At 39.5% G+C, this 72,089-nt stretch overlaps 1 protein-coding gene across 2 annotated transcripts; it reads right to left on the bottom strand.

The window, feature by feature from the left end:
- Positions 1-33,884: 33,884 nt before the first annotated feature.
- Positions 33,885-68,823, bottom strand: SLC25A36 (solute carrier family 25 member 36). 2 transcript variants are annotated; one of them, XM_007518843.3, is made up of 7 exons: positions 68,575-68,823; positions 56,191-56,355; positions 51,854-51,931; positions 49,525-49,625; positions 41,840-41,906; positions 38,512-38,801; positions 33,885-35,310 (listed from the first exon to the last, which is right to left on the bottom strand). In XM_007518843.3, the coding sequence occupies exons 1-7, from the start codon at positions 68,613-68,615 to the stop codon at positions 35,117-35,119; spliced, it is 936 nt and encodes a 311-aa protein (XP_007518905.1). In that variant the 5' UTR covers positions 68,616-68,823; the 3' UTR covers positions 33,885-35,116. The 2 variants fall into 2 exon arrangements, with proteins under 2 accessions (XP_007518905.1, XP_060052590.1); XM_060196607.1 differs by lacking the exon at positions 56,191-56,355.
- Positions 68,824-72,089: the final 3,266 nt, after the last annotated feature.

The raw sequence follows: 72,089 nt of genomic DNA, 5'->3' as shown, positions 1-72,089 counted from the left end.
GAATGCCAGGGACATGGCACCAGAAAAGATGACTGACCGGCCATAGTGGGCTCTGAAGATGGAAGAGGACCTGAAAAGGTATTCTCCTCACGCCACCCCATGCCACACGCACACCTCTCTCTCAGGTTCAGACTGAACTGCAAAGCAATTTTAGGAACATGTGGGTAAAATCCTTAGTACACTGAAAAAAGAACTTGCTTCTGAATAATCTCAGGTTAATGAAGAAATCAAAAGGAAATAAGAAATTATCTAGAGAATAAAAAAAAGGGGGGGAGTCGGGCGCAGCAGGTTAAGTGCAGTAGCACAAAGCTCAGGACTGGCGTTAGGATCTCGGTTCGAGCCCCCGGCTCCCCACCTGCAGTGAGGGGGAGCGTTGCTTCACAAGCAGTGAAGCAGGTCTGCAGGTGTCTCTCTCTGCCCCTCTCTGTCTTCCCCTCCTCTCTCCATTTCTCTCTGTTCTATCCAACAATGATGACATCAATAACAACAGCAATAATAACTACAACAATAAAACAACAAGGGGAACAAAAGGAAATAAATATTTAAAAAAAAAAAAAAGAAGGGAGAAAAGAAAGAAAGAAATGAAGATGATCCACTAGATCCTACGGGATACAGCGAAAACAGTAGTAAGAGATGTTGCTAGTGACACAGGCACACACTAAAGTTCTCATATAAACAAGCTAGCATTACACTTGAAAGAATGAGAAAAGCAGCAGAAAACAAGACCAAAAGCCAGATGGAGTGAAGTCCTAAAAATCATAGCAAGATTATCTAGAAGAAAATGAATCTTTGAAAGCTCCTGTTCAAGAGATAGCACAACTTAATTTGAAAAAGATACAGTCATATTACCAGCATGTTCCATAAAGAATGATAAACCTGGGTCTGAGCGCTGGTGTACCCGGTAGAGCTCACATATTACCATGCAGAAGGGCATGGGTTCCAATTCTACATCCCCACCTGCAGTGGGGGAAGCTTTATGAGTAGTGAAGTAGTGCTGCAGATGTCTCTCTGTCTCTATCCTCTATCCCCAATCCCTCTCCAATTTCTCTGTATCTATAAAAATTAATCAGTTTAAAAAGAATAGTAAATATTTATTTTACTGTATAGAAAGTAATTAGTGGGGGGCAGAGTCCAAATGGTGGCTTGAAGACAACACCTGACATACTCTCTGCAAAAAATCTGCTTTAAACCTGGGACTCCAAGTAAGAACAGGATTTCCAGGCCAGTAAGAGAGAAACTATACAGGAAGGGACAATGAGGAATCACGGTGGAACAGTATAACTCATCTATAAGTAGGCAAAGAGCTGCTAAAAAGGACAAAGGAGAACTGGAGCTGTCTGTGAGGAGTCGCTTCACAAGCGGTAAAGCAGGTCTGCAGGTGTCTATCTTTCTCTCCCCCTCTCTGTTTTCCCCTCCTCTCTCCATTTCTCTCTGTCCTATCCAACAACAATAATTATAACTACAACAGTAAAACAAAAGGGAATAAATAAATATTTAAAAAAAGAAAATATAATTTATAAATACAAAAAAAAAGTAGTTAGTGAGCCAGACAGTGGCTCACCCAGTTAAGTGCACATCATACAAAGTGCATGTAAGAATCTCAGTTCGAGCCCCAGTTCCCCACCTGCAGGGGGTCGCTTCACAAGTGGTGAAGCAGGTCTTCAGGTGTCTGTCTTTCTCACTCTCTATCTTCCCCTTCCCTCTCAATTTATCTGTCCAATCTAAGAAAAAAAAAAAAAAGGTTGCCAAGAGCAGTCGATTCATAGTGTTGGCACTGAGCCTCAGCAATAAACCTGAAGGCAAAAAAAAAAAAAAAAGTAATTAGTATGTTCTGAATTTCTTGGCCATAACTGTTGTACTTATACCATAGGGTTTTGTTGTTGTTGTTGTTGTTTTTAATAAGTTAATTAAAAAATCAGAGTAGTAATAACTGAAACAGAAAGTAAAAAATGATATAAAAGAACAATGAAACAAAAATCTGGTTCTTTAAATGGATAATGAAGTGAATCAGTACACTAGCTAAGGGGAAAAAAGGAGTCATGAAAAAAAAATGAAAAATTGAAAGAGGTGTCATTCCATCAGATAGCACAGAAATGCAAAGAATCATGAAAAGTTCATGACCATCTATCTGCAAATATATGCATCAGCCTAAAAGGAATGGACATATTAGTAGACTCACATAACCTCCCAAGACTGAATCAGGATGTCCTTAGTAGGCTACTCATGAAAAGAAACAAATCCAGCATCCAGGCAGTGAGGACAAAGAGATTTTCACAATAAATTTACAGACCCGTCGTTAACATGATTCTACCAATACAATGCCTTGCTGGGTCCATCATCCCCTTCCACTATCACTCTCCTACATCTACTGCTGACTAAGCTGTGTTCTTTCTCCCCTGCTGCCCACCTAAACTCAAAGATGCCTCTGCCGACTCCCTGGACCAAGCAGAAAGGGGGCACAAAACATCATGTGTCAAGGGCAGTCAATTGAAATGGGTGAAAGGAAACCATCTGTAAAGATCAACTAAGACAGTAGCTGGAAGGAAGCCCCACATTCAACAGAGCTGTATAAGCAGCCTGATGAAGACTTCACAGCAATGAGCCTGAATATGCTCACAGAACTGAGAAGACTTATGGAGGTGGACTACAACAGTATAAGAATTGTTAGGGACTGGCAGGGCAAGCGACCCCAGGTTGCTATGAGTGGTTACTACAAACAAAAGAAGATAAATGACCAGATGCCTGACCAATCAACTGGAATAGAGATGTGTGCAGGTGACGGCTGCCTCCAAGAAACACTGTGATGCAGAACATTGCAACCAAGAACAAACAGCAAAGGGTCAGAAAATTAATTATGAAATGTGGCCCAAACTGCCATAGACCACCTTAAGGACCCAAAGTCTCTTTGGCCTATAAAAAGGGCTCTTTTTAGAGAGCTTGTTGTTTCTCACTACTGAGAGCACTTTCTTTCTTGCCTTGATAAGCCTTTGACTTGCCTGAGACTGATGGTGTCTGAGTGATTCTACCTCTGACCTCCCATCAGAATTCTGGAACATGCAAGAATACCATCCATCTCTGGTTACAGAGTGATAAGAAGAAATACAGTGATCAGTCAGAACAATAAGAGTGCAGTGACTAAGCTAAAATACACAGCAGCAGGAATACCTATAGGAAGACAAACTGATGCCAAAGGAAGAAGAAAGTAGAAAGGTACAGAAAGATACTCATTGAAACCCCCTATCCCCAGAAAAGAAAAGAGCAGGGAGTTCGGTGGTAGCATAGTGGTAGCATAGTGGTAGCATAGTGCAAGGACCTGTGTAAGGATCCTGGATCCCCACCTGCAGGTGAGTCGCTTCACAGGCAGTGAAGCGGGTCTGCAGGCATCTATCCTTCTTTCCCCCTCTCTGTCTTCCCTTCCTCTCTCCATTTCTCTCTGTTCTATCCGACAACAGTGACATCACTAACAACAACAATAATAACTACAACAATAAAACAACAAGGGCAACAAAAAGGAATGAATAAATAAAAATTTTTTAGAAAAATTTTAAAAAGGAAAGAGCAATAAGACAAAAAATTACTAAAAAAAATGACAGTAAGAGTTATGACAGTGTCAAGAGCAACAGTATTTGAATAATGGTGCAAAAAAGAGGAGAGAAAGAGACAGGATTAATATTTGAAGTAATAGTGGCAGAGAATTTTCCCCAATTTAAAAAATAAAACAGAACCCCCCCCCACTCAAATCTAGGAAGTTCAAAAAGCTCCAAAAAAAAATCAGAACCTAAATTCATCAAGGCTCATACTAATTAAATGACAAAGATCAGATACAGGAGATTCTGAGGTGAACCAGAGAACAGCAATGAGTTACCTACATGGGAAATGCCATATAATTATAGACTAATTTTTCAACAGAAACTTGAAGATTCAAAAGAACAAGTAGGATATCTTTCAAGTCTTGAATAGAAAATAGACCCCACCACCACCACCACCACACACACACTGCCTATCCTGCTAGGTTATCAACCAGGTTTGATGGAGGATGGAGAACTTTTCAGAAAGGTAACAGCTATAGGGAGTCATTACAGCCAAACCAGAACTTCAAGAAATATTAAAGTGAATTACATGAAGGAGAATGTAGAAGGATCTTACTTATAGAGGGTAAATCAGTGAAATAAGCAAAGCCCAGTGAAGACTATGGACTCAAACATCATATCTGAGGTTATCAAAGCAAGTGGGAGAGGGGTTGTGGGGCACTTAGGAGAAGGGATAATAGAGCTTTGGCAGGGATGAAGATGGGTTGGTGCATTTTGAGAAGGTGAGAAATTGTCCTACTAAAAATAAGTATAGGTATATAAACCAAGATCACCTAAAAAACAAAGATAATTATATTAAACAAGAGTTTCTCTTTCATCTGAAAGAAGTGAATCTTTAGCAAAGGAAATTTTAGGGACAGATTTAGGAGCCAGATTGTGGCTCACTCATAGACCTCACATTACTCTGTATAAGGATCCAGGTTCAAGTCCCCAGTCCCCATTTATAGAGGAGAAGCTTCAGCAACAGTGGAGCAGTGCTGCAGGTATCTCCTCTCTCTGCATCTCACCTTCTATTAAAAAAAATGCCACTGGGTATGGAGGCATTATTCATAGCCATGATGGCAAAAAGAAAAAGAAGAAAAGAAGGGACCAGGTGGTGGCACACACCTGGTTGAGTGCACATATTACAATGCTCAAGGACCCAGGTTCGAACTCCCGGTCCCCACTTGCAGGGGGAAAGCTTTGAAAGTGGTGACACAGGGCTGCAGGTGTCTCTCTGTCTCTTTCCCTCTCTGTCTCCCCCTTCATCTTGACTTCTGGCTGTCTCTATCCAATAAAGATAATTTAAAAAAGAAAAGAAAATGTGGAAATACTTCAACACATGAGCTGCACATTGAGCTCATATATGTCCATTAATAGAAACAATTCTGTGTTTAGAATTGTTTTTATATCAGTAAAAAGACTATATCTTTGGAGAACTTCATGAAATACTTTAGTCCGTGCTTTATAGTATACACAAGTTCCAGTCAAGGAAACAGCACTGTGTTGAAAGCCATTTATATGTCGCTACTAAGAATCTTCTTTTAGGGAAATGTGTGAAACCCAGTAGCATATGCTTTACATTGTGGTAACCAGCTCCATCTGCTGCAATAACCACATGGTGAGAGCCATTTGCATGCAAATTAATAGAGAACCATGTGAGACACTGTGGTCCATGCGACAGGAGGAGGACAAGTTCCAGTCATGAAAAGAAAATTGCATTGGACACATTTTGAATGGGGAAATTAAGAATTGTCTTTAAAAGAACTATCTGTGGTGAAGGGGCTGGATGATGGCATACTTGGTTAAGCACACACTTTACCATATGCAAAGACCCATTTTCAAGCCCCTGCCCCCCACTTATGGGAAGGAAGCTTCACAAGTGGTGAAGCAGTACTGCAGGGGTTTGTCTTCCCCTTCACTCTTGATTGTTTTCAATAAATGAATTGTCGTATGCTTTACATTGGTTTGTTCTAGCCCTCCCCCGCCAAGAGAATTGGATCAGTCCTGTTAATTTCCCGGGCCTGCTTGGCCCCGCCCCAAGGAACCCGGAGAGAGGGTTCCTGAGTCCAAGAGTTCCTGAGTTCCTGAGTTCGAGAGTTTCAGGGTTACAGAGTAAGAGAGAGTTCCAGTGTGCCAGAGTTTCAGAGGGCTCTCAAGTATGAGAGTTCCAGAGTGCCAGAGTAAGAGAGAGTTCCTGAGTTCGACAGTGCCAGAGTCGGAGAGTTCCTGAGTTCCTGAGTCCGAGAGTTCCGGAGTTCCTGAGTTCGAGAGTTCAAGAGTAAGAGGGAGTGCTTGTGCCGCTGCAAAGAGACAGCAGAGTTCTGTTTGGTGATTAGTTTGTCTTAGTTTATGAATCATTGTTCCTGAATAAAGAAATACAGCTTCCCTGCCCAGCCATTTGTCTCTGGTCGTCTCAGTTACCCGCCAGTGAAGCTAGACCGGCCGGCAAGAGCCGTCCGGAAATTTTAACAACAAATGGCGCCCACGTGGACCTGACCTGCGCATCTCTCAGATAAGTAAAGACAATTTGGCTACCTATGCACTATGGCCTTCTCTTCTGCTTGTGAAGAGATCTCCAAAGGCCTCTGCTCTTTCTTCACGAGACTGTTTTGCTGTTTCTGGAACATTTATCTCTGGACCACTCTGTGGTTTCCACTCACTCGGGCGAACTCAGAACAGCCAGCGGGAAGAGCCAGCGGGCGGGAGGCAAGGCGCGGAGCTGCTGTTTCCACCTGGTTAAACAGCCAGCCAGCCGGCTGCGCCCAGACAACCCCGCGCACCGGGCCCGCAGCCCCGCAGCCCCACAGCCCCGCAGCCCCACAGCCCGCAGGAGGCCTACGCCACCATGCAAGAGCCCGATGCCAGCTCGCTAGAGCCCGATGCCAACATGCTGGAGCCCGATGCCAACATGCTGGAGCCCGAGGCCAACATGCTGGAGCCCGAGGCCAACATGCTGGAGCCCGAGGCCAACATGCTGGAGCCCGAGGCCAACATGCAGGAGCCCGAGGCCAGCCCACAGGAGCCGGCTCTCCACCGCGTGGCGCAGGGCACTGGACGTGTGATCCCTCCATGCTGCTTGGCCACTGCGAGCAGGGCAGCAGACATGGCAGGGCCATGGGGCAGGGCCGCGGCGGCCTATCATGGCCGCCACCCCTGGGCACCTAGGCCCACGCCTTCTACAAAGATGGCCTGCCTGCCCTCTTTCTATGAATTCTGGAACCATCCCGGGCCTCCCAGAACCCCGGGCTCCCTGCCGAAACTGGGCACACGAGATCTCCAGCCGCCGGTCCGGTCTGAAGGCAGACAAGCTGGAGTACGCAGAGATTTGTGCAGAGATCGCAACCTGCAATTCCTAAAAGTGAAGCTGCGTGGGAAGCCACCTCCGGATGGTGAACCCCCCCCAACAACTAAGACAGTATAGATTTAAATTCGTGTTTAAAATGACATGTCTTCGTAACAAAGGTTTCTCTCCTTGTGTATTAATGACCATGTTTATGTGTATGTTTAAAGTTTGGTAAACAGTAGCTTTAAGGCTAAATTCTTACTAGTCAAAGTTAAATGAAAAAGGTTTTCAACGTAATTCTCATAAAGATAAAAATTAACTTACATTTAAAGTCTGAGGTAAAAATTAGTTAACAATCAATATATTTTAACTAAGTTGGTCTAAACAAAACGTTAAATAGACTTGTTGATATGTAAAACACTACCTTCTCTATTAGAAATGGTAGATCGCACAATGGCTATGCTAATTATTCTCATGCCTGAGGTTTCCTCTCCGGCCCACACCTAGGGTGTGTCTCCATCTTGAATGGGTGTAACAAAAGGTTAAAAGACATTGTTGATATGTAAAAGTCTCAAATTCCTTCTCTATTAGAAATGTTAGATCGTGCAGTAGATATGCTAATAACAAGTTTTGTTTCATAGTAAGTAGGTTGCAGCCAGCTGCCTTTGGGACCCTAGGCCGTTCCCCGCCCCCATGCTAATGCCCGTCGAGGCAAGTAGCCCCCCAGAGGCAAGAAATGTTTTTTTTTTCAGATATGGCCCCCTCAGGCCTTCCCTTGGCAACATGCTGGGTTTTGTTATATATGTTTCTGTTCACCCCACACCCTTGATACTATAGTCATTTAGTTAAAAAGAAAAGGGGGAATTGTCGTATGCTTTACATTGGTTTGTTCTAGCCCTCCCCCGCCAAGAGAATTGGATCAGTCCTGTTAATTTCCCGGGCCTGCTTGGCCCCGCCCCAAGGAACCCGGAGAGAGGGTTCCTGAGTCCAGAGTTCCTGAGTTCCTGAGTTTGAGAGTTTCAGAGTTACAGAGTAAGAGAGAGAGTGCTTGTGCCGCCGCAAAGAGACAGCAGAGTTCTGTTTGGTGATTAGTTTGTCTTAGTTTATGAATCGTTGTTCCTGAATAAAGAAATACAGCTTCCCTGCCCAGCCGTTGTCTCCGCGTCTCTGTTACCCGCCCATGAAGCAAGCCGGCCCGGCAAGAGCCTTCCGAATTTTAACAACAATGAATAAATAAGATAAAGTAAAATATGTATGATCTTATTAAAGAAAGCAAACAAATAAGCAAACAAAAACCATGCAGGACCAGGTGGTGGTGCACCTGGTTGAGCACCTAAGTTATAACACAGCTGGATTCAAGCTCCCGGTCCCCACCTGTAGGGGCAAGTTTTACAAGCAGTGAGGCAGTGCTGCATGTTTCATTGTGTTTCTTTTTGTCTCTCCTTTTTCTATCTCCCCTTCTCTCTCAACTTCTTCTACCTCTATCCAGTAAATAAATATATTTTAAAAGAGCTATGTGGGGGGAGCCAGAGAGATAGCTCCACCCATTAAAATGCAGAATTTGCATGTCTGAGACCCCAGAAGCTGCAGAATATCTATCTCTTTTAAAAACTATTTTGGATACTTTTCACTATGAACACAAGTTACAATCAAATAATACTACAACGAAAGCTGCTTATATGTATGTGTTAAAAAAATTTCCTTTTAAACTACATGAAATGCTATTATTTATGCCTTGCACTATATATATACTATATCTGGTACTGACATAGCACTGTTTTGAAAACCATCTTCACAGTAATTGATAGTCTTCTTTAAAGTCCAATAAATAGTATAGTGATGGTTATGGAAACCACATTGGGGAGGGGCAGGCTGTGGTGTAACTGGTTAAGCGACCACATTACAGTGGGCAACGACCCAGGTTCAAGTCCTTGATCCCCACCTGCAGGGGGAAAGCTTCACAAGTGGTAAAGCAGTGCTGCATGTGTCTCTCTCCCTCTCTATCTCCCCTTCTCAATTTCTCTCTGTCTCTATCTAATAATCAATAAATAAAAATTTAAAAAAAAGAAACCACATTCATGCCTGAGAGGTCCTGGTTTCAACCCCCCTCTAAGTAAGAGGTGAGAAGTGCTCTACTAAAACAACAAAAAAAATTATCTTCTTTTTTGTTTGTATTTGTATAATTTAAGTATAAATTATTGTTTTTAAATTTTTTTCTTATCTTTATTTATTTTTTTATTGGATAGAGACAGCCAGAAGTTGAGAGGAGGAGGGAAGCTAGAGAGGAAGAGAGACAGAAAGACACCTGCAGACCTGCTTCACCACTCACGAAGCTTTCCCCCTGCAGGTGGCGACCAGGGGCACAAACCTGGATCCTTGTGCACTATAGCATGTGCACTCAACCAGGTGCACCACCAACCGGCCCCAGAAATTATTATTTTTGAGGGGGTTAATGGTTTACAGTGTAGTCCTTAACACATGAATACAGTCTCATCAGACACCAGAAACCCAAAGTTCCTCCTTCTCCTTCCAGAGTCCTTTGCTTTGATGCAGTACACCATGCCCCATCCATGTTTCACTTTGTCGTCTCCCTACTTGTCCCTAGTTACTAAGTGTCACTAAGTGGTCTAGTTGAGACCATTTTGTATTTGGTCTTCTCTTTTGGCTTTGTAGCTTTTGCTCAATTCTCTTTTTTAAAAAAATTGGTGGGACCTTGATGGGGATTGTATTAAATTTGTATATGGTATTTTGAGAAGAAAGAACAGAACTGGAGGCATCATACTCCCAGATCTCAAACTGTATTATAGGACCATTGTAATAAAAACTGCTTGGTACTGGAACATAAATAGACATGCTAAGTGCTCCAGTGGCGCCATCAGCACCCAGTACTTATATGACATGCTGACAAGTAGAATAGACTTGAAAGTCCAGAAACAAGTTCCCATAACTATAGACATCTAATTTTTGACAAAGGTGCCCAGACTATTAAATGGGGAAAGGAAAGTCTCTTCAATAAATGATGTTGGGAAAATTAGGTTGAAACATGCAGAAGGATGAAACTGAACCACTATCTTTCACCACATACAAAAGTAAATTCCAAATGGACCAAGGACTTGGATGTTAGACCAGAAAATATCAAATACTTAGGGGAAAATATTGGCAGAAACCTTTTCCATCTAAATTTTAAAGGCATCTTCAGTGATATGAATCCAATTACAAAGAAGACTGAAAGAAAAACAAACCAATGGGACTACACCAAGTTAGAGAGCTTCAGCATAGCAAAACAAACTAACTAACTAACTAACTAACAAAACCCTACTACCCAAACAAAGAGACTCCTTACAGAATGGGGGAAGATCTCCATATGCCACACATCAGACAAGAGGCTAATAACCAAACTATATAAAGTGCTCACCACACTCAGAAACAAACAAACAAAAAAATGACCCCATCCAAAAATGGGGAGAAGATATGAACAGAATATTCACCACAGTAGAGATCCAAAAGGCCAACAAACATGAAAAAAAAGGTCTAAGTTATCAATTGTCAGAGAAATGCAAATAAATACAATAATGAGCACTTGACTCTTGTGAGAATGTCATACATCAGAAAATGTAGCAGCAACAAATACTGGAGAGGTTGTAAGGACAAAGGAACCCTCCTGCACTGCTGGTGGGAATGTCATTTGATCCAACTCCTGTGGAGAGGAGTCTGGAGAAGTCTCAGAAGGCTAGAAGTGGACTTGCCCAAAAAGCTTTATGTATACCTATGTTTATAATAGCACAATTTGCAATAGCCAAAACCTAGAAGCAACCCTTCAATAGCAGATGAGTGGCTGAGTAAGTTGTGGTCTACATGCACAATGCAATACTACTCAGCTATTGAAAATGGTGATTTTACCATTTTAGCCCATCTTGGATGGAGATTGAAGGAATCCTGTGAAGTGAGATAAGTCAGAAAAAGAAGGGTGAGGGGGCCAGGCAGTAACACAGCAGGTTATGGGTACATGGCGCCAAGCATATGGATCCCGGTTGGAGCCCCTGGTTCCCCACGTGCAGGGGGGTCACTCCACAGGTTGTGAAGCAAGTCTGCAGGTGTCTAACTTTCTCTCCTCTTCTCTGTCTTCCCTTGCTCTCTTGATTTCTCTCTGTCCACTCCAACAACAGTGACGGCAATAACAACAACAATAACAACATCGACAACAACAATAAAATAACAAGGGCAAGAAAAGGGAAAAATGGCCTCCAGGAGCTGTGGATTCGCAGTGCAGGCACCAAACCCCAGCAATAACCCTGGAGGTAAAAAAAAAAAAAAAAAGAAAGGAAGAGAGAGAGAGAAAGAAAGAAAGGAAGGAAGGAAGAAAGAAGGAAAGAAAGAAAGAAAGAAAGAAAGAAAGAAAGAAAGAAAGAAAGAAAGAAAGAAAGAGAGAGTTGGGTGGTAGCGCAGTGGGTTAAGCACAGGCGGTGCTAAGCGCAAGAACCGGCTTAAGGATCCTGGTTCGAGCCCCCACCTGCAGGGGAGTCGCTTCACAGGCGGTGAAGCAGGTCTGCAGGTGTCTGTCTTTCTCTCCCCCTCGCTGTCTTACCCTCCTCTCTCCATTTCTCTCTGTCCTATCCAACAAAGACATCAATAACAACAACAATAATAACTACAATGATAAAACAAGGGCAACAAAAGGGAATAAATAAATATTTTTTAAAAAAAAGAAAGGAAGGAAGAAAGAAAAAAGAAAAAGAGTAAGTATGGAAAGATCTCACTTGTAGACAGAAGTTGGAAAACAAGAACAAAAGGGAAAACACAAAGCAGAATTTGGACTGGAGATGTTGTATTGCACCGAAGTAAAAGACTCTGGGGTGAGGGGGAGGGTTCAGGTCCTGGAACATGATGGCAGAGGAGGACCTAGTGGGGGTTGAATTGTTATATGGAAAACTGAGAAATGTTACACATGTACAAAATATTGTATTTTACTGTCCATTGTAAACCATTAATCCCCCAATACATAAAGAAATAAAAAAATCACACTAAAAATTGTATATGACTCTAGATAGAATATTCATTTTGATGATATTAATTCTAATCCATGAGGAGTATATTTCTACTTCTTTATATCTTTTTCTGTTTTCTTGAATAGTGACTCAGTGGCAGGACGTAAAAAGACCTTCCCTTGCAGATCCCCTTTAATGACCAAATAATCAACCAAATCAAGTGTGTGTGTGTGTGTGTGTGTGTGTGTGTGTGTGTGTGCGCGCGCGCGTGTGTGTGTAATGGGAGAGGTGTGTGTGAAGGTAGGTCCCCCCAGTCATCTGGCACAACACAGGAGAGTTTCATGAATCAGTGTATCCGAAGGGAGGTGAATGTGGGCTCACACAGAAGAGGGTCCTAGTACCCTACCATGTGCATGACCTAGGTTCCATCCTGGCACTGACTGCCAGCAAGTTTTAGTGGTCTCTCTCACTCTCTCCTTCCCCTGTGCCTCTGTGAGATTTTTCCACCATCTTATCAACAGCATCAGAGCTGCTGTTGCCCGTGAAGAGCAGATAGATGAGACCATCCTGGGAGCCCAGGAAGTGGAAAGAGCAGGGCAGTGAAGATCATACCAGTCAGACCCCTGTGCTAAACTTAACAAGCTAACAACCTTGCAAACTTCAAGTGGGATAGAGCCTTGACAAAACAAGCAGAGATCAAAACTAAGACCACAACGCCACCTTCTGGATTATATGAAGAAGGCAGGTTATTTCAAAACTGCTGTATTAAAATTAAGGCAGGTGAGACTGCCCCCACACAAAAGGTCTCAGTGAAAGCTATAAATAAGTAACAGAGATTCAGGGTATGAAGAGCCCAAGAAGTTAGATCAAGAGTGCTAAAGAATAGAGTGGATCTAGTGAAGAAACAAATCAACAAGAGAAAAGCCAAAAGCAAGATATGATTCCGGTGGGAGGAGGAAATACAACATGAATAAACAAATAAATTACATCAGGGCTGTCTGAGCTCAAAAGGAGAGGCAAGACAGATTATGGATATTTCAAAAGGTGAAGACAAGGGAAGGAAGTAGAGAGATTACTCCAAGAAATAATATTATAGCTGGGAGACGGAACACCTGGTACAGTGCACAACCTACCAGGTAAAGGGACCCAAGTCCAAGTTCCTGGTTCCCACCTCCAGGAGGGAAGCTTCACAAGCTGTGAAACAAAGTTACAGGTGTCTCTATTTTTCTTGATCACTCTATCTCCCCCATCTCACTCAATTTTTCTCTGTCAAAGAGGAGAAAGAGAAGGAGCAGGAGGAGCAGAAGGAGGAGCAGGAAGAGAAGCAGAAGGAGGAGAAGAAGGCAGGAAGGCAGGAAGGTGGATGGGCCTAGAAGATAATGCAATGGATAAAGCTTTGGACTCTCAAGCATGAGGTCCTTCCCTAACCCAAACCCCAGACATCACGTGTCAGAGTGATCCTCTGGTTCTCTCTCTCTCTTCCTCTCTCATTTACAAGTAAAATCTTATTTATTTGTTTTATTATTTCTTTCTTTCTTTGCCAAAAGGTTTATTTCTGGGCACTAGGAATATACACTCCTGGTGATCATGTTTTCTTTCTCTCTCTCTCTTTAATTGGATAGGACAGAGAGAAATTGAGAGGGAAGGGGGAGATAGAGAATGAGAGAGACACCTGCAGACCTACTTCACTGTTTGTGAAGCATCCCCCCTTGCAGATAGGGAACAGGAACTTGAACCTGGGTTCTTAACATGGTAACATGGGATTAACCACTCGCCCCACCACCTGGCCCACAAATAAATATTTTTAAATAAAAATAGTAGTTGATAACTTTATATAAATATATATATATTTCCTTTTGTTGCCCTTGTTATTTTATTGTTGCATTTATTATTGTTGTTATTGATGTCGTTGTTGGATATGACAGAGAAATCAAGAGAGGAGGGGAAGACAGAGAGGGGGAGAGAAAGATAGACACCTGTAGATCTGCTTCATCGTGGGGAGCCAGGGGCTCCAACCAGGATCTTTCCACCGGTCCTTGTGCTTTGTGCCACTTGCACTTTACCTGCTGCGCTACCGCCCAATTCCCAGTTGATAGCTTTCTAAAAGGAAGGTAAAGTGGCCTTCCCAGCTGTGCCAGTTTCATCTATCCTTGGGGGGTTGGGGGAGAGGAGAAATATAAAGCAATCAGAACACAAAAGAAAAAAAAAAAGCAAGTAATAAGGCCTCATATAATAACACCTATAAATGTAAATAGAATGAACTTATAATCAAAAGACATATTGGTTAGTTGGATTAGAATAAGAGAATCAGGAGACTTCCAGAGGCGGGGCTATGGAGCAGCAGCAGCTGTGTTTCTCTCCTCTCCTTTCCCAGGTTAACTAGGAATACCAAAGGAGATCATCTGGGACCGAAACAAGGTAGGACTAGAACGACTTCAGGAACCCACCAAATCAACGGTGAGTGCAAACATATGTGGCTTGTGGACAGAGAGTAGTCTAGGGAGAGATTAAGTGGCTGGTAATAGTCTGGCAGTTTGCCAGTTGAGACACCACCTTCAGTCTGTTTCACCAACAAAAAGATGGCTGAAGGGAGGAGGGGACTCCCCTAAGACTCACCAAATGCAATTTGACCAATTCAGACCACTGACATTTACTGATATTATGGATTTAAGGTATTTCAGTTTCATTGTTCTAAACGTGTCATATATATATGACATGTCATATATATATATATATATATATATATATATATATGTATATACCAGAACACAAAAGAAAAAAAGCAAGTAATAAGGCCTCATATAATAACACCTATAAATGTAATAACACCTATAAATATATATGGTGTGTATGAAACCTCCAATAATTAAATGAGTTCACAAATAGTTAATACATAGAATGTAACTATAATACAGCAATTTCTAAGTAAATGAACATTACTAGAAAAAATAAAGGAATTTTTTTTCAGAAAAAAAAAATAAGAGAATCATCTATCTAAGAGACTTTTTTTTTTTGCCACCAGAGTTATTTCTGGGGCTCTGTGCCTACAGAGTACACCACTCCCTGCAGTCATTTTTTTTTATTAGATAGTAAGAGACAAGGACAGGGGAAGGGGGAGGGAGGGAGAAAGAGAAACTGCTCCACTGCTTGTGAAACTTTCCCATCTGCAGGTGCTGCCACACAGTGTGACCTGGAGTTTGAACCCAGATCATCCAGCAGGATAGTGAGCCACCTGCTGCCCCCAGACTTATTTTTAGATCTGAAGACAAACATAGACTTACTAGTAAATTTATTCTAGGGATGCAGAAATGGTTCAAAGAACAAATCAATGTAAACCCATCAACAGTATTATGGAAAATGATTTAATTAATACAAGTGGAAAAAACACCAGCAAGATCCAATACCCATATGTGATTAAGATTATAAATAAAATAGGAATAAAAGGAAATATCTCAAGATAATAAAGTCCATATGTGACAAATGACTATCATTATTCTCAATGGTGAAGCACTGAAGGCTTTTTCTCTAATATCAGAAAACAAGGATTCCCAGTATCACCACCATTCATCAAGATAATAGGAGTCCTAGGCAGAGCAACTGGATGATAAACAGAAACAGAGGGGGCCTAGCCAGAAAGAGAAGAAGTAAAGGTAGCACTGTTTACAGATGGTGCAAGTTCATCCACAGAAAACCCAAAGACTTGTTTAAAGATTTATTAGAAATAACAAATAGTGCAGGAAAGTTGCATGCTACAAAATCAAGATGCCAAGAGTGGTTACCTGTCTGCCTACAATCAATAGTCCATCAGCTAGAGAAATTAAGGAAATAATCCCACTTAAAATGGCACCAAAGTGAATGCAGTGCCTAGGGATAAAGCCAGCCAAAGGGTGGCTTTTATCAACATGAAGATATGTTCTAGTTCATAGCAGAAGGCCCGAAACAAAGCTCACCTGGATAGTGCATTGCTTTGTGACGTGTGTGACCCAAGTTCAAACCCAACTCCAACATCACTAGAAGTAGTTTCAGTGCTTTGGTTCTCTTTCTCCCTCTCCCCCTCTTTCTTTCTCTCTTTCTGAAGGTCAGCCTGGACTAAAGAAGTCCCAATGCCCAGCAGTGACCAAAACAAACCTTACTACACACAAGAATTTATTCAAGTGGTTGAGGAGGTGGCACAGTGGATAAAGCACTACACTCCCAAGTGTGAGGTCCTGAGTTCAGTCCCTGGCAGCACATGTACCAGAGTGACATCTGGTTCTTTCTCCCTCCTCCTCCTCTTTCTCATGAATAAATAAAACCTTATAAAAAAACAGAATTTACTCAAAATGAAACAAAGCTTTAGAAATTAGACCCCAAATCATAAAATATATGGAAGAAAGTGGGTGACACATTCTGGAACTGGGGCTATAACATAACAATTATGCAGAAAGACTCTCATGTCTGAAGGAGATGCCAAAAGTCCCAGGTTCAGTCCCCAGCACCACCATAAATCAGAGCTGAGCAGTGCTCTGGTAAAATCATCATCATCATCATCATCATCATCTGGGGGTGGGGGTAGGATAGTTTAAAAAAAAAAAAAAAGCAGACTTCCATGCCTGAGGACCCAAGGTCCCAGGTGCTCAAAGTGTGGAATTCAAGCTGTGAATTCAAGCTGTGGAATTCAAGGTGAGCAGTCATTGTCCTGACACTTCTCATGGGTCAACATGTCATACTGCTGAAAACACCATGTCTGTCATGCCTGGCAAAGACACAATCAATCTCACCATCAGAGATGTATTTGGAGACTCTACTGCAGTGACAAGAAAAACAAATTCAGGGATGAACAAATGAGACAATACCACTGCTCCTGGCGGCCATATTTTTTTTTCATTTTGTTGTTGTTGCTGCTGCTGTTGTTGGATAGGACAGAGAGAAATTGAGAGAAGAGGGGAAGCGCGACAGGGGGAGAGAATGATAGACACTGGTGGACTTGCTTCACCCCTTATGAAGCGACTCCCCTGCAGTTGGGGAGCCGGGGGTTCCAACGAGATCCTTGTGCAGGTCCTTGTGCTTTGTGTCATGTGCGCTTAACCCAGTGTGCCACAGCCAGGCCCCTGCCTCTTTTTCTTTCTAATAAAACAATTCTTTTAAAAAATTTTATTTATTTATTTCCTTTTGTTGCCCTTGTTGTTATTGATGTCATCATTGTTGGATAGGACAGAGAGAAAATGGAGAGAGATGGGGAAGACAGAGAAGGGGAGAGAAAGATAGACACCGGCAGACCTGCTTCACCGCCTGTGAAGCGACCGTCCCTGCAGGGCTCTAACTGGGATCCTTACGCCGGTCCTTGTGCTTTGCGCCACCTGCTCTTAACCCGCTGTGCTACCACCCTACTCCCTCTAATAAAACAATTCTAAAGAAGAAATTACACATTATAAATAGTAACTACAAAAATAAAAGCAATCTAGCAAATGGGAAAACATAGTTGCCTACCACATGTCTGACAGCTAACATATGAGAAGAAACCACACAAATCCCTGATACAAGTGCTTGTGCATGGCGATGGCACCACTCAAAAGAGCTCGTGAAAATCACCATCTACTAGTGTTTGCAACTCAGTATCCTGCTAACACAGATCAAATGCTTCCCTCTGTGGGGTGAGGGGATCCCGCTCAAACTCCATTAGGAACCTGCTGTTTTGCTGCAAGCCAAAGCTGCACCAACCCTGGAATAGAAGAGGTACAACAAGTAAAGAAGGGAAGGAAGGGAATAATGGTCTGGCATGTCCTGCCCTCATCCACCTCCTCCTGCTGACCATGCTGCCTCCCTAGGCCAATGGAAATGACACCCACAACTGGGCCAAGTGCCCATACAGCTTCCGTCTCTCTCTCTTTTTTTTAGATAAGTTTATTTTTTTACTATCTTTATTTATATATTGGATACAGACAGCCAGAAATCAAGAGGGGAAGATAGAGAGGGAGAGATACAGAGAGACACCTGTGGCACTGCTTCACCATTTGTGAAGCTTTCCCCCTGCAGGTGGGGACTGGGAGCTTGAACTGGGTCCTTGGCATTGTAACATATGCGCCACCACCTGGCCCCCGGCCTTCCTCTTCTTTTGGCCACCTGGGCATGTCTTTTTTTCACTGCTGTGGTCAGTTGGCTGCCGTCTGGGTCTCCTCAATGTGTTTAGTGAGTAGTGTTAAAATAACAGAAAGAGTGGTGGGAGACAGCACAGTGGTTCTGCAAAAAGACTTTCATGCCTGAAGCACCAGAGATACCAGGTTCAATCTGCAGTACCACCATAAGCCAGAGCTGAGCAGTGCTCTGGTAATATAAATAAATAAGAAAAAGAAAAAAATACTGTGAAAAGGGGCACACTTGGCTGATTGCACATTACCAGGTACAAGTGGTCATAAAGTCATCGTTATTTTTTAATTAAAGTCAATTACATTAGTCAAGATGACAGGAATGCCTTTTTAAAAATAGGGTTTGGAGGAGTCGGGCGGCAGCGCAGCAGCATGTTAAACACACGTGGCACAAAGCGCAAGGACCAAAGTAAGGATCCTGATTTGAGTCCCCGGCTCCACACCTGCAGGGGAGTCGCTTCACAAGTGATGAAGCAGGTCTGCAGGTGTCTATCTTTCTCTCCCCATCTCTGTCTTCCCCTCCTCTCTCCATTTCTCTCTGTCCTATCCAGCAACTATGACATCAACAGCAACAACAATAATAATTACAACAATAAAAAAGGGCAACAAAAGGGAATAACTAAGTACATTTTTTTTAAAAAAGGGCTTGGAAAAAAATTTTTTTAAATAGGGCTTGGGAGATTCATAGTGGTTATGCTAAAACACTTTCATGCCTAAAGCAACAAAGGTCCCAGGTTCAATTCCCCAAGCACCAACAGAAGTCAGAGCTGAGTAGTGCACTAGTAAGTAGAGAAAGAGGAGGAGATGAAAGAGGAGAAGGAGGAAGAAAGGAAATAATAAATTGTAAATAATGTGGTGTTGGCACTGAGCCCCAGCAATAACCTTTGTGGAAAAATAGAAAGAAAAAAATAAAGATAAAAAATAAAACGTTATAGTCATATTTCTCTTCAGTTAGCTCCACTCAATTTCACTGCAAAAACAATAAGTTTTCTTGAGTTTTTTCATTTGTCAAATATGTGATGTATTAAAATATCTGATTTATGGTCACTTTTGCGGTTCACCTTTGAAATGATAACCAAACCACACTTAGCAGACTCTGATGATAAAACGATACAGGCTACATCAATAAATAAATAAGGGGGTTGGGCGGTAGCACAGCGGGTTAAATGCTCATGGTGCGAAGCCCAAGGACTGGCATAAGGATCCCAGTTCGAACCCCCAGCTCTCTACCTGCAGGGGGTTGCTTCACAAGCGGTGAAGCAGATCTGCAGGTGTCTATCTTTCTCTCCCCCTCTGTCTTCCCCTCCTCTCTCCATTTCTCTCTGTCCTATCCAACAACAATAATAACAACAACAATAATAAACAACAAGGGCAACAAAAGGGGAAAATAAAAAAAAGTAAACAAGCAGTATCAATCCAGCTACTATCTATGTAGAAGTTAACAGAATCTGTCTGGTGGGCACCCCTCCATCCCTCCCACAACCCTTATTCCTACCCATTTAAAATATATATGGGAGCCTGGCAGTAGCCCAGCGGGTTAAGCGCATGTGGCGCAAAACACAAGGACTGGCAGAAGGATCCCAGTTCAAGCCCCCGGCTCCCCACCTGCAGGAGAGTCGCTTCACAAGTGGTGAAGCAGGTCTGCAGGTGTCTATCTTTCTCTCCCCTTTCAGTCTTCCCCTCTTCTCTCCATTTCTCTGTCCTATCCAACAACAATGACATCAATAACAACAACAATAATTACAACAATAAAACAACAAGGGTAACAAAAGGGAATAAAAAATCTAAATATATATATATTATTTATTATGTATTGGATAGAGGCAGAGAGAAATTGGGGGAGGGGAAGGGAGAGAGAGAGAGAATTGCACACTGTTTCACCATTTGTGAAGCTTCCCTAATATATGTGGGAACTGGGGGCCTGAACCTGGGTCCTTGGGAATGATAACATATATTCTCAACTGCGTGTACCGTCGCCTGGCCTCCCCATGCTCCTGCCTATTTTAAGGAACAAGACACATGTCTGTGAGAGCATATGGGAGCCTCCTGCTGAGATAATAAGTGAGTGTCTCCCACTCCTGAATGCCTCAAACATCATCTCTTGGGAGCAGAACACCCATTCTAGGTGAGAGTAAGTGCAAACTAAGAAGTGGGCCCTGTGGCTACAGCTCTGGACTTCAAAGCATGAGATTCTTGGTTTGATCCTCAACATCACACATGCCAGAATGATGCTCTGCGTCTTTCTTTCTTGTGTAAATAAGTAAAGAAATGTAGAGATGCAGATCTATTTGGGTGCATGGGCCTTTCTAAGATTCCCAGTCCTTTTATTGTTGTAGGAGACCTGATATAGATGGGAGGAGGGAGTGGGTTGTGTGCAAGCCGTCCCTGGTCAGGGCAAAGGAAGCTGGTCTACACTACAAGGGCCAAAAGATGAGCCTGAAATTCACTCTCTCATTTCCCCTCTCCCTTTCCCATGAGCTCTAGTGATATATCCATAATAGTTGCAAATCTTGTATGTTTAATTAGTGTTATTTATTATTTTTATTTTATTTTATGTTTATTTATTGCCTCCAGTGTTATTTCTGGGGCTCAGTGCCTGCACTATGAATCCACTGCTCCTGGAGGCTATTTTTCCCCCTTTGTTGCCCTTGTTTATCATTGTTGTTATTATTATTATAGTTATTGCTGTCATTGTTGGATAGGACAGAGAGAAATAGAGAGAGGAGGGGAATACAGAGAGGGGGAGAGAAAGACAGATACCTGCAGACCTGCTTCACCATTTGTGAAGCGACCCCCCCTGCAGGTGGGGAGCTGGGGGCTCGAACCCAGATCCTTACGCAGGTCTTTGTGCTTGGCACCATGAACGCTTAACCTGCTGTGCTACTGCCTGACCCCCTATTATTATTATTATTTTAAATAGAGACAAAGAGGCAAAGAGAGAGAGAGAGAGTGAGAGAGAGTATAGCACCAAAGCTTCTCCCAGTGTGGTGGGGGCTGGGCTTGAACCTGGGTCACACATGTGGCAAAGCTGCGCACTATCCAAGTGAGATTATTCTGCTTTGCCCAAGTGCCGGGATAGCCTGAGGGTACTTCTTCCCGAGCTAGTGCTCTCTGGGTTGGAGAGAACTCAACTGGAGCCGATCTAGGCTGCTGCGTGGGAGAGGGATCAGGAACTTGTGCCGCACTAACTTCACAGGAGATACACTCTGGAACTCTCGGAGCCGGAAAGCAATTTCCAAGTGTCTTTAATCAGAAGAGCAGCTGTTTTTATACTCTCCAAGTAGGGTGGAAACAGGATGTGATATAGAGAGGGTTGAGCGAAAAGTGACTGGTGGAAGATCAGGGTGTGACAAGGAGAGGATCAGGGTGTGACAAGGAGAGGGGGTGGAGCAGGTGAGAATTCTACCACTAAACCACCAATGCCCTGGAGGGAGTGTGGTGCTTTATGTAAATGTAAAAGTGATTTATGTAAATAGACCAAAGCTTTGAATGGGATTAAATCTATCCCTATATAGGCATATGGTTAAGCAGAAGCCAGGGGGAGCTGGCATACTATCCAACACCCAAGGTCCCATTGCTCATCTCTTCTGGATGGCCCTCCAATCATTGGGTCACAGCCCCAGTGTAATCTGAAGCATAGTTGTATGTACTGAGGGAGAGGAGAAAGGGGTGCATCAGACAGACCTCTGAATGTTGGCAGGTGGCAGTTCAAGTGACCAAGGGAGCCCATGTTGTAGTTTTGACTTAGATGGCTACAAGACTAGATATTTTGCAAACCCCACTACCAAAATCTTGAAACTTTATATGGGTGCAAGCCAAGTTTGAGCCCAGCACCCAGCCCGTTAAAGGAAGCTTCAGTGCTGTGGTCCCTTTGTCTCTTCTGCTCTCTGGCTCTCTCTAAAACACAAAACAATATTATATATGGCTTCTTTTTTTTTTCTTGCCAAGTTGAGGTCTCATCCATGTGCAATTTCACTGCTCCCTGGCCAACTTTTTCATTAGCTGTAGATAGATAGGAAGAGAGAGAGCGAGGAGGAGGAGGGAGGAGAGAGAGAGAGAGAGAGAGAGAGAGAGAGAAAGAGAGAGAGAGGAGACACAGCACCCAAGCTTCCTCTGGTGCCATAGAACCTCCCATATGGCACTGGGGCCTGACCCTGAGTCACATGCATGACACATGTCCTATTCATTGAATTATCTCTCCAGTCCTATATAGATGTTTAAACTGGGTTTGGTTATATGAACCATTGATATGTCACAAAGCCATCTTTTTTTTTTTCTAGATTAAAGTGAATGAACTCATTCAAGACAAAACTAAAGTGCTAGGAGCTGAAAACCATTTCGTTTCTGTTGTACAGATGAATAGATGAGGCTAAAAGAGACTTAGCCACCTAGTCAAGGTGGCCTTATAATAAATAGACAGGTCACAAGACAACTGGGTCTCTTAGACATCACAGTGATGAAGGTCCTGAGAAGCGAGACGCTTCCACAACACTAGCAGCAGCAGCAACTGAAATGGCCAAATGCCATTCCAAAAGCCATCCTCCCTTTCTTATTATCAAATTTATTTGCGGAGAACAATGGGCAAAATTGAAAGACTACATCTCCCAGTGCCCCTTGCAGTTAAAAGGCAACCAGTGAAATATGAGTGGAAGTGGGAGGGGGTGTCTGGATAAGCTCCTAACCAAAGGGGCTGCCAAAGTGCAAGAACTCCCAGAATCCTGCTTACAACGTGGGACTGCAATGGAGCCTGGAGCTGGGGGGCAGGGGGACATCATAGGGGTTATGCAAAAAGAGTTTTATGTCCAAGATTGTAAGGTCCCAGGTTCAGTTCCCAGCACCACCATAAGCCAGGGCTGAGCAGTGCTCAGGAGGGAGGGAAGTGGAGGGAGGAAGGGAGGAAGAGAGAGAAAGAGAGTGAGAGAGATTGACTGACTGTATTTGTATATGCACAATGGAGTTTTCAGAATGAGCTGAGTGTGAGTTTTGTTTTACTCTTTCTGGTAGGACTTTCTGGTAGGACACTGAGTGTTCTTATGGGATGCAGGACAACTCTGTTGTCGGGGACTGTGCCCTACCAGGCGGGGGGCCCCTGGCCATTGGGGCAGCACATTCCTCTGCAGCCCAGCTGAGCTCAACGCATCTGATTGCACCCCCTCCCCTTCCTTGCTTAAAAAATGACCAGCAGGGGGCAGCATCTGAAACAAGCCTGAGCCCAGCTGGCAGCTCCAGAAGACAGCTCACGATTCAAGGAAAGGGCACTGACTGAGAGGAAGCAGGACATGCGGGAGAACCCAGATCTCCTTGTAAATCAGTGAAATGGGTGCCAGCAGGCCTCAACATTTCCTGACACCCGCGAAGAGGTGACTCTCCTAATCTAGGATTATTTTAACCCAAGGCTCATCTGGGGGCCCAGGATGATAACAGCAAGCCTCTTGTTCCCCCATTTATCAGAAATCAACACCGTTCCTTCTTTTTGCTTGCAAGAGAAGTGATATTCACAATAAAAATAAATAAATAAAAATAAATAAATGGGGGCCGGGTGATGGTGCACCAAGTTGAACACTCATTTTAGCATACATACATATTTCAAACATGTCAGTAATTTCAGGTTTCTTAAAGGTCAGCTTGCCCCTATGGTAGGGGGCTGGCATGACAGGAATTGATGAGATACATAAAGGTCAAGACAATTATTCTCTATGATGTAAGTAACTTAATTATCCAAAGGTATTTGAGAGAAACATAGGGGTTAAGTCAGCAGGGTGAGATAGGGTAAAGATAAACAGCATGGTAGGTATCAAAGTTATAAGGAAATGAAGTTTGGTGCTTCACTGACTGTTGTCAGAGAGGTGTGTGATGGAGTATGCTTTCTCTAGTGATCAGAAGTGGGGTGGTTGTGTGAACTCTGGGTGACTATGTGAACTTTGAATGAACCGTAAGGCAGGCAGCCATGTGGCCTGCAGTTAATGGAGAGGGGTATTGAGGTTTCTGTGGGCTTGAGAGTCAAGAAGGGAAGAACTTAGACTGAGAGACGTGGTTTCTCCCCTTTGCTCACCTCGGTTGAGAGAGACTAACAAGAAGGTATATTCTTAGATCTCCATCCAAGGATGGGGAGAGCTCTCCCTAAGCTCTATCAAGCTTACACATAGCCCCACACCTTCCCCTCTCAACTTCTCTGTCCAGTCAAATTAAATAGAAATAAGAAAGAAAGGCTACTGGGAGTTGTGGATTTGTAGTGCTGACACTGAGCCCCAGGAATAACTCTGGTGACAAAGTAAACAAACTCTTCTTGGATACACTTTGTAGGACACATTGACTTTATCTCCTGCCCTATTTTCAACAATTGTTCTATGTTGTCTTATTATTATAATTATCACCTTTTGCCAGCCTTTAAAACAATTTTGTTTTGTCGACAAGAGATAAGAGACCAGAGCTGTGCTCCAGCATATGTGATGCAGAAGACTGAACTGAGGCTGATGCATAGGTAAGTCCTCTGCTCTACCTACTGAGTCACCTCCCTGAGTGATGCCTCACTTTATTTTAAAAATTTCTTTAAATGTGCTTTTTCCCCTTATTTGTTACCCTTGTTGTTTTTATTGTTATTATAGTTATTATTGCTGTTATTGATGTCATTGTTGTTGGATAGGACAGAGAGAAATGGAGAGAGGAGGGGAAGACAGAGAGGGAGAGAAAGACACCTGAAAACCTGCTTCACTGCCTGTGAAGTGACTCCCCTGCAGGTGGGGAGCCAAGGGCTCGAACTGGGATTCTTACACGGGTTCTTGTGCTTTGTGCCATTTGCATTTAACCTGCTGCACTACCACCTGACCCCCTCACTTTTTTCTTACATTTCTGACCTTCCCTTTGGTATCACATTTCTCTTGCCTGAGAACACATCACAACTTCCTTTGGTAAGTTTCTGTGGGTAACAAACTTCCATATTTATTTTTTTCCCTGAAGAATGAAAAGCAACTTTTATTTCAAAAATTTATTCACTAAATCTTGGATGACTGATATGTTTTAAGTCAGTCAACAAGTTTCTCTCTCTCTCTTTTTTTTGCCAGAGCACTGCTCAGCTCTGGTTTATGGTGGTGCGGGGGATTGAACCTGAACCTGGACTTTGGAGCCTCAGTCATGAGAGTCTCTTTGTATAACCATTATGCTATCTACCCCCACCCAAGTTTCTCTTTTTTAATTTATTTATTAGAGGATTAATGGACAGTCAACAGTAAAATATAATAGTTTGTACATGGTAACATTTTTCAGTTTTCCACATAACAATTCAGTCCCCCTAGGTTCTCCTCCACCATCATGTTACAGGACCTGCCTCCTCCACCCCACCCCAGAGACTTTGGTGCAATACACCAACTTCAGTCCAAGTTCTGCTTAGTGTTTTCCCTTCTGTTCTTATTTTTCAACTTCTATGAGGGAGCTCATCGCCTATTCTACCTTCTTTTTCTGGCTGATCTCACATGATTCCTTCAAGCTCCATCCAAGATGAGGCAAAGAAGGTGGATTTACCATTTTTAATAGCTGAGTAGTAGTCTATTGTGTATATATACTACGACTTAATCAGCCACTCATCTGTTGTTGGAGACCTGGGTTGCTTCCAGGTTTTGGCTACTACAAATTGTGCTGGTATGAATATAGATATACACAAACCTTTTTGGATGGTTGTGTTTGGTTCATTGGGATATAACCCTAGGAGAGGAATTGCAGGTTCATAGGGTAAGTCCACTTCTAGCCTTCTGAGAGTTCTGCCTGGAAAATCAACATTTATTTATTTATTTATTTATTTTTATTGTGAGCACAGCACACTGCTCTTTTTTTTTTTTTTTTTTTTGTAGTGCTGGGTTTCAAACCCAGGACCTCATGCAGGAAAGCAAGCATACACTCTAGGCCTGAGCCAGCTCCTGGGCCCTGAAGTTTCTTTATTTCATCTTCATTCCCAATATTTTTTTCCCCCAGTGTAAAATTCTGGGTTGGAAGTGTACTTTCAGTGGTTTGAAGAGTTCTTGTTGTTAATGTAGTTGTAGTGGTTAATTTTCTGTAAACTCTTAAGTTCTTGCTGACTCCAATAAACATTGGAAAGATTTCTTCAAGGATTATAATTTCAGTTTTTCACCTTGAGAACTATCACCCACTTTTTGTGTGGTGATATCTAGTTGCTCCAACATACTTGCTAAGAGTCAGGAGCTTAAAAGATGAGCCACCACCACCACCGTCACCACCACCCTACATATAATTTCAAATGGTATAGATCAAGTGACCTAGGTCACTAAAACACATTGGTAGGTTCATGCAGGGGAGATCAGTGACACTGGGAGAATCTTGAAAGTAAGCTTTAAACCAGTGGCTGAAAAAAGGTGATTTGCCCTGGACAAGGAGGAATCACACAGGGCATTGACAACAAACAGACAGTGGTCCAGCACTGACTTGTGACAGACTGGTTGATGAGGGTTCCAGGTTAGGTTAGGTTTACAATCCTGGGGCTAACTCCCATTTCAAAATCTCAAGGTGGTTACTCAAGGTGGAAAAAAAGTTAAGTATATAGGTTATTATCTGTAACAGTTCACCAAAACCAATCATCTTTGCTTTAACAAAGTTTAAGTCCCTCCCCCTGAGTCTTCCAAATCTCTATTCTAATTTCAAGGCCTGCTTAACAGTTATTTTCTCCAGGCAACTTTTTCTGACCTTTCTAAAAGAAACAATACCTGTAATGTCTCAGAGAATGTAAAGCAGTTAGTTCTGAGACTCAAATGAACCATGAAAAGCTTACACAACACAAGTTGAACTTGATGTTTCTTAAGTCTGACATTTTCTTGTTGCCCCAAATGATACTTGGGTGGGGGGAATCCAGTGGTTCTCCAGTAGTTTCAAGGTAATTTAAACTCTCCAAGTGTTTCATTCTCAGCCAATCTGTATAATCTTTCATTTAAGTAAAGCTTTTTTTTTTTTTAAAGAAAGCTTGTTTTATCAATTTTTAAGATATTTTTATTATTGGACAGAGACAGATAAATTGATAAAGGAGGAGATAGAGAGGGAGAGAGACAGAGAGAGGGCTAGGTGGGGATCAGAGGCTTGAACCTGGGTCCTTATAAGCTTTTTTTTTTTAAGGTATATTTCTTGCATAGATTTACTCTTATATTTTATTAGTGATTTTAATAGTGACTTGAAACATTATGAGATAATGTAATTACAATAATAATCACCAATTTTATAGTTATAACAGGGGTGTAACCCTACTACTCCCACCAACAAAGTTCTGAGCCCTCAGTCCCTCCAGTGACAATCACCATATTTCTCTCAAGGTCTTGGATATGGATTGATTATATATTTTGTAAAGTTTTTATTTTTCAATTCTCTGCATTATATTTATGAATTAAACCATCTGGTAGTTGTCCTTCACTTCCTTACTTCACTGAGCGTAATCATTTCCAGTTCCATCCCTTTTGTCCCAAAGGATACATTTATCTTTGTAAATTGCTACGTAGTACTCCACTGAGTATCCGTCCTATGTTCATGGACACTTAGAGTGCTTCTACATTTTGGCTATTGTGAACAATGCAGCTATGAACATGGGGGTGCTTATGTCTCTTCATCTCTCTGGTACATGTGCTGCTGGGAATCGAACTCAAGACCTCATGCTTGAGGGTACAATGCTTTATCCACTGTGCCACCTTCTGGACCACCATATGTCTCTTCAATTTAGTGTCTTCATGTCCTTTGGATAAATGTCTAGGAGTGAAATTACTGGATTATAAGGTATTTCCGTTTGTATTTATTTAAGAATTCAGTTCTCTATAATAATTCAGTTATAATTCAGTTATATAATTCAGTTCTCTATAATGGCTGCATCAGTTTGCATTTCACCCAGCAGTAGAATAGAGTTCCTTTTTCCTCATCCTCCCCAACATTTTGCTTTTACTGTTTTGTTGATGGAAGCTTCTTAGAGGTCTGAGATGTAGTCTCAATGTGGTTTTAATTTGCATTTCTCTAATGATGAGTGAAGTGGAGAATTTCTGCCTATTTCTGAGAGCCATTTGTATCTCTTCTTTGGAGAATTATTCATATCTCCTGCACTTTTATTTTTATATGCGTTCTTTATAGATATTTCAGGTATGTGGTGTGCAAATGAATTTTTCTGTTGCTGGGTTTCTTGTTTATCCTTGTGGAGTTTTCTTTTGATGTAGTTCCATTTATTATATTTAATCTTGTTTCCCTTCTCCATGGGCTTGAGTCTTCAAATAAATCTGGTGTTTCACTGATATATTCTATATGTCCTATAGATTTAAGACCTTTGCCCCACTGAGCAGTTTTGGCCCTTTGTCATATATTAGGTGGCTATAAGTGTACAGGTTTAGATTTGGAACCTCTATCCTTTTCCACTGGTCCAAAGGTCCATTTTTTTTCACTATTCACTAAAAGTACATTCTTTCACTATTGCTTTATAAGCTGAAGTCAGTGCTTGTGATGCTTCCATTCTTTTATCCTCAGGAGTGCTTTGGCTTTTTTTTTTTTTTAATGGTTCCACATTCATTTTTAAGTTGTTAAATGTCTTTGAAATGTCATTAGGATTTTGAGAGGGATTGCTTTTGATAGGAGCATTTTTTGTGTCACCTCTATTTAACAATGTCCTAGTTTTCATTATAAAGGTCCTTCACCTTTATTTCCAGGCATGTTATCTTTTGGAGTTCAGTTATAAATGGGGTTGCTTCCTTCAATTCCCATTACTGTGTATAGAAATGCCAGAGATTGGGCACCAAAGTAAAAACCCTGTGGTGAGGGGGAGGGTGGACATTCGGCTTCCTGGGGCGGCGGGGGTGGGTGGGTGGAATGGGACAGTCTTTTGGTGTTGGGAATGGTGTTTATATACACTCCTATTAAAGTGTAGCCATATAAATCAATTGATATGAGAGGGGGAAAGATTGATTGTATGTCTTGAACTTTTTAAAACACAGACTGAGTCTTTGATATGTTGACTCTCTCAAAAGCCTAGACCAGGTAGATCAGAAGCAACTGGTGGCACATACTATATACAAGATACTGGGTATTATATAGCAAACCCTAACAAAGGGACTTTTCAAAGTTAACTCAATTACCAAATAATGTGATAACAATAACTATCCATTGTCTTCTTGAACCCTAAGATAGCAGGAACCTCAGATTTCCACTATAGAGCCTAATTTCCCCCAGTCCTAGAACCTTAGGGTGGGGCCCGCTTTCCCGCATGCTTCTCTCAATTCATATCAAATAATATTGCATCTGCGATCGCAACCTAATCAACACAGAGTGCCACCTCAACATGCTTCACCTCAGACTGTGTCCAGAGACTTCAGATGTGGAATGACAAACCATCAGCTTCATTACTCTGCTACCAGGTTCCAGATGCCATCATGATGCATCCTGGACTGGACTGAAGATCCCACTAATGTGTCCTGGAGCTCCGCTTCCCCAGAGACCCACATTACTAGAGAAAGAGAGAGGCAGACTGGGAATATGGATAGACCAGTCAACACCCATGTTCAGTGAGGAAGCAATTACAGAAGCCAGACCTTCCACCTTCTGCAACCCACACGACCCTGGGTCCATACTCCCAGAGAGATAGAGAATGGGAAAACTGTCAGGGGAGGGGATGGGATTTGGAGATTGGGTGGCGGGAATTGTGTGATGTACCCCTCCTACCCTACGGTTTTGTTAGTGTCTCCTTTTTTTTTTTTATCTTTATTATTTTTTTATTAAAGAAAGGATTAGTTAACAAAACCATAGGGTAGGAGGGGTACAACTCCACACAATTCCCACCGCCCAATCTCCATATCCCACCCCCTCCCCTGATATCTTTCCCATTCTCTATCCCTCTGGGAGCATGGACCCAGGGTCATTGAGGGTTGCAGAAGGTAGAAGGTCTGGCTTCTGTAATTGCTTCCTCGCTGAACATGGGCGTTGACTGGTCGGTCCATACTCCCAGTCTGTCTCTCTCTTTCCCTAGTAGGATGGGAGTGTCTCCTTTCTTAAATAAAAACTAAATAAAAAGAAATGCCAGAGATCTTGAATATTATGTATCCTGATACTTAATTTATTGATTTCCAGTTTTTTTTTTTGGGGGGGGGTCTCTAGATATATCATGCCATCTGCAAATAACAATTCAACTTCTTCCTTTATTTATTTTTTAATTGGAGGATTATCAGTTACAGTCTATAAAATACAGTAACAAAAAAGTTGTTCGTACACATATAACATGTTTTCCACACAGTAATTCAACCCCTTCTAGGTTCTCTGACATCACATTCTCCCAGACCTGAACCCTTCCCCTCACCTGAGTCCTTTACTTTGGTGCAGTACACCAAATATATGAATTCCTTTGTTATCTTTCTTGCCTGACTGCCCTGGCAAGGACTTCTAAGACTGCTGACTAGGAAGTGGCAGGAGTGGACATCCTTGCCTGATTCCTTTAAATGAAGTTTTAAAAATTGTTCCAGCATCATCGTTTTGCTGCACAGTCTATTGATAGCATTGTGAATAAACACAGGACTAAAAATCAACTAAAAAAGCCCACTTGTGGCTAATACTCTTTTAGGTTATCACTTGTCTATTCACCCAATCTATGGCTGTTGAGAAATCACGTCACTGTATAAAGTAGCATTCTATGAATTAATTTTGTTAAGAGCTTTGTCTTATGAGAGGGAGAAACCTGAGTGTAAGAGCTATGATTTCACATATATTAATGCTAGCCAACTAGTCTGTCCAGTACAAGAAACTTTAGCTTCACTTTAGTGGCCTGCTTCAGTTTTATCATTATATATATATATAACACACGTTCTATGAACACATACACACAATTTAAACTTCCTACATTTGAGATGTTTTATCGTCATTATTTTGCTAGTGTCTTCAAACTTAATTTTTCAGTCTTCAGGGGGAAAAGTCTATTTTATGCCAATTACAATTTGGACAGTTCTACAAAAGACAATACATAAAATGGGTAGGCACTATAACACACCTCTACCACTTGTATTTGAACTTAATCTATGTTCTGTGGATTCACTCTGATTCCAACAAATTTCCAGTTCTTCATCTTTATTTTAGATTCTCTGAAGGTCGAAACAGCTGTTAATGCTAAGCAAATAAATTTTAATGACAACTTAGGGAAGTACCGAATAATTTAATTTCAATTTGTAGATGTACTGTGCACAGTGATGTTTAGATTTATGAAAAAGTACCGACTTTAAAGACATGTGGAAACTAAGAACAGAAATTTCTTACTGAACCCATAAGGCAGTAATCTGATTCGTTGAAATATCACAAGTTCTAGTAGACAGGTGATTCAAAAACAAATCTTGCCAAATGAAAAGCCATTAGGAGCCAAATAAAACATGATAAAAGAATATGTATTTTTGTTCTATTTATAATGCAGTGTTCATTCTTACCATACCAGCAAGAGGCAACATAATAGGAAAAAAAAAGCATATTTTCAGAAACATGTTTTATTTTTAAATTTTCACAATTCAAATAAAATTCATCTAGTTAACAAATAGATATGCACATACTTTACAGCCATATGCAGAGATGCAACAGCAAAACTCACACAAATGGTCAAAATATTAACTCTTGAAGTTGACTACTACTTATGACTGATAAGTCATAATATAATTGTTCACATATGCAGGGGCACATTCAAAATGTTTATTAACACAAATACAGAATTTTGTTTCTGAACAGAAAAGTGATAAAAATCTGTAGATAGATTAATAAAAAAGAAAGGGCATGAGAAAAAATTTGGGCAGAAAGTATTGAGTATTTGTATGTAATTAAAATTCTCTGCAACTGAAATCTTTTGGAAATAGTATATCCTTAGGAATGTTAAAGTCATGATCACTAGAGGGGAGGAAAAGCTGAGCTATTACATTTTGTAGTTCCAAAGGGCTCTGTACAGCTGAGGATAGCATATGAGATGGGCTAGAAGGGTAAAGGAAAAACTGATTTCTAACACTTAACCCCTCCAAGTTCAAATCAATTATCTTCAGTGATTTAGCAAAAGACTTTCATGCCTGAGGTTCCAAGGTCCTAGGTTCAATCTCTGGAACCACCCTAAGTCAGAGCTGAGCAGCGCTCTAGTATTTCTGTCTCTTATTAAAAGTGAAGGGTAGATAGCATAATAGTTATGCAAAGAGACTCATACCTGAGGCTTCAAAGTCCTAGGTTCAATCCCCTGCACCACCATAAATCAGAACTGAGCAGTGCTATGGTAACTAACACCCAAATCTAAAAATGATGAAATATTTTTCTCTAGTGAAAGATCACTCATTATTCTTTAAGTACCCAGATTCTGCTAATCCTAATGTTATTCACGTCAGGCACTGGGTTTTAGGAAAACAATCTAGTAGTAGTCTACTGTGATTCTAATGGTATAAAGGCATTACCTGTGGACCCATAGATCTAGGAAGGTTGGTTCCACAGTTACAAACATAATTTTAAGACAAATTAAGACAAAGCTTTGGTGAGAGCTTCTTCCTGGACTTAGTGCTGCAAGACATTCTGCTCAGAGGCGTACTGAGTGGACTCTCAACTTAGGAAACTGTCTCAAGAGTCACAATTATCAGAGCACTATCTGCGGTTCTTAGTATATACTCTTTCAGTATCTACTGCGTTAAGCTGAACTCAGTTCTCAGAAAAGATTCCAAAATAAAGTGCATACTGATCAGAAGAGCATGACCATCTAGAAATACAAAGGTATTTTGACAGAAAATAGATGGAAAACAAGAGTTTAGAAAGTCCAATGTCTTGAGTATACTTTTAAACACCAACATCAATAATAGTAATAAAAATCTCCACAGAGAAATAGTAACATTATATACAACTTCCATATATAAAGTTTTTAAATTGTCTGTCATATATAAAGTAAGCTATTACAGACTGTGCTTTGGGGAAAAGCAAACAAATTTCATTATTCCTTTCCAGTTGTTGCATAATAAACAAAATCTGAGATCTTTTCATACATAACATAATGCACAAAAGGCTGACAGAAGTTTCACTTGCTAAACATAAACAGGAATAGAGTACACGTTCATCCCTGAAGGACACTTAAGAATTTGCTACAACTAAAGATGTTGCTCAGTGCTGGTTTCCCATCATTGCTAATCATCTCTTGGTCATTACACTTAGGGAAAGTCTGTCCTACCATTCATACACCACTGACATTTACAGATCTTCACGAGGCAAATGGCACTGTGTTAGGCAGTAGAAGTGGCACCTGAAAAGACAAACACTATCAATTGAGACTTTCTCTACAGATTCAAGTTAGAAACCTGTTACTGGTTTATTTTTATTTTTTTGGTATGTTTCTCGTGTCAAAGCTGAAATTCACCATAAAAGGTGTGACTAATCCCAAAGGTAGAGAAACTGAATTCGCCTTTGGTCTCCAAATAAACTGGAATATTTTAAATTCCAATCAAAGCACCTCAAAAACATCCAGTTGCTATTGATTACAAGTTGTGAAGGTTGAAGAATTTAAGAGGAAATTGTTTCATTGGTGACAGCAGAGAAAAGTTATAACAACAATGTACAATTTTCTGTTAGGGGCAAGACATTGTACACAAAATACTCAAAACTATGACACTGAAGATTTCCAAACCAATACACTTATGTCCCAGGAAAATGTTGTGAACACTGTTTCTGCCTAATATGAGACCAATGTTTGAGAATAATTTCAGCATGACATTATCTCCTACATACCCTTGAAAAAAAGGTCACAAAGTGCATTTATAATGAGTCATTCTTATAAAGCCATTGCACAAAATGTACAGAGTTCATGTATATGAAATGAGTACCACACTGCAGCTTAACTAAAGATTTATATATGTATATATTGGTATAATGGCATCCATAAGCAAATCTTTCAATAAAATTACAACGAACATCTGTATCAGGGTCATATAATACATTTAATGTATTAAAAGGTTCAGTTGACTCAACAGCAGTAAAAGCTGTATCCTGCTAGAACACTTAATTTGAATTAGTTTTTATCTTTTGTTTTTATAAATTGCCATACAAGAAACTAGGGTAGAATAAATTTCTTGTTAAAAGTAGTCAAGAGAGCTAGGATCACTACCTACTTAGTCAGACAGCAGAGGGCCCCTCTTCTGTAATGTTTGTAACTAACTGCCCGAGTTTTACACTATGACCTTCAGAACATTTTTAAGGGCAAAAACTGAACATTACCATTTTCTCTACAAAATAAATGTAATCTATACAAATCTGAAAATAATCCAAAGGCCTATACTTCTGATGTAAAAGCAAACAAAAAGATTCAGAAGTAGTCAATTTTTCCCACTTTAAGAAAATGATAAAAGGTGATTAATTCAAGCTCAAAATAAATCACTGAAAACCAGCATTGTTCATGAGAATATGATAATGTCAGAAAATAGAGGACATGTTTAATTCATTTAAATGGCTAGAGATCAACACTTTACTGGTTGATTTTGTGTCAAACTATTACAGCTGAGTTTGATATGACAACAATGTAAATGTCCACATTATGCTAGACGCCTGGCACCTGTTAGCAGGGGAAACAAAAGCATTTTAAAGCTAAAAGGACACAACATGGTATTCTGATACCATTACAGTGGTATCAAAACAGTGACTACTTATAATACCAAACAGTTAACCTTCAATGTTGTGCCAGGAGTCCTTATGGAAATGTGAAAATACTAAAGATCTGTCTATTGTTGCTGTTTTACAATTTTACATGAATTAAAAGCTAGATGTCAGGATTGCTAGATCATTACAGTATATTAACTAGGAATAATTTTGTTTAGACGATGGGAAAAGTGCTCATAAAAAATTAAAAAAAAACTACATTCTGATGGTCATGAATCAACAAATGCAACTGTGTGCTGTGGGCAGGGTAGAGAAAATGGCAATTCTGACAAAGGAGTGCTTCTAAAGGCATTATTTCCTTAGAGGCAGCTGATGTTTCTTCACATTACTGAAAGACCAAGTAATGTGGCATGATTAATTCTTACACCCAACTTCCACTTAGGCATAGCTACATGTTCCCGAACATTTTTTCTTCTGCCCACCATGCTGGTTTTGATATTCCATGGTCCACTGTAGTCTTTTGGTCTTTCCTCTTTCTAGTACAGCAGCCTGATGTTGTTATCCATTGAGTAGGTAGACCACCAGTTCATACGTGGCCATCATAATGGCTGTGTTTGGGATCTGCCTCACCAGATGAGTTGTTAAACCACGGTAAAGAGACCCATAGCCTTCTTCTTGAACAACCAAAGATAGTGTCTGGAAAAAAGATCTATATTTTGTCCCCTCTTCACGTAGTCTTGTTCTTACAACTTCTGTTTAGGGGGGAAAAAAAAAGTCATTCTATGCATCAATCTATAAATGTAAACTCAGCCTAAATAAAGGGTGATTTTTAGTAAGTACTGAGACCAATTATACAGTATCACTAAACTTTAAACTTAAACCATGTACTTTAACTACAAAATGTATTTACATTTATATGAATGCAAAGAATGAAATAATATTATCAGTTGTATACCAGATATAGGTAAAAGACATGAGAAAAAGAAGCAGGAAGGGGAATGGAGACGGTATGGAGAATGTACACAGCAGTGGAAAGCACGGAGTGCAGATTTTTTTTAAGACTACAATACAATGAGAAAACAGTTAACCCAGTCAGAATAGTTTACATACCCAGCATGAAATTTCATGTGATAAAGCTAAAATGTTTGAAATACTGTTGCCAGATAAAACGTCTACTTTGGGAAGTAATAAAAGCAAAAATCCTTAAGATTTTAGAGTTGAAAGAGACCTTAAAAGACTACAGTTCCTGAGGCCCGGAGGTCGCAAGTTTAATTCTTGGTACCACCATAAGCCAGAGCTGAGAACTGCTCTTTCTCCCCATATTTTTCTCTCTTTGATTAAAATGAATTTTACAAATGTTTTTCTAGGTTTTCTTTGTAGCCAAAAATAAGGAAGTTAGGAATACTGAAAGGTGTTGCCCAGTCGAGGGCAGAGGCTGGGATAAGAATTCAGAGATCTCTTCTAACAAAGTCCCAAAACCTAGATATACACCAGTTTCTGTGAGAGAGAGCATATGTTCACACGTATCCGTAAACTACTGCAAAATATATACCTGAAAGCAGAAGTACACTAGAGTTTGCAGTGAGTACCTCCCTAACACTTCCTCTCCACTATTCCAAGCTTTGGGTACATGATTGCTCAACAATTTGTTTGGCTTCGTATGTTAATTCTCTTTTCAGTCACCAGGTTCCAGATGGCATCAGGATGCCGGCCAGGCTTCCCTGGACTGAAGACCCCACCAATGTGTCCTGGAGCTCCGCTTCCCCAGAGACCCATCCTACTAGGGAAAGAGAGAGGCAGACTGGGAGTGTGGACCGACCAGTCAACGTCCATGATCAGCGGGGAAGCAATTACAGAAGCCAGACCTTCTACCTTCTGCAACCCACAATGACCCAGGGTCCATGCTCCCAGAGGGATAGAGAATGGGAAAGCTATCAGGGGAGGGGGTGGGACATGGAGATTGGGTGGTGGGAATTGTATCCCTCCTACCATATGGTTTTGTTAATTAATCCTTTCTTAAATTTAAAAAAAAAAAAAAGAATTCAGAGCTCTCTACTGATGACTTTGTCCTTTTCCATGTCCATAACTCCTCAAATGTTTACAGTACTACTCTTGATGAAAATGGTTGATAGCCACTCTCAGGGCAAATGTGAACATTTAAGATTTCTTGTGTTTTATTAATTATTAAAACTCACATCATTTATATATTCCATTCCAGAAAAATCTATTTATACATTGTAACTTAAAAAAAAACATTATTGGGTGATTAAAGGCTTACAATAAATACAGTAGTGAGTACATGTGTCAAATTTTCAATTTTCTGCAAAATACTCTCACCACCCCAGTTTAGGTCTTCCTCTACCACCATGCACCAGCACTTGAAAGCACTCTCCCACTCCTAGTCCTTTGCTTTGATGTGTACCTCTGCATGACATCATCTATACCCCTCCCTTAAGGGATAAAATGGTTAAACTGCCTAACTTAAAGCTTTTAGTAGGCCACCATCTGGTCCTCCTGCACCGATGCCAAGACAGCAGTTCTCTTCTGCCTTCTAAAGAGGTTAGTATCATCCCTCAGGAAACTGGATAATTTCACAGTCCAACTTATTTGGTGAAACACATACACTGCATTTAATACTTATCTCCTAGCCCTGTTTCAGTTCTCCTGATAATGATTTCACCACAGAAACCTTAGCTTTACCAATATGAATGTAAAAGTTAAACAGTGCAACATAAGTACTTAAACTGAAGATTACACTCCCCCCCGCCACCCCCTCCACAAAAAAAAAGCTGGAAAAAAATCTGTTACATAAATAAAACATTTAGACCTATTTGTTTGCATCATGGTATCATATAAAATAGGTTTTGGTGAATAGACTTCAAAATTTACTAAGTAAACTACTTAACTTTGAGCAAACACTTAAGTCTAATTATGTTGTGATATAACTAATCTTAGAGGGTAAATATAGTGCTTGCCAAAATTTTCATGTAGATTAGCAATACTGCTTGTAATTTACCTATACATCTATAGGTTAAAAAAAAAAAGAGGGGCAGGGTGTTGCACCTGGTTAATTGTTCACATTACACTGTGCAATGACCCCAGTTTAAGCCCCTGGTCCTCACCTGCAGGGAGAAAGCTTCACAAGTGGTGAAGCACAGCTGCAGTTGTCTTACTCCCTCTTAAATTCTGTCACTATCCAATTAAAAAAAAAAAAAAAGAAAACCACAAAGGAGGTCAGATGATGGCATATCTGTCTGAATGCATATCTACACAAGGACATGGATTTAAGCCCCTGGTTCCCACCTCCAGCGGGGAAGCCTCAAGTGTAGTAAAGCAGTGCTATAGGAGTCTTTTTCTCCCCTCAACTTCTCACTGTCCTATCAAATTAAGTGAATAAACAATCAAAAAAATGGCTTTATTAGTGAATTCTGCCACACCTTCAAAGATGACTCATTATCTGTCCTTATCAAGTTCTTCAAAGAAGGAAAGAGGGAGACAGGCTGGTGTTCAAAGACTATCTGATTGGAACTTGACCAATTAGAACACAGGATAACTCACCAGCCTGCTAGTAAAAACAACAACAACAAAAAAACAATGACCTAACAAAAGAGCCGTATGTATGCATGTGGATACTATATGGAACCCCCTAGAATTGCTTTTATTTTTATTTTTTATATACTAGGATTGTTTTTCCTTTTTTTTAAATATTTTATTTATTTATTAATGAGAAAGATAGGAGAAAGAGAAAGAACCAGACATCACTCTGGTACATGTGCTGCCAAGGACTGAACTCAGACCCTCATGCTCTAGAGTACAATGCTTTATCCACTGCGCCACCTCCCAGACCACTAGAGTTGCTTTCACTAACTGGATTTCAATACACTTATTCACACTAAAATAAGACTGTTGGTTGGGGTAGAACATTACTGACATAAAATAAACCCCATTCTTACCATGTGGATATGCTATGGTTGTGGCACATGTTTTTGAGGTGGCAGCAGCAAGCATCATTCCAACAAAATCTGATGCCTCTTTTACTGACTCGTCATCACTCTCCATTGTTGAAGCAGTCTTATATTCCAGTAGCCTTTGCTTAATACTTTCATAAATGACAAAATGGATAACAGTCTCGGATATACCAGCATATGAAGCAGACATGCCCCTATAAAATCCTTTCAGTCCATCTGTATGATACACTTTGCTAACACATTCAAAAGCGCCCATTCGCCTTTCCCCACGGTTCCTGAAAAAGAAGAAAGGAAAACCCTTATTCTTATAGTACAGGTTAAATAAAGCAATTAAGGATCTGGAGAGAGCTCACTGGGGAGGGGGTGCCTCGCCATGGGCATGGCCCGGGTTTCACATGTAAATATGTAGGCAAATAAAATATAGAAGGAATGATAATCAGCCTACACTCCATGAAGTAAAATGAGGATTTTACTGGACTAGGACAGATGCTACTCCGCTAATAAAGCGTAAACAGCCTTGTGTGTGCACATTGGATTCTGCTAGGAACTTCTAACACTTACCATTCTTCTGTCCCAAACTGGACAACCAGCAAGTGCTTACTGAGTATTCTGACTAGGCAAATTTGCTCTGTACTCCTAGTGGAGCAATTTGTAAGTATATAATTTTAAATTTTGTAAATACTACATTACACTATGATTTTCTCAATATGATGTTATCTATAAAAATAGGTCTGGGAGTCGGGTGGTAGCACACTGGGTTAAGCGCACATGGCACGAAGCACAAGGACCTGTGTAAGGATCACAGTTCAAACCCCCGGCTCCCCACCTGCAGGTGAGTCACTTCACAATCGGTGAAGCAGGTCTGCAGGTGTCTATCTTTCTCTCCCCTTCTGTCTTCCCCTCCTCTCTCCATTTCTCTCTGTCCTATCCAACAATGACATCAATAATAACTACAACAATACAACAAGGTCAACAAAAGGAAATAAACAAATAAATAAATAGGTCTAAGTACTATCTACAAGGAAATAAACAGAATTACCTACTTATAAATTATATGGAACCTGTTTAGACAAATAATTAAATAAAAAGCCAGAACAAAGATACCTGATAACTATAGATTCCGCTAGTTTTATAAACTAATAATGGTCTTTAAATAATGCTTGCCTTAATTTAAGATACTAAACAAACTCCTACTTAGTTGAATGATCCATGAAACTAATTACATCAGAGTGATATTCTTCCACAAAAATCTAACAAATTGCATTGTATCGTGTTATTAGTGAAAGTATAGCACTAAAGCCAGTTTTTTTCTGGATTCCCTACATGTCTACCTTAACATACAGAAGGATAACCATGGCAGTTACTAAAACTTTTAAAATCTGATTTACTAGAGGCCATGTGATGGTGTACCTGGCTGAGGACACGTTACCATGTACACGGCCCCAGGTCCAAGCCCCTACTTCCCACCTGTATGGGGGAAGCTTCACAAACAGTGAAACAGATCTGTAGGTGTCTTTTTCTCTACCTCTCTCACCCCTCTCAAATTCTCTGTCCTATCAGATAAACCTAAACAACAAAAGAAAAAGGCCACCAGGAGGAGTGGATTCACTGTGCAGGTATTGAACTCTAGCAACAATTCTGGTGACAAAATAAGATAAACATGAACTTTTATAGATTGTTTCCTTATCTTGGCAGTAAGAAACAATCAGGTTTGAAAAGCTTGATTCAAAGTTTCTCTTCATGAAAAATACAGATTTTGGATTTTTTTTTTAAAGTTGCAAATTGTTATTTTTTCACCTTTCATGCAAGTGTGTGCATGTGTGTGTGCACATACACACACACACCAACAATTTGTGATTAATAGTTGTTTATAAGATTGTCGTATGGTACAACACCAAAGCTCTGAGCCCCCACCTCCCATCAATGATAAACACCAGAGTTCTTACAAAGGGTTGAGTCTCTGAACACAACTTTTGATATTAAGATTCTGTGATGTTCCACATTATGTTTACTTCTACACATTTTAGTTTCTGGTCTAGTATCCAGGTACTTTATTCCTTTTGACTTTATTTTGGTGTATGGTATTAAGTGCTGGTCTAGTTTCACTTTTCTACATGTGGCTTTCCAGTTGTTCCAGCACCATTTGTTGAAGAGACCTTGTTTCTTCACTGAGTGGTTCTGATCCCCTTTCCCACTTGTTAGGTAGTTGTATTTGTGTGGGCTCATTTCTGGGCTTTTGATTCTGCTCCACTGATGCAAATATCCATTTTTATTCTAGTACCCATGCTGTTTTGATCACAATTGCTTTGTAGTATAAATTGAAGTTGGTGTGATACTTTTATTATTATTATTATTTATTCTTTTTTTTCCTCAGGAGTGCCTTGGCTATTATATCTAATACTGACCATCTTCCCCTTCCTATTATATCCAATTGTGATTATTTCCTTCCTCCTGTTAACTTTTGAGTCTCCTTGTTGATCCTTCTTCTAGTTAGTTCAGTTGTGATGTTAAATATTATTATTACTACTATAATACAACAGATGTTACTCTCTCTCTGAAGTATTACCTTGTCCCAATCTTGCAATCCATAGGCAACTGAAGTGGCAAAACTCTAACCTGCATTGCCCTGGCATGCTCTCACATTCTCAGGATGTGCCAAAAACCCTAAACTCAACAGAACCTATAATGCTGGCATTGACTGTTGCCTCTACTTGAAATGAGTTCAAAATGATTTGTTCTTTGATTATACCATTTAAAGTTAGATTCCACTGTTTTCCTGACACTTCTCTAGAACCCCAGAAATACTTGTTCAACATAGATTTACTAAATGACTACTACTGTCGTCAAAGTTATCAGTGCTAACAGATGAGGTCTACAAACTTATGAGAGCTAAATCCCATGTTCGTTCTTTCTGGACATAAGGCTACTGAATTTGAGTAATGATCCTCAAAGATGCCCACTAGACTAGCTAACTTTGTGAGCTTTTTTAAGCTGTTGAGAGACCACTTGTAATCATATATGTAGTGGAGTTATCACTGCTTAGGCTATGTTAGTATCCACACATTTTCTTCTTAAAAAAAAAAAAAAAAATGAAAGGACATTTTCTTTCCTGGAAAGTCTCACACTGATAACTATTAAGTCATTCTTCAGATGCTAGTCAAGTTTCAAAACAAGCAAAACAATTAAAAAAAAAAAAAAATGAAACAAACTTAGCCACAGAAGCTGGTAAGAAAATATGCTTAGATACCTAATCTCATTGATAGCAATTTAGAGGAAAAAGTCACTATAACTTTATTTTCAAGAATTAACATACCTTGCATCGAGCTGTAGTCGAGTTTTTATAAGCCATATTGGGTTGGTTGCTGTGATTGAGGTAAAACCTAAACAAACATGTTTAAAATTAACTCTGGCAAAAATTAAGAATGAACTATTAAAATATGTAAATCTATATAAAACAAAAAGTACATAAATATTTAAACTATTAATTGTTGTATGTTTTACACTTTTATTTTACAAATCCATATAACCATGAACATTTGTACTTTATTACAAGCAAGCTACATTCTTAAGTTCTGACCATAACTATAAGACTCTCTTGAGAGTAAAATTTGATTATAAATTCCTCTCCCAACACATCCAGAATATCCTCTAGGGCAGCCACTCTCTATGCTAAATCTAGAAACTCAATCCTACAGACAGAAATGTTCTATATCCTGGGATTTTTTTTAACATGAAAAGTCTTTACGACTGCTACTTGGGGTCCAATTACTATATTCAAATCACTATTAAAATTAATTCTATACAAATGTGAGCCTTTACTAATCTTTGATGATAAGTGGTTCGTGTATAAGAAAGAACTGTTTGGTTTTACATAAACATTAATGCTGCTAAGTGATGGTAAAGTTTCTATTATGGTTAACTGGACAGATATATACATTTATCTACTTCAACGTATACAAAAACTCAAAATATTAAAGTAGAACTTCCCTCTTATTGTTATAGACACTGAAAAAAACAAAACTCTCAGGGCAGAAGGTAACTTTGGTTAAAATTAAGTTTAAAACTGAAATATCAGTGCAAAAGTATGTTCACCTAAGACTGCTTAGTCCAGGTAGTAAAAATTAAGATCTCTGGAAAAGCATGATTCTTGGTTACAGATAGATTCTATACTACAGGTTATACAGCATATATTTCACTTAGAATTTTCCTAGTGTTATGGGAATTGAGTAGCACTGAGAAGGTAATCTTGATGGTGGCATTCAGGAAACTTGTAAACATAGCTACACCAACGTCACAGAACTGCTTTTATCAATGGGCCTTTAAATTCAACAAAAAATTATATGCAGAAATATCTAAGGATAGCAGTTGGTCAAACATTACTTTAGAACAGTGGAATGCAATCAACAACATTTAATATGGATAAAGTACTTTCAGAAACAAAGATGCTGTGATGTACTTAAGAATAGCCTGTGTTTACGTTAACACATATAGAAGAGGTAATAAATCTTGGCTTTCCAAGTTAGTATGGGTATCTAAAGATGTAAAATAATTTTACTAGATTGTATACAAAACAGAATTTAGCCTCATAGGTTTTTGTCCCTTATATAATGGCAGATATTTAGCTAACTCAAATTTTATACCTTACAGAAATAGATTTTATAGAGGGATGTTCAAACTGGATATGTCAAGTAAGATAAGTGCATTATAACATAGATTTGAAAACCCTTTACTTGCTTTATAATAGTTATATGGTCTCCTTTTCTTTTAAATGTATATATATACCTCCATATCCAGAATGGGACCAGCAGTTTGCAAACATCAGTCAGTATGAAAATTTAACATGCTGGTCAAGTTGTTAGGGCTATTTTAAATCAGAATTTTTATTTCACATATATATAATAATTTTTTTTTGGTAAAAAGGAGAAAAATATGAAACTATCAGACCAGTTTAAATACTTTGTTTATAAAAAAAATTTTCCTGCATGGCCTGGATTGAGAATAAACTTATAAAGTATTATTTTTCTTCTCATAAAACCTCATTTTTTTCCCTAAGTGAATAAGTCTAAAATACATGAATCATATTTTAAAGTAAACATACATCACACAATCAGTACTCTAGTACTTCTTATTACCAATAATATTTAAATTTACATATTTGTATTAGCTAAGTATCTGTATAGCAGTACTAGGGATTTATCAGTAAAAAGCTACTATGCAGCATAAATAAACAAAATAGCTTACATAGTTTATAATGATTTTTACTAATCATGAGTATCTGATTTTGATTAATCTGAGATTCTAAAACTGTAAGTTTTAATACATCAAACTTTAAAAATGATAGCCAGTCTAGGCAAAACTCTCATTCAATTATATTTTATTTGAAAATAAGGTTAGCAAAATTTCTTTTAAATAAAAAATTTATTTCTAAACGTATAGACTGAGTGCCCAAGCTTAATACTCTTTAAGTCACAAAAATTCCTCAATCAGGCACTGAAAAGAAACTTCAAATGTATTAAAAATATATTAAAATTATAATTATTCTCCGTGCATATTAATAGACAACAGGGAGCAAACAACAGGTATTTCTCACTTAACTAAATTTCATTTCCAGATACAAAGAAACGTATGAAAAAGGTCATATAAAAATTTAGATGTATGTTGTTATTCTGTCCCTACTTTAAATAACCTGAACCTACTCTAGTTATTTAGGATTAATTCTCCCTGTGGGAAGCTAGTTCTTAATAAAGACACTAAGTAAACCATTGGACTAGACAAAGAATCTAGAAACAGACTACGGCTTTTTAAGCTAGTGGTCCTTTGCCAGTTACTTCCATTATTTTAAAGACATTCAAGCTAAGAATATCTTAATGGATTAATTTGACCAAGAAATATATCATTTATTCAAGAAATGAAGGACGTGGGAAGAAACAAAAATTTACCAGTAAGTTACAGTCATATATACATATGTAAGGCGATCTGACTTTTGACCAACAGCCAAAGCCAAACATAACTTCCTACTTCTTCTAAGACAAACATACAAAGATATAGGGAATAATGCCCCTCATATTTAGAGATTTCCTTTAACTTTGGTGTTTAAATTTTGTGACATTTTGATGTTAATGTGTATTAATTCCTTACACCAAGTTAAACATTAAAGCTGAACTAAAGGTATAAGAAAAACCTATTTCTAGGTTAAGAATTAATACAGCGCCAGTCAAATAAGCAAAATGGCTATATTGTTGTTAATGTAGTTAGTACTTTGTCTGAATGTTAAAAAAAAAAAACAACTTTAGAAATGCAATTTCTAAAGTTCTGCTTTATCTACGACCCAAGTTAGTAAATCAGCTAAAAACCAGATTAACAGAAAATCCTGCCCACAGTGAACTTGCTGAAAATGTCTCATTTCATTAAGTGAGTGATATCTGTAGTAATGCATTTTGAGAACTTTTTATTTTAATTAACTTCTGAAACAGAACATAGCTCACCTAAGAGAAATGTATTTTTTAAAAGTAAATAAATAAAACATACAAACATCCCCAATTAAAACCCGAACAGCTAAGATCTTGTGTATTATTATCCTCCATAATTTGGAAAATAAGTAGGATTTAAAATTAAATTACTTTTGTAGATTAGGAAGTCAAGTATCAATAGATAAAGAAGACAGAAAGCACTATACTAGAATTTTAAAATAAAGAATACTATTTTTCTACAGGTTACATGGGGCATGTTACATTTGCATGTGTATATTATAAATAATGCTATTGAATTATTTGGTGGGCAGGGCTATATGGCTAAGCTGAGGACTCCAGGCTTTTATTACACAGTGACTGAAAAGTTACCTCATTCTTCCCTCTACAGAATTTTATGAAACGATCAAAATTAAAATTTCATAAAATACTCAGATAACGCACATACACTCAGGAAATAAAAGCTCACTTCCCGTTTTCTATTAATTCTACAACTATTATAAATTCCCAGGGTGTGTTCTTATACTAGAGGCTGCAAGAGATGCTCAGATCAGTACTCACGAGGTTTAAGTTAGTCCATATTTCTACAGGAAGTGACCTGCGGATGGGGAGCATGAGATGACACGATCTCACTCTTTTCTCGGGAGAAATGTACAGTAAATGCCTAAAATAGACACAGGCTTTTCTGTATCATAACAACAAGCAGTGACCTCATCAGAAACATGTGTACAAAATAAATCCCACTGATAGGATTTGAGAAATAGTTACTGTGAGATCTAACTTTTTTTTTTTTTCTGTTATTGTGGAAATTTTTAAGTTAAAAAGGAAAAAGGAAGGAATATAGAACGGGTCATATATATATATATATTTAAATGCATCGAGTACTGAAAACTCTGCCATCTGTAGCAGTTTCAGAGTCCAAATACTTACCTAAAAGACCAATTTTATCTTAAGGAAAAAAAAATGCTAACCTTGTCAAAGGGGAATTCTGAAGGAAAAAAAAATTGAGATTTTTATATCCCATTTTCTTGCCATTATTATCTATAGTGATGACAATTTTTTTCTCTCACAACCATCTTACTTAGTAAACCTTAAAAAAAGAGCAACAAGGGATTAGGCGGTGGTGCAGCCCATTGAGCTCACATGTTACAATGCTTGAGGATCCATGCTGAAGCCCCCGGCCCCCACTTCAGGGAAAAAGCTTAACAAGTGGTAAAGTAGGGCTACAGGTGTCTCTTTTTCTCTCTCCTTCTCTAGCTCCCCCCTTCCCTCTCAATTTCCATCTGTCTCTGTCCAATAAATATTTTTTAAAATCCATCAAAATACTCAATAATTTTTACTCTGAAACTATAGTATTTTTAATAAAATCAAGTATATGCTGTTACAATAGAGCTTGCACCATTTATACTATTGCCAGTAATACTGCACAGCCATCCTGGTGGAGTATTTTGGATTTTGTGTTTAATTTCTTGTTTTTTACAAAACAAACAAACAAAAAAAGCAGGGCAAATGTTTAACATAAACACATAGCATCTGTCCCACTATTCATCCAGCTGAATAAAATGCCATACTGCTATGGACACTATTTAAAAAAAATATTTTATAGTTATAAGACAAAGTGTCAAATGTGTAAAAGTTTAGTATTTAATAATAAACAATAATCCAAAACAGAAAAATATCTTGAAACATTGACAGTAAGTGCTATACACAAATAAAACCCTTCAGATAGGTTGCAAGTATTAAAACAATCCCACAATCAGCCTTTTTAAAGTTGAGCCAGGGTCGAGTCTATATTTCACTGGGTAGGTCCCTATGTCTTGCCATCTGTGCAACCTAGGTTTGCACCCCAGCATCACATGTGAAGTCCCATGGCACCAGAGGAGGTTCTGGTGCTGTGGTGTCTCTCCCTCTCTCTCTGTCTCTATCTGAATGAAAAAAGGTTTCAACTAGAGAAATAAGGTTATACAGGTGAGAGGCCCTGGCTCTGCAAATAAGTATAAATGTATAATAAATAAAAATTAGAATCAATTTCCTTTTAATCAGGAATATGACTAAAACTTTTGAAAATTGGGAATTTCCTTGAAGTATACAAATACAGAATTCCCTTGAAATACTCATACAAGTAAAAATTAGATCCATTATAAACAAACTGATCTTTTAAGTTTTTTACAAAAAGACTTAGTAACTAACACTCAAGTTCATTTAACTCAAATGCAAAAAAAAAGTCAAGTGTTAAGAGAGGTTACTTAGAATAAAAATTATGTACAAGGTACATCACTAAATCCTTAATGTGTGCTATTTGCTGTGGCAATTATCTTAACAGAACTGTATCAGGAATCAGCTCTTTTAGTGCATTTTTAAATTACTAAAGTGACAAGGTTAGCATTTTCTTTTTGGTATAGTTAAAAAAAAAAAAAAACATTTTCCACATATGCCTCTAAGTCCTTTGCCTCCCAGTTCATATTTAGAAGCCCTCCACAAAAGATCCTGAAACCAACCCAGAACAATCTGGTCTAGATTACTTTGAGAAGTGGGCAAAGACTACCTTAGTGAGTCTGCACGGGACCATTCGGTTTCACCAACCATGAAGTTATATATAAAAACTGTAAAGCTATATGTTAATGCTGATGAATAGTGCAAGGAAGCTCTGAAAATAAAATTCTCAGAAAAATATAAGTGCAAGCAAATACAAGTATTTCCAGATTACACAGTAAGTGTAAAATGCAGCAATCTATAAACAAGCATAAGGTATCAATTTACCAAAATTCAAGGCACTCAAGTTAGGAAATAGCATCAACATATTGATAAAACATACAAACTACGAGTTATCATCTGCACACGAGAGAAAAAAATGCAAAATAAAAGTAACACTGAAATTCTTTGCAACTTAGCAATAAATTTTGATGAGATAGTCTAAACCTTGAAACTTAGAATAATGTAATGGCAATCCTCAACTTAATATGACTGCTTATCTACTTTATCTCAAACCTTCCAAGAAAGAGACACTAATGTTTCTCTGAAATTTTCTGGGGTTAAAAAACAAAAACATAAATTCTAGTTATCAAGAAATATATTCTTATATAGTTTGTTCACCATCTTTTACCTTCTACCCTCTCAACTTTGTAGAAGGAAAATCTATCTATCCGGATCCAACATCTGTAAAAAGCACATTAAAGAATGATTCTACTTGTAACTAAGTAAACTCTATGGTACTAAAGAACTAATTCAAAAATCCAAATCTATGTACAACAACCTCCTCGTTCCAATGGAGGGTCACATATTTCATTTCTCAAGATATTTTCTAATTGGTCAAAGTATCTCATTACATTCATCTTTAAAATTGTACCTTCCAACTTTACAACTTCTGTGAGTCAGTCAACAATTAACTAAATGTAAAAGGACTTGGAAGTAATCTGGAAAGCATTGCTAGATGTAGAATATGGCTATTAGCCTTCCAGAAATTAGCATTTCAAACTTATACTTAATTAAATGTATGGTTCAAATTGATCTATTCCTAAACAGAAAATGGTTAAAAGTTTAAGGTACTCGTTATTAAGCATGTAACTGACATTCAATTTTCTGATGAAAGTGGCTATCATTTGCTTTGTAAAGTCACAGCATAATTTGCAGATGTGAGGTATTGCTTAAATATGCAACAAAGCTCAGAGAACTGTAGAGGATTTTCTAATGAGAACCACAAAAGTCATGGCTTTGTTTATCATGCCTACCAGCAAATGATTCCAGAACTGAACTGGTCAAACTAATGACCAATTTATCATCTTTAAGGAGTGGAAGCAGAGGTTCAGGACTAGGTGTTTTCATTAAAACATATTCTCATAAATGACAACAGTAGAGCTGCTGGAAACATTTCTTTAGCAAGCATGTACACATAGCCAGGGCCTAAATTCTGACTACTACCTATTGTGATTTATGAAGAACGCTGAACACATCTTTCAAAATATATACATTACAATAACTGAGTCATTAGTAAGACATCACTCACAAAATCTTTTAGCATTTTGAGCACAGGACAAAACGAATACTTTACCAAGAACTTACTGACAAATTTCAGACAGAAGCCATAATATGCAACAAAAAGGAAATAGGCACTAACAGAAATTGAGGATAGAAGAATTATAGCTCCATAAATTATTTACGATATAATTAAGATTGTGTTCTTAAAACTGTTAAAAGTGACTACTAAATATTCAGTGGACTACACAAAACATTGTATTATATTACCTGTATACTATTACTTGAACTTCTAATTACAAAAAAAGACAATGGATGTCACAAATATTGCCTAACCAAATATATTATATATCAATAACTGTAAAAATCATACTTGTAGATATCAATAACTGTAAAAATCATACTTGTAGATATCAATAACTGTAAAAATCATACTTGTAGATATCAGTAACTGTAAAAATAATACTTGTAGATGCTAATTCAAAAAAAGACACATCAATCATCTTATTTCAATGCAAATTTCAGGAAATTTTTACTTTTTAGTGTTATATATTCATACCTGCCATCGCTGCTGAAATCATGTGTACCTGCGTAGAATCTGGATCAAATACACCATTCAACTTTTCCTTGCAATTTGAATAGGCAGCAAAGTATATTGCTCTAAAATAAATATTATATGACATGTGAATTGATCTTTATAATTTTAGTATAACAAAACCTAAAAATCATAGCCCTAGTTGCATTCTTATGTAATTTAAAAAAAAAATCTCAACTGCAAAGTTCTAGCACCCTATTTAGCGCCTCAAGATCAACTGGCTAGAAATGAAAAGTAGTTGGGAAAGATTTTATTGAGTAAGGCTGAACAGTTTGGATAATGTGGTTATGTGCACTCACTTAAACAAAAGTATCTGGTAGGGAGACAGGGCAGAACTAATTTATATTCCCACAAAGACAAAGCATATCCAAAACAAATCATTACATCAGGTCAGGTCATATTTTCTAACATTTTTGTAAACACTATTAAACCTGTAAGCATTTCCTCTATTAATTTATGTGCTATGGACCCCAACTGTTGCCTCACTGTTTTGCTTGCTCACTGTATAAAATGTTGTTATTTCCCAACAATCTTAATTATCTGCACAGTAAAGAACAAATACAAGAGGAGAGCTTTAGTGTTCTGTTCGTTATTGTGCTGAAGAAGCAAGTTAATAAAATTCAAAATTAAATAATGTATATTAGAGAAGAAAATACATTTAATGATATCTAATTTTTAACAATGAATATTTAGCAATCAGTAAAAAAAGATGTACAAATATGAAGAAATCTACAAAAGTAACTCATAAATCATAGAGCAGATAAACAAATAATCAATAATTACAAGGAGAATTTACTACAGTAAAACTTAACTATTTTAAAATAGTTAAAAAAAAAAAAAGTCTACTATGGTTGGGGAGATAGCTCAATGTTACAACACAAGACTTACATTCCTGAGGTTCCTTGGGCCTCAGGTCCAATATCTGGTATTGATATGGACCAGCTGAGTAGTACTTTGGTCTTTTATTTTCTCTTATAAATCTTTTTTTTAAAAAAAAAGGGGGGAGGGGGCTGGGGAAACAGAATAATGGTTATGCAAAAGACTCATGTATGAGGCTCTAGGTTCCAGGTTCTATCTCCAGCACGACCGTTAAGTCAAAGATGAGCAAGTGAGTGCCCTGGTCTTTCTTTCTGCATCTCTCATTAATTTAAAAAAAGGGGGGGGGAATACATTTGCTTAACGTAAAGGTATAGCTATGTTCATAAATTACTGTTTCTTACAGAACAATCTGGAAGTAATCTAATGGTACATCAATAAGGGAGTATTATAGATGGGGATTAGTCACACTTATATATGTGTTAATTATCTATTTTCATGGGGAAAACTTATAAGACATATTTGGTGAAATACTTTATATGATTCCATTTATATAAATGATAAGTATGACAATGTCATACATACTATAAACAAAAAGAACGCAATGAAAGACTACTGTCCAAACTGCTCTAAGCTTTGACTATTCACCAGATGGTTAAACCTGGGAAAGTACACAGGGTATGAAGTACTTTATGGTGAAATATTATTTTGAATGTGAATTCTGCACAGAGCCCCATCAAGGGTTACATCAACAACCAAACACAAAATGATATGAAACAAAAATGAGAAACAGGCTATTTGGGTGGTAGCTCAGCAGATAGAGGGCATTTCTCACATGCATGAGACCCTAGGTTCAATCCCTGGCACCACATGCTATGAATGCATGCTCTGGTCTCTCCCTTTCATAAATAAAGAAAAAAAGACAATATACTAAGGCTTCCTTAATAGGGAATAAAATTGATAAATTATTGGGTTTTTTTCCCTAAGTCAAAAGATACAGGTTCTTCGTTTCTTATGAATTTGTTCTTTTAGTTCCTTTAATTTGTTCTTTACTTTCTCAACTTGGTACAAAACCTGTTTCACAATGACCTAAGAGACCTATGGCACCCGACACAGTTCAATCTGCCTCTCCTATTTGATGGCTCCTGTTATCTGTTATATCACAGTGTTCTACACTTTTATTTTTAAACATTTTATTTATTTATTGGATAGAGACAGATATTGAGCAGAAAAGTGGGAGGAGTGAGAAAAACAGAAAGACACCAGCAGCCCTGCCTTCACTACTCATGAAGCTTCTTGCATGCTGATGGCATCAGGGCTTGAACCTGGGTCCTTATGCAATAACACATGTGTGCTCAACCAACTGTGCCACTACCCGGCTCTGTTCTCTATATAATTTCATTATCATGACTTTTATTCATCATCTCCCCTAAGTATGCTCAAAATCAGACTACCACAATTTTGTTTACTTTGTTACCTGGAAGGGGCCACGCCCACTATATTGGGGCCTAATCCTCTAAATAAGGAACGGGGTCCTTCTTTTTCTAAGATCACCCTGAAAGAGAAAAAAAACATTGTTTAAAAAACAACAGCCATCAAAGTCTGGTTCTTTATCTGTATAGCAAACTTGGGTCTAAATTCTATGTTCATACTGTAACACATTATGTTATGCTAGTCTGTTTTCCTTACTTATGAAAACTGGATTTTCCCCCAACATAACTATGGAAAACTGGTATTTACTAGTAGTAATAAAAAGAACCTCAGTTTTCAATGATATTTAAGACAGCTATGATTTCTATCTTTCTAATTATGTTACACTTATCTTCTCCCCCAACTAATGTTCCCTACCAGTGAGTTCAGCTCCCTGATAGGAGAATGGCTGCCTCCTATGAGCTGAGATCCTTGCCTTACTAATAGACACTCTTCAGTACCACAGCAATCTCTCATCCAACCGTTCTAGTGAAATACTTTAGGAAAACCTATCACCCTGAGATTTCTCAGAACATTAAAATAGCTGCTCTGTTACCATTTCTCTTTTTAACTATATTTATTGATTCTTGGATAGAGACAGAGAAATTGATATGGGAGGGGAAGATTGAGATGGAAAGAAACAGACACCTGCAGACCTGCTTCACCACTCATGAAGCTTCCCCGTACAAGTGGGGACCAGAGGCTTGAACCTGGGTCCTTTGCAGTAGAATATGTGCACTCAGCCAGGTATGCCACCATCTGGCCCTCCATTTCTCTTTTCTAATTAGTTAATATCTGCAGTATCAAATATTTACTGTAGATAAAGACTAAGCATACAGAGAAAGAGTCATATCACTGAGAAACTTGCTACCCACTTGTGGAAAATGAATTATATTGAAACAAATCATTAAACCGTATCAATAAGCAAGAGAGTTACTTATCCACACCAGATAAAGGAGTAGAGGCATATCTAAGTCATGAAGGTGTTCTGAAATGGCTTAAGATTTTCAGGTGAGAAGATACAGATGCATTTTAATTAAGAATTAACAGAGTAGGTTAGTAGTTATAAAATTAAAGTTCTGAATTCTGGGGTCAGATACATTTCTTATATATGAAACCCAATTCTAGTAACTATCTAGCTGTGAGAAGAACAAGTATCACCTTTTCTCTTATTCTGTTTGCACCAGCAGTAGATATAGCCATTTTTAGTTTATTGTAAAGATTAAATAAATTGATGAAGAAATTAAAAGAGTACCTGGCTTACAGTAGGCACTTAACTAGATCTCAACGCTACTGTATCACTATCACTGAGGCCTTATTTACAATGAGTATCTCTGGTTCCACTCTCAAAATATTCTGATTAAATAAGGGGCAAGAGGGAGTCGGGCTGTAGCGCAGCGGGTTTAGCGCAGGTGGCGCAAAGCACAAGGACCGGCATAAGGATCCCGGTTCAAACTCCGGCTCCCCACCTGCAGGGGAGTCGCTTCACAGGCGGTGAAGCAGGTCTGCAGGTGTCTATCTTTCTCTCCTCCTCTCTGTCTTCCCCTCCTCTCTCCATTTCTCTCTGTCCTATCCAACAACAACAACAATAATAATTACAACAATAAAACAACAAGGGCAACAAAAGGGAATAAATAAATAAATAAAATAAATATTAAAAAAAAATAAAAAGAAAAAAGTAAAAAAAAAGAAAAAGAAAAAAATAAGGTGCAAGACGTGGCAATAGTCTATCAAACAGTAGTAGTACTACTGATGACAACTGTAGAAACACATGTTGATCATGTTAATCAGTTCTATATCACAAATACCTCTAGGAAACTAAGAAGGGTTAAGTATCCTTTAAAAGTCACATTTGCAAACATAACTCACACACAATTTCATTTAATTTATAATTTTAATTGATATCTTCAAGTTTATCCATGAGCCACCCTCTGAGAAACTAAGAGCCCAAGGGGGATTTCAAAAACTCCTTGTTTGAAACATTTCAAATATCTTAAAATGGTTATAATAAAAATGACAGTAATGGAGTGGTGAGTATGTGCAAAGAACTAAAAATGTCCCTCACTGGTGGTAGGAATGTACAGTGGTGCAATCATTCTGGAAAATAGTTTGGCAGTTCCTCAAAATACTAAAACAGTTTTACCTTATGACTCAACAATTCCACTGCTAGTCTACCTCCAAGGAAAATAAAGCATATGTCCCTGTGACCACACTATTCATAAGCCTCCAGGTGAAAAAATAAACACCCCGCAAAAAAAACCCCACAAAATTTCCACTCTGATAAGTAGATAAAAGCATTCATTATGACAATAAAAAATAGATATCTGATATAAATGGAGATGAAAATAGTATACTAAATAAAAGAAACTAGTTACAAATAACCATAATTTTGTGCAATTCCATTTTATAAACATCAGAATAGGTGAATTTATAGTGCAGAAGGCAGATTAATAGGTTATCAGGGCTGGAAGGAGGGAGAGTAAGAGAAATGGGTAAAGATTTCTTTTTGTGTAGATGAGAATGTTCTGTATTTAGCTTGTAGTGATCTAAATCCTATAGATACATTTCAAACACTGAACTACTTTGAGTGAATTTTATGGCATGTGAGTTATAATTCATTAAAAACACTGAAAAAATACAAGAGTCATGAGAGATGGATTAGACAAGAGCCTGTGACTATGGAAAAAATAGGAACAAAAGCAAAGGATGTTAAGGGAAGAGGATGCAGAGTTGAATGTGTTTGCCTGACTACTATGTAAGAATCTGAAACACAGGGGCCAGGTGGTGGCGCACCTGGTTAAGCGCACATGTTACAGTGCACAAGGACCCAGGTTCGAGCCCCCGCTCCCCACCTGCAGGGGGAATGCTTTGCAAGAGGTGAAGCAGTGTTGCAGGTGTCTCTCAGTCTCTCTTTCTATATCACCCTCTTCCCTTTCTATTTCTGGCTGTCTCTATCCAGTGAATAAAAAATAAAGATAACAAAAAAATTAAAAAAAAAAAAAAGACCGCATTGAGAAGGAAGAAGGTGCTTAATGGCAGAAGCAGCAGATCTCAATAAAACTTAAAAAAAAAAAAAAGAATCTGAAACACAGAACCCAGGAGGCTTCCTCCTACAGTTCCTATAATAGGAATCAGAAAGACCTACTAATCATTAAAAAATAGAAGGAACATAGATAAGATAAAAAGAAAATCTTATAGAGAAGAAATCATAAACATCAAAATTATGATACTAAGATGAACCTATGACATTATAAATAGAGACGTACTTATCCAGGACTGGGCAGTGGCGCACCTATAATAGTGCACAAGGACCCAGGTTCAAGTCCCCACTGGCAGGGGGGAGGCTTCATGATCTGTGAAGCAGTACTGCAGGTGTCTCTACCTATCCCTTCCTTTTCGATTTCTGTCTCTACTCAAAACACATGAAGTATTACAAGAAGTACTTATCCATGACTGGCATTTTAACTCAAATAAGTATCTGACTCTACCTAGTCATGCTCTTAGGTAAGCTTAAAAAAAAAAAAAAAAAAGCTGATGCAATCTGTTAGTGAAGGTAAACACAGTATGTACTTATTTGCAACTACAAAATAAACATTACTGAACTAAGTTCAAATAGATTATCCCAAGTGAGCTGATAAGGCAGACACCAAAGTCATGCAAAACCTAGGCTTAAACATGTAAAACCTACTTTTAGTATTTATAACATAACTGAAGTATGGCAAAATATAAAGAATATTTTCTAGACTACTGAGAATCTCCCAAGTATTTAAAATCAATAGAACTCTATGTTATCTTGTGGTTACATACAAATCACAAACTGATATCTGAGCTGATAAGGCAGACACCAAAGTCATGCAATACCTAGGCTTAAACATGTAAAACCTACTTTTAGTATTTATAACATAACTGAAGTATGGAAAAATGTAAAGAATGTTTTCTAGACTACTGAAAATCTCCCAAGTATTTAAATCAATAGAACTCTATGTTATCTTGTGGTTACATATAAATCACAAACTGACATCTGAATGTACTTGTGTTAATACTTGGAAAATTAAACACACACACACATTTAACACCACATTTAAAAAACAAATAGTAAAAATAAATCTATTTAATAGTCTTTGAGAAGAAATTCATCAGATAGATATAGGAAAATATCCCAACTCTATACAACTTGGAAATAACATTAAGTTTTAGGCTAAGTGTTGTTCTTCTCCATCAGAACTATTCTTTCTAAAGAATATAAGGTAGAGTAGCTGTCATTAAGTTTGAAAGCAACTATTACAAACATGGCAGAATATAAACAAACATGGACATAAAAAATGAAGACTACTGTGCTCTCACTTCAGGCAATGGAGAGGTCCAGGAGACACTATTCGGTTGACACTGGCGCCAGCCATGGCGTTCAGCTGAACTTCAGAGATATAAAGTGTCACAGACGATGACTGCAGTCGTGTTTTTACAACTTCCAGTGGACATGTCAGAACAGCTCCCACTGTACCACCACATCTAGACACAGAAACAAAAACAAAAAAGCTATACTTAATTCATAAATTACACAAGCACAGAGCTGTAAAATGAATGGGTAACTGTGGCTTTGCCAAGGTACAAAAAAGCTTCACTTATTTGTCAGAAAGCTAAATAATTTTTTTAATTCCACCATTTGCCAAAGCTGAGAGGTGCTCTGGTCTCTCCTCTTGCTCCCTCTCAACAATAAATAAATGTAGAAAATAGTATTAAAAAAAAAAAAAAAACCTACAGAGCTGGTTTTTGGTGTAAGCAATTTCACACATAAGCATTTAGTGTCCTAAAAAGCCATTGGAAAAGACAGACCAGAGAATCATTCTGCCATTTCATGAGGGCCTAGGGGTCGAACCCAGGGCTTCATGCATGTAAGGCAGGTGCTCTACCTCTGAGCAACCAAACTGGCCCTTTACTTTAATAAAAAAATTTAGAAGTGTGTTTTAATTGGAGAATATGTGGTTGGTGTCTCTGCTACCCAGTAAGACCCATAAAAAGTAGAGTGTATAAGGTCCAAGTGTCTGACTTAGGAACTTTGTAATCTTGTAAAACACGATTAAATCATTATTAAAAAAAAAAAAAAGTTCACCCCTAAGTGTGCACACTTTACCATGTTCAAGGACTCAGACTGAGCCCCCAGTGCCACATGGGTATGTCAAGGGAAGTTTTATAAATGGTGGAGTGATACTGTGGTATCTCTCTTCTATCTGTCACCCCCATCACCTTATTTAAACTTGAAAATAAGAGCATACACGAGCCCACTGGAGCAACAGAATCATGAAGATATAAAGTTCTGTTGTCAAGAGTTACAATTCAAAGTTGCTCACTCCTTTGCTCTAGATAGCTTGATTAATTCAGAGTTCTTAGCAGAGAATAGTCAAGCTCCATAGCAGAAAGGCATACAAGTTCATTTTTCCTGTAACATAATCTAAAAGCATAGTTTTTAGGATATATGTTAAATTGCTAAATGTCACTACACTCTCAGCATATATACACCTGAACTAAGTGTTGCTAGCCAAACTACTTGAACCAATGGCCAATGTCATCTGGGTTTAAAAGGAGGAGAGGCAAAGGATGCTTAGTGAAAATCAGGCAGTCATGTAACTATGTACTGATTTAAGAAAGTATTTATGAACTGCTTAGCAGGTTTATCTCCAAATACTTTTATAAGGCACGTTTAAAAATTGTTATTTTCATGTTTGTCAAACTGACAATAAATAAACCCATTAACCCTAGAAATTTACTGGAATGTTGACACTTTCAGCCTGTGGTAATTTGGAAATATAAATGTCTAAAAACTTTCATTAACTACGGTTACTTGTTGATTACTATATATTTATATGTAACAGAGTATAAACATTCCAACACATATTCTAGTTTTAGCTCAGTATAGCAGTAACTAAAAACTACCCAGAAGTTTTTCTTTCTAAGGTAGGCACAATGTCTAAAACACACACACACACACACACACACACACACACACACACACACACACACACACAAACACACACACACCATGCAAATGCGGCCTATTAAGAAAGAGGAAGTCAGGTCATGGAATATCTGAGTAGTAGCACACCAGACTTTTAGGCCTGAGGACCAGACTTTTAGGCCTGAGGTCCCAAGTTCAGCCCCTGGCACTGAGACCCTGCCTGAGCAGAACAGTGCTCTTCCTTCTCTCATTAAAATAAAGAAAACTTAGATGTCCCAACATCCCCACCCCCCTCACAGCAACATGTAGGAATCAGAAGTTTGCAAGATAGGAATCAGAAGTTTGCAAGGGTGAAGAGGGGAGAAGACAGGGAAAGAAATTACTCTGAAATGTACAGCTATTAAGAACAATGAACCTGCCTTCTCTGACCCATCTTGGATGGAGCTAGAAGGAATTATGTGAAGTGAGATAAGTCAGAAAGATAAAGACGAGTATGGGATAATCCTACTCATAAACAGAAGTTGAGAAAGAATAACAGAAAGGGAAACTTAAAGCAGGATCTGACTAAATTTGTAGTAGGGCACCAAAGTAAAAACCCTGGGTTGAGGGTGAGAGTGGATGTTCAGCTTCATGGGGCGGGGGGGATGGGATGGGACACAGTCTTTTGGTGGTGGGAATAGTGTTTATGTACACTCCCATTAATTTGTAACCATATAAATCACTGTTTAAGTAATATGAGAGGGGAAAAACTCATTGAATGTCTGAAACTTTTTAAAGCAGTCTTTAATACATAGGCTGAATCTTTGAAATGGTGGTATAGCTTTATACAAATAATATCAAAGGACATAAAATATGGTGATGGTGTGTATGATACAGCAAATCCTAACAAAGGGATTTTTCAAAGTTAACCCAATTGCCAATGTGATTATAGCAATAACTATCTATTGTCTTCTTAAACCCTAAGACAGCAGGAACCTCCCACTTCTACTATATAGAGCCTATATTTTCCCTAGTCCTGAAACCTCTGGGGTGGGGTTCGATTTCCTGCATGCTTCTCTCAAGTCATACCAAATGATATCGCATCCGCCAATCACAACCTAATCAAAGCAACAAGTATCACCTCAGCATGCTTCACTTCAGACTGTGTCCAGAGACTTCAGGTGTGGAATGTCAACCCTTCACCCTCACTACTCAAGTTAGACCTTTCCTTTCATGGTATTCTCTAATTCCATTCCAGGAGGTTCACTTCCTAACAAAGTCCCAAAACCTAGATATAGTCCTGTTAGATAGAGTATATGTTCACATGTATTCATAAATTAGGACAAAATATGTACCTGAAAGCAAAAGTGCACAATAGTCTGCAGTGAGTCAGTATAAAGTTCATAATGAAATAGTATCTACTTTGACTTAGATACCCTCCTCACCTACTTATTATTACAGTTCTCTCACTCACTCCAAAGCTAACCTTATCAAAGCAAGGACTGCAAAAGCTGAATAAGGGCAAGAGACTGGCATATTTTAACGATGACTCTTTAGTCACTATCAGGCCACCCCCATCAGCTGGGGCCTATTTGGGGAGTTCTGAGATTCCCAAATAGACATGATGGGCCTAGACCTCAAATAAATCTCTCTCTCCATTGTTACCAGTCATTTCTATCAGGAACAACAAAATAGACCTCTTTGTGGGCCCCCCATAGGACCTTGCCCTCAACCTGGATCAACAATGGTAGAGAATGTTCCATCCTCCAACATACTCTATGCTACACCTGAGGAAGATGGGTCCTGATAATTGGGGCAGCTTGGAGCATTCCTACTCATGACCACAGAATGTGAGCTCAGGGATGAAGTCTACAGGGATGAAGAGGTCACATACAATAACTTGGATCCACCTGCATATCAAATTTCAGGCTCAGGGACAAAAACAAAACAAACAAAAATACTAGTATAGCCACAGGCCCTTTGGAATTTAACTAAAATATGCCTACTAGCTATCTACAAAATGGAGGACATCCCAACTCTTCATCTGCACTATTCCAGCCTTAGGTCCATGATTGATCAACAATTTGTTTGGCTTTGTAAACTCTGTCAACCACCAGGTTCCAGATGTTAGCATGATGCCAACCAGACTTCCCTGGACAGACGACCCCACCAATGTGTCCTGGAGCTCCGCTTCCCCAGTGCCCTTCTGTTGGTATGCATGAGACCCCTTCTGTTTCATTTGGTTTAAATCCCCCCTGCTTAACACTATTCTATTTCCATAACCACTTCATTCTATTTACATAACCGCTGTTAACAAGCACCACCCTCCCTCCAGGGCATTGGTGGTTCAGTGATAGGATTCTCACCTGCTCCGCCCCCTCCTTGTCACACTCTGATTTTCACCAGTCACTTTTCTCTCCACCCTCTCTATGTCACATCCTGTTTCCACCCTACTTGGCAAGTATATATAAAGACAGCATTGTGAGTTTTAGGGTACTTTAGCTGAGTTTAGCTTAGCTCGGCTTAGATTGTGCTGCGTCCTGCATGAATAAAGAGATACTGCCTACAGCTCAACCATGAGTCCCTGGTCGTCTGTTACCCGCCCGCGAAGGCAGCCCGGCAAAAACAACATAGCCGGGCGAAAATAACACCCTTCCCCACTAGGAAAAGAGAGAGACAGGCTGGGAGTATGGATCAACCTGTCAATGCCCATGTTCAGCGGGGAAGCAATTACAGAAGCCAGACCTTCCACCTTCTGCATCCCACAATGATCTTGAGTCCATACTACCATAGGTTTTAAGAATAGGTCAGCTATCAGGGGAGGGGATGGGATACGGAGTTCTGGTGGTGGGAACTGTGCAAAGCTGTACCTCTCTTAGCCTATGGTTTTGTCAATGTTTCCTTTTTATAAATAAAAAATTAAAAAAAAAAATATATATATATAAAGCAATTACTCAGAGTAAGTACAAACAGTAAGCAGCTCAGTTTCAGCCATGACGCCAAGAGAAAGAAATCTCTAGAACAGGTGCAGACATCTAATAGCACCAGATAGACAGCCCTAAGCTCCTGGATCACTAGATCCTTTTCCCCTTGTTCTAAAGAACTTTCACTAGTCACTCAGAAAGACACAGCGTCATTCTGCTAAGAAGAACTGGATGTTGGAAAGAACTGAGGTTCTAAGGCTGTGGCTGTTAGATATATAGACTTGGTTTTAACCTTTTAGACCTATAAATAGTAGCTTATTTGTTTTAACAGGCAAGGTAATTTATAAATGGACAAACTATTTTTTGATTGGGTCTACAATTATGGTGTATGTACACACAGTAATTGGTACTTTATATTTTTGTTATATAATAATGAAATAATGTTATATAAATAATGAAATAATGAAATAATGTTATATAAATAATGAAAAACAGAAAATGTTAACTGACTAGCAGCTTATAGAATTCAGTTCATACAGTTCATTCAGTTCATATACTTTTCACTTTAAGAATTATATTTTTGTTACCTTTAAGCAAATCTATTTTGTCAGAGAATTGCAGTGTTCACAAAATAAAATTACTATGTTCTAATATTTTTCATTTTTGCAGGTAGCACTGCCCTGTAACTTACTAATGACAGCATTCATTATTCAAATTAAGAAATAGCACTATAAAAGAAACTCACTAAAATGTTACTAGAATGTCTCAACCTCAGGACACTGTATTGGTCTCTGAAGGTAGTGAATGAGGACATATTCTATATATACAACACACTATAATCTATCAAAAGTCAACAGAACTAGGTCAAGCTTAAAACTTACACATATGAAGCCCTGGGCTCAATCCCCAGCATCACATATGACAGAATAGTGCTCTGGCCTCTCTCACATAAAATATATAACTCAATCTTAAAAAAAAAAAAAAAACAAAAACAAAAACACCTGCTCTATTCTTGATGTAGGGAAAATAGGCTAGTCTCACCCTAAAAAAAAATAATGAAAAACAGAAAATGTTAACTGACTAGCAGCTTATAGAATTCAGTTCATACAGTTCATATACTTTTCACTTTAAGAAAATATAGTAACATAGAAGACTAAAGGCTTAAATTTACTATGGAAACAAAAAGTTCTTAAGTTACATGATAAATCTGTCCCACAAACTCCAGCTTTGTGTCTTTGTCCTCCTTTGCAACAAATCTCAAAATCACAGAGAAGAATTCCTTTCATGCCACAACTACCTTGTAAATCATTATTTTCCTAACAGAACAGTTTTGAAAAAGTAAAATCTATTTGTTGTCTCTTGACTTCTCTTCAACTCCAATCAAACTTTACACCCTGCCCTGCCTTGGACACTGCTCAACTATCTGAAAAACTCTCCTGAGCAATGAAGTCCAGATGACACCCGCAAGGAAAAGAAAAAATAAATTAAAGTAAATAAACTACACCAATAAACTTTTCCTATTATTACATTCAAAATCTGTTCGTCTCCTTTACAATCTGAATCTTTTATCCACGTGTCTTTAAAAACACCATCCACTGGTCATTTGAGAAATACTCAATCACTCCTGGAAAACAGCTCAACTAGTAGTGCACAGAACTTGCCCGCTTGAGATTCCCAATTCAATACTCCGGCGTTGCATGTACTGGAGTGTTGTGCTCCCCACTACCAATTCTATCTTATATTAAATAATTGAAATTCATCTTTTTTAAAGAAATAAACAAACAAAAGCCTAAGGGGACTGGGTTGTAGAAGGCACACATTACTCTATGTGAGGACCAGGGTTAAGCCCAGCCCCCTTCTCCCTTGTAGAGAGAAAGTCTCACATGCAACAGAACAGTACTGTGGGTCTCTGTCTCTGTAAGAAAAGAAAAGTGAGAAACAGAATGAATCACTGGGTTATACAGGCCTTTGAAATGCTGACATATTTTAGTATGTGTTATGAAAAAATAAACTCCAGTGGACTTTCCTTGAACCAAAAGGCTCACATTGGAGGCAAAGCAACTGGTTCAGAGAGTAAGCCCAGGACTTGCATGTCTGAGGTCTCAGATTAGATCCCAGTACCATATAGGCTCTGGTTCTCTTTAAATAAACCTTAAAATAAAAAGAGAAGAAAATGGCTCCCATGAAAAAAGAGGCTATCTCAGCTGCCGGCTGAAATAGCTACAGATCTATTTTGGTATGAAGTACTGTATGCATATTTCCCATTCTGTAACAAGCACTAAACAGAACTGTGTATGTGCGGGCTGTCACTCTGGGTCCCCCACCTCCCAGGTCATTGGGCGATGGAGGTCAGAGCAGACCCCTGGGAGTCCTGGTGTGGCTCGGGTGTCCCACGTGCTGAGAGGCAAGAATCACGCCAGACTCATCCAGCTCCAGGAGAGGCCTCAGAAAAGTGGGCGACTCATTTATTGAGAGAGAAAGCAAGCAGATATACCCATTGCACAGGTTAAGGTAATCATTAACCCAAACACAAAGCAACACAATACGTAGTCACATTTTGACCTGCAAACTATTTGATCACAAGTGAAAGGTTACCATACAAGGTTTAAGGTTTGATCACAAGCTCACAATGCAATTTTCCCGGGGGTGGGGGGGAGGGTAGTAAATTATAGGCACTTCAGAAGAAGGGGGCAGTTGAGTTAACAGGTGTTTGTGGTGGTTTTCAAGTTTGGCCAAACACAAAAGTACAGCAATTCATGGCCTTTGTTTTAAGGGGAGAGGAGGGGCATGTGCAGAAAGGTAGCCCTCATCCAGAGAAACCATCTGTCCTTAGTTCAGGTTATCTGTCATTGTCTCCACTCAGAGAGGGGAGTGCCTGGGGTTGACCCACATGGACCTCATGGAAAACAACAGCCTGGATGGACTTCCCAGACAGTAGGTTCACTCTCCAACATGTATGCAAAAATCAGGATTAATAAAGTTGGGACCAGGTGGTGGTACACCTGGCTGAGTGACATATTACAAAATGCAAAGGGAGTCAAGTGGTAGCACAGAGGGTTAAGCACATGTGGTGCAAAGCGCAAGACCAGCAAAAGGATCCCGGTTTGAACCCCTGGCTCCCCACTTGCAGGAGAGTCACTTCACAAGCGGTGAAGCAAGTCTGCAGGTGTCTATCTTTCTCCCCCCCCCCCCCCGTCTTCCCCTCCTCTCTCCATTTCTCTCTGTCCTAGCCAACAACAACAACATCAATCATAACTACAACAATAATTTCCCTCAGGATAGCTGGCGATCTCACACACCCACCATGACACGATGCAGTTTTATCCAGTAAAGTGAGTGAATAGAGGTCTTGTGGCCGAAACTACAACAATAAAACAAGGACAACAAAAGGGAATAAACAATAAATATTTAAAACCCAGGTTCAAACCTGCAGGTCCCCACCTGCAGGGGGAAAGCTTTGTGAGTGGTGAAGTAGTATTGCAGGTGTTTCTGTCTCTTTTTAATTTTTTTTATTTTATTCCCTTTTGTTGCCCTTATTGTTTTATTGTTGTAGTTATTATTGTTGTTGTCGTTGTTGGATAGGACAGAGAGAAATGGAGAGAGGAGGGGAAGACAGAGAGGAGGAGAGAAAGATAGACACCTGCAGACCTGCTTCACCGCCTGTGAAGCGACTCCCCTGCAGGTGGGGAGCCGGGGTTCGAACCGGGATCCTTATGCCGGTCCTAGTGCTTTGTGCCACGTGCGCTTAACCCGCTGCGCTACAGCCCGACTCCCGTTTCTCTGTCTCTTTCCCTCTCTATCACCCCCTTCCATCTTGATTTCTGGCTGTCTCTATCCAATAAATAAAGGTTAATAATTTACACTATTTCAAGAATACTAAGTGAAATAGATGTTTAAAAATATTTCAAGTCCCCACATGTGGGGGGAAGCAGGGGAGCAGTGCTGCAGGTGTCTGTGTCCCTATCTCTCACCTCTTATAAGAAAAGAAAATGTGCCCCACCCCCCAGAAATGGTGGTGTAGTGTAGCCACAGATGCCTAATAATAACCCTGGTGGCAAAAAAGCAAATAACTTCAAGTGTCCACAACCATTACTCAACTTCTGTGACACAGACTTGATGCTCACAGCAGCATTAGCAGTTTTTAAATCATTGTGTTTGCACCATAAGCACTAGTGGCAACACAGTGAAATGGCAAACAATGGCTTAGTCTTTCTCAGTTCTCTCAGACCAAAAGGTCCTGGGAGCTCCCAGGGCCCCTGCACCACACTGCTGACAGGAATGCAGCCTGAGAATATTCTACATCAGGATAGTGTCTTTAGTCTTGCAATCTATTAGTAAGAATGAAAGAATGTGGGCTGGGAGATAAGCATAAATGGTTCTGCAAAATACTTTCATGACGGAGGCTCCACCAAGGTCCCAGGTACAATCCCTAGTACCACCATAAGCCAGAGCTGAGCAGTGCCCTGGTCTCTCTCTGTATCTCTCGTTAAAAAAGAAAATTAGAAAAGCATTTTATAAGAAAATGGGGGGTTCTGAAAATATAGCAGAAAAAGCAGAGTGAAGTGGAAATGAGTTATATAATCATACTCTAAGTACCGCATATCTGTCCTGACCTTAAAAGCAAGTATGAAATCTCAAGTATTGAGATAAAATTTCCGAGGAATCAACGTACCTGACACCCAAGTGGAAGTTGCTTACTGAATTAACAGTTTACTATGTGAATGGATAAGTCCCAGGATATCAAGGTAAACAGCATCTTAGATATTCTGGGATACTATTTCTATTAAGTAAACTCTCTCATAAAGAGTTACAAAGGAAGACAAAAATCCATTCACTTTACCTTTGAAAGTTTATTCCTTCCATTTGAGATACTATTTGAAGGCTCCCAAATAGAAAAAACAAAAACAAACAAACCTAGATGCATCTTGGATATGCAACTGCTAGTAACTAGACAACATATATGCCTATTTAAGAGTCAAAAATACATTTCATACAGTTTTTGTTATTAGAGATACAGCTAAAATTAGATTGTATTTACATCCTTTCTGCAGACTGCCGGACTTGTCTCTGTAACTCAGTTAACCTAACCAATGACCTTACAAACTCTGAATATTAACTCTGGCAGAAGCGTAATGGGACCAAAGGGTGTCTTAAACAAAGCACGAGGTATGCATGTGAGTATGTCGCCCAGCCCCAAGGTTCTGGGCTAGTCTGCTTCTGATGTCCCTGCTTTAATGAAACAGCTACTTGTGTGCTAGAAGCCTTTCTCTAAGATCCTGAAAAACACATTCTTGAATACAGCCAGGAAAACCAACGACTCTCTATTTAGACATTTTTTTTGCCTAAGAATAAATGCCACTGTGAGAGATTACAAGCCTTAGAGCACATGGATTTTGCATTTACTTAACTCAAATGATGCTAATGTGGAATACCCCACACAACTAATGAAATGACTTTTCTGGTCGATGATGTCACTTAGAGACATGAAGCCCCATGTCTTCTGGAACCTTAAACTCATTTTTTTTGGTTTGTTTTTATCAGAACACTGCTCAGCTCTGGCTTATGGTGGTGTGGAGTATTGAACCTGAGACCTTGGAGCCTCAGGCAAGAGAGTCTATTTGCATAACCACTATGTTATCTTCCCCCACCCTGGAACCTTAAACAAAACATAGAATAAAAAAGTTCTCTTTATCTAGCTGGTTACGATCAAATAATGAAGTGAAAAATGAATTTCCGAACTCTAAATTTACTTAGTTCTATGAGGATAAACACATCCAGTTTTCAGTGGAAACCACCTAAAAATGCTGCTAATCTAAGTAATATATTTTTAAAAAATCAGACACCTGCAAATAAGATTACCAGCAAAGTCACCCTCTTTATACCTCCACAGTGCTTTTAGGACACTGGCTTCCAGTATAGAGTTGAAGGATCTTTAGAGATTATTTACTTCACATACAAAAACTGACCTTGAGCAAGTCTATTTTTTAACACCCCAGCAGGGGATGAACCAGGGATCCCATAGCATTCCTCCTAAGATTTCTCATGTTCTCTAAACAGTTGTATGCTTCTCTAAAATACATGAGCCAGGTTTAATTGAAAAGATCTGTGTGACTTCGTACAAGATTCGGAGATGTAAAGAAAGAGATTTAACTGATTGAGCACCTGATCTGTGCCAGGTCTCCAACTAACCCGCATGCTAGGATTTGGGGACAGGGTTGGGAGGGGGGCTTCCTAAATATATTTGCTATTAAAGGTTACAAAAACTTTCCATTCTTGTTCTTAAAGCAAAATGAAACACACAGGGTCTTTACATGAATTGACAACAGTTAGTGACTGGTAGCCTGAATGAGTAGGAGATAAGTTACAGTAAAATCGTATTAACATTTCAAATAAAAGTACCCTACTTTTAACAATCTCTGGCACTGTGAATCTTGAATACATAATATGTTAGGGTCTAGAGAAGAGTTTCAGAGATCTAGGTTCTTTTAAGCTCTGGTTAAGATCAATTATCTTCTCTCTTTTGGTTCAAATCATATCAAAATAGTGGGCAGAGTAGATGCAGATTCTGAAATGTCTAGAGTTAGCACGAGATCTAAGGACCTAAGGGGATTCAATTATTTACACAGCAAGACAGCTCCAGGGAAAACATCCACATAGATGATATAAAAATAAAAATCCTTATTCAATTTGCCCAGATCCCTGGCAGCTGAGAAAAATGAAAACTGGACTGTGAGGCAAGCGAAAACAGCTCACTTGGATAGTGAGCTACCCAGGTTTGAGCCTGGCCCCCACCGCACTGGAAGAAGCTTTGGTGCTGTGGCTCTTTCAGAATCTGCTGCCCTACCTTAAAAAGTCATCCCGGAATGGTGGCACACCTGGTTGAGCACACACGTTACAATGCGCTAGGTCCCAGGTTCAAGCCCCTGGTCCCCATCTGCAGAAGGAAAGCTTCACCAGTGGTGAAGCAGGGCTGCAGATGTCTTCCTGTCTCTAGCCAATAAAGATTAATAAGAAAAAAAAATTTTTTTAAGTCACCCCGGAGCGAAGACACCTCGGTGATCAACTCCCCCTCCCTACCCTCCCCCCTCCAAAAAAAAGAGAGAGGAAAAAAATCGAACTTTGCCTGAGTCGGGCCTCATGGGTGAAAAAACAAATAATTGCTTTTTAGGCTAGAGCGGGACACTGCCCAAATATCGGTGTAAAAATAAAGGTCAGAGTGGACCTGCCCAAGCTGCGACAGTTCTGGCCGCGGCCCGAAGGTGACTGTATATGGTCAGAGGACAGACGGGAGCTGTGTCTGTCCGCCCAGTCCCACGCGGCCTCCCGTCCGGAGCCAGACCCGGGCCGAGAAGGCAGCACAGCGGTTCTGCAAAGAGGCTCTGAGGTCTCGGGGTTCAACCCCCAGCACCACCGTCAGCTGGAGCTAAGCAGAGCTCTGGTTAAAAATAATGATAAATAATAAAATAGAATGAATAAATGCCAGGCCCTCCGATGCTAGAGAGAAGCCACGCAGTTAAAAATGAAAAAGAAGTGGCGAGTGTGCAATGAGCAGGAAAAGCGCGTGTCGGCGCCGAGCCCCGTACCCCGCAGGGCCCCGAAGGTGCAGGGTGCGCACGTAGGAAGCGGGTTGCGGGGACCCTCTGCAAGTAGCGGTGCACCGAGCCCGGGGAAACCTCCGCCCGCAGGCCCGACCGAACTCCGGAAGCCGCCCGCGGCGTGAGGAGGGGGGAGGGAAGAGGAGGGGCCCGGCGCCCATTTTGTCCCCGGGAGGCCCGCCGCGCCTTCCCGACCCCACTAGGCCACCCCCGCCCCGCCCAGGCGCCCGCTTGACCCCGCACCCGGCCTCCCGCCAACTCGGCCGCTAGCGCGTACCCCCCGGCAAACAGATGCACCAGCGTGTCCCTCTGGCTCATTCTCTCTCCCGCATGTCCTCCGGGCGCTGAGGCAGGACGCGGGCCCGGACGCCCGCGACGGCCGGCTCTGGAGCCGCGGGCTCAGCGAGGGAGCACGCAGCCTCGGCCTCCCAGGCGCTACAGCCGCGCCGCCTCCCGCTCTCCTCTTCGCTCGCCGCCTCAAGCTCCGCTGCGAGGCCGACGGGCGGGCGGGGATGTGCATATGCATGAGCCCCACATAAACAGAGGCTCTCATTGGTCCTCACCACGTGACGTCGAGCCGCCGCGCCTCTTTGCGTCATCACGGACGGGTTCTCAATGAAGGGCCCGAGGCGGCAGGGAGTGATGGCGGCTTCCCACCACCTAACCTGAACCTGGGCCAGTGGGGCGTACCCGCCTAGGTCGCAGGAGCCGCTTATCTCAGCCCCAAATGTCCGCCCATGCAGCCTGGATTTCGGGTTCGGAAGAAAAGTGCGACCGCAGCCGGCGTCGTTTCCGACTTAGTTAAAAAAAAAAAAAGAAAAGTATGTTTGGAGCAGTTCAGGAAATTAAAGAGGGGGAAGGGCTCACAGAAGTTTCTGGTTTACCGCATTCGCTGTTTTCTGAAGGTAGATTTGTGATAAGCTTGGCTTGTAGGAGTCCCTGCCTACCACCCACCATCCCTCCCCAAGCTGCATTTCTTCCGAGCAGTGTTGCTTCCTGACCTCTAGTCAGTGCTAAGGACACCACCCTGAATGACAATGGCTTGTGCAAGGGCACTTGGCCAGTGTCACAAAGGTCATAGCCAGGCTTGCAAACAATGCATGTGATAGCTGAGAATTGAGAACCCCCAAAGGAATGGAGAAGTAGGTCCTGGGACGTTCCTACTGTGGGATAATGAGCAACTGTGACAGAGGATAATAAAGAGCCATATGGAAAAAAAAAAATTCTGATCTGAGAGGTGGCACAGTGCTGGACTGTCAAGTGTGAGGTCCTGAGTTCCATCTCCAGTAGCCTATATGCCAAAGTAATGTTCTGGCTCTTTCTCTTTTTAACATAAATACATTTATTAAAAGCAGGAAAAAATTCCAAACTGTATTAAATCAAAGAAATAGCACGATGAATTTCATTTTACAAGAAAGAGCACTGGTGGAACAGGAGGTGGCTCAGTTGTAGAGCACTTGCCTCATAGGTTGGATCTTCAGTTCCATCGTGGGCACCATATGAGAGCAAGGAAAACTGAGGATGGTGGAACAGTCTTTGTGTTCTCTGTTGGGGAAAAAAAAATAAAGAAGAAAGCAGTGTGGAAAGGCTCTCTATTCTTTATCTCTCTGGAATATGGACCAAAGATCTCTCAGGGGTGCAGAAGGTCAGAGATCTGGGTTCTGTGATTGCTTCTCCGCTGGAATGGGCAATGACAGGTGGATCCATACTCCCAGCCTGTTTCTATCTTTCCCTAGTGGGGTAGGATCCTGGGGAGGTGGGGATTCCAGGACACAGTAGTGAGGTTGTCTGCCCAGGAAAGGCAGGCTGGCGTCATGGTAGTATTTTGCAACTTCTGCCTATGAGTGAGATCATCCCATATCCATCCTTCTCTTCCTGATTTATCTCACTTAACATGATTCCTTCAAGCTCCATCCAAGATGAGGTGAAGAAGTGAAATCACCACATTTAATAGCTGAGTAGTGTTCCATTGTGTATATAGACCACAACTTACTCAGCCACTCATCTTTTGTTGGGCACCTGGGATGTTTCCAGGTTTTAGCTATTACAATTTGTGCTGTTATAAATACAGGTATACATAAAGCTTTTTAGATGAGTGTGTTTGGTACTCCCAGGAGAGGAATTCCAAGGTCATAGAGTAGGTCCATTTCTAGCATTTTTAGAGAGTTCTGGACATTCCTCTCCACAGGGGTTCGACCAATTGACATTTCCACCAGCAGAGCAGGAGGGTTCCTTTGTCCCCACCACCACTCCAGCATTTGTGGCTGCTACCTTTTCTGATGTATGACATTCCCACAGAAGTGAAGTGGTATCTCATTGTTGTCTTTATTGCATTTCTCTGACAATTGATAACTTGGAAATTTTTTTCGTATGTTTGTTGGTCTTTTGGATCTCTACTGTGGTGAATATTCTGTTCATATCTTCTCCCCATTTTTGGAAGGGGTCATTTGTTTTCTTGTTGCTGAGTTTGGCGAGCTCTTGTATAGTTCGATTATAGCCTCTTGTCTGATGTGTGGCATGTAAAGATATTCTCCCATTCTATAAGGGGTCTCTTTGTTTGGGTGGTGATTCTTTTGCTGTGCAGAAGCTTTTTAATTTGGTCTAGTTCCATTGATTTATCTGTGTTTTAGTCTTCTTTGTAATTGGATTTGTATCACTGAAAATGATACAATTAAAAATTTAAATGGAAAAGAGTGCTGCCAATATTTTCTTGTAAGTATTTGATACTTTCTGACCTAACATCCAAGTGCTTGATCCATTTGGAATTTACTTTTTTGTGTGTGAAATATAGTGGTTCAGTGTCACTCTTCTGCATGTTTCAACCCAATTTTTCCAACACTATTTGTTAAAGAGACCCTCTTTTCCCCATTTAATAGTCTGGGCATTTTTATCAAAGATTAGATGTCTCTAGGTATTTTTCTTTCTTTCTTTTTAACCACAGCACTGCCCAATTCTGGTTTATGGTGGCGCTGGACATTGAACTGGGACCTTTGGTGCTTCTAGCATGAAAGTCTTTTAGCATAGCCACTGTGCTATCTCCCCAGGCCAACAAGTGATTTTTGTACATATACGCAAGATAGTAAAAAAAAAAAAAAAAAAAAACTAAGGGGAACAGAACATTTCTCCAACACTTAACTTAAATTCTTGTCAATTAGGAAACATTTCTAGAGTTTGGAAAAGTACATAAGATAATATAACACATAATCATGTACTCACATTGAACAAATTCTGGTATTTTCTCCCTTTTTTATCAGAAACTTTACACAAGAAGGAAGGTCCTTGTCACCCTTTCTCCCTCATTGGGATTATCCAAGATGTACCTTCCTTTTCTCCCAGAGAAATTCCACTCATGAAATCTCTGGGATCTTTGTAGATTCCTAAATTCCTGCAAAGACTACAGACTGCATGCCACAGCAAGTGTTCAGTCACTCTAATATTCACTCATCTGGGAATGAGCACTCACTTCAAAACTTAGTTGTGAGGACTAAATGTATTCAGCTATGGAGCATGCCTATAGCAGTGCTACATAAGTACATAAGCAACATATTAATTACTAGTGGCCTTGATTTACTCCTTGGTATTCTTTTTTTTTTTTTTTTTGCATCCAGGGTATTGTTGGGGCTCGGTACCTACACTTCATTTCAAATCACTGCTTCTGGAGGCCATTTTTCCCATTTTGTTGCCTTTGTTGTTGTTATTGTTGCCATTGCTATTGTTGTCTTGGATAACAGAGAAATCGAGAGAGGAGGGGAGGACAGAGAGGGGGAGAGAAAGACACCTGCAGACCCGCTT

Source organism: Erinaceus europaeus, chromosome 1 (genome assembly GCF_950295315.1).
Source record: "Erinaceus europaeus chromosome 1, mEriEur2.1, whole genome shotgun sequence".
NCBI lineage: Eukaryota > Metazoa > Chordata > Mammalia > Eulipotyphla > Erinaceidae > Erinaceus > Erinaceus europaeus.
The sequence above is the reverse complement of the archived record's forward strand: the minus strand, read 5'-3'. Positions and strand labels throughout refer to the sequence as shown.

Bases quoted from the DNA above. Each gene is read 5' to 3' on its own strand.
- SLC25A36 (XM_007518843.3), bottom strand. From the start codon at position 68,615: ATGAGCCAGAGGGACACGCTGGTGCATCTGTTTGCCGGGGG. The intron at 41,907-49,524 runs GTATGAATATAT...ATGTTTGTTTAG, and splicing joins GATTTCAGCAGCGATGGCAG to GTTTTACCTCAATCACAGCA. The intron at 38,802-41,839 runs GTATGTTAATTC...CTTCTTTTTCAG, and splicing joins CGACTACAGCTCGATGCAAG to GAACCGTGGGGAAAGGCGAA.